We start from the raw sequence: 72,089 nt of genomic DNA on the forward strand, positions 1-72,089 counted from the left end.
TCTTGTTCCCTTAGTGTAAGGGTTTCTGTGTGTTGTTTAAGATAACAACTAACCAACAGTCAAGCTGTGAACAAAAAATGAGGAATTGTAAAGCAGGAGTCAACATGAGGGTACACAGGATAACATTTGTGGGTCATAAACAAAGTCTTGTTGTAACTTGGATGTTTTATTGTGTTTGTAAGATGCTTTGATGTGACTGTATATATGGTCAGAGAACATTTAGACCATCTTGGTGACAGGGTCTCTCCTCCATGCATGCAGTAAAGACTTGATTTACTCAACACCGATGACTCCAGAGACATTTCTTTCACAATTTGAACATTTGTGAGCTTGTACGGTGGATTTACACAAAACGTCGTCCTCTATACGGTCCCCCAACCTTTTTTGCACCACGGACCAGTTTCATGTAAAACAATAATATTGTCATCCCGCTGAAAATGTGGGAGTCCCAAGCTTTTTTTCATGACACGTCGTAGCCTTATTTGCTAGCCTTTTGCCACACATGGGCTTTGTGCATGAGAATCACCTGTCGCGATAAATCCGTATTTTAATTAAGAATCCTGATCATTTCTATTAAATGCAGCTTTCTTTTTTCTTGGAGGTCAAAGGCTCTTCTCCTTGGGCCTTTTTCCCTCTCCAAAGAAGCTAATTTTTGCTAGCTTGTAAGCTACGTTTTTGACGTACCGTATCGCGTGACCGAGAGGGGCGTTTTTTTTTGGTTTTTTTTCAAAATAAAATATCTTTCAGACTGACAATCAATAAAATGTTGTTGTTTTTCCATTCAGTCTATGTGGTAGCTTGTAAGCTACGTTTTTGACGTACCATATCGCATGATCGAGAGAAGCGTTTTTTTCAAAATAAAAGCTCTTTCAGACTATGATAATCAATAAAATATTGTTTTTTCATTCAGTCCATGTGGTTGGGCACCTCTGCTCTATACAGCACAAATGCATAAAATGCAGTGTGATCGTTAAAAACTACTTGGACTCCCAACGGACATTACCAAAACTAACGCAGCAGAAACAGATAAAACATGTTATTTCATGCATTTTATTTCTTTTGTCATAGCCTGCTGCCTACATTACCCATTATATAGTCAATCATCGAGATTTATTGTGTCATGTCGTAGGAAAATGAACATACACACTTCCATAAAGTCTGCAGGTTTTGACTTCATACACACAGACAGAAGAAAGAAATGTTTGAATTGTTCAATACTGATTATCAGCCAGTTACTAACATTTAACTTGCAATTTGAAATTAAATTATAATGACCATTTGAGTGAAATTGACTGAAGCTAAGTTTATTATAGGTATAAAGGTGTTCTGCAATGCACCAGTGTTTAAACTCATATTGGGCATAATTAGATTCAGCGTAATGGTTTCCATGTTAACTACGTTATTAATTTCCAGCTAGTGGTCATTAAAGTCATTACATGTATACAATTCAAAGGATTGCTTCACTCAAAGTACAAAATCATCTTTTTATACCAATGTAGTGCCAATAAAGACAATGTTGGAAGCACATGAAAAGTATTGAAAAGCAACGTTTAGTTGTAATTTGGTTGATGGGACCATTCTTTGCTTGACGGTTTTTGTCCTCATCAAAACGTTTGCCTCATTTTCATGTGTCTTCGTGTCAGGCATCAGAGAAGGAATTCACTCGGCAGTTATGGATTCACAGCCTGTTTCAGTGAGATTTGTGCTTCGCTGCAACCGCCGCACTTTGATCAGTTTCGCTGTCTTCGCCGCGACAAGTCTGACATTTAGAATCTCAAGCGATATTGTGAAATACGGCGCATTCCACAGTTCTGCTCGGCCCCTGTCTGTCTCTGTGCAAAGAGAGAGAGACGCCTCCTATTTCTGGACACGACCTTGTCTTGTCATCACTCTCTTTGTCAGCTACTTTGTGTACTGTACAGTTTATATCACTTTGCTGTGATATTAGAGGACCCTGACTCAGTCCAAGTCCAAACCTTGATGTTGCAGATGACAGCATTGTTCCGGAGAGAGGAAAAGAATATTTTTTTTTGACGTACAGTACAGTACAGTGGATGCTTTCCATTACTTGTGTAGACAACACAGTTGCACTCTCAGTAAACAGGACAGAGGGAGATAGAAAGTGAAAATCGAACGTGCAATCCCATCTGCTCCTCTGTTTCACAATTTGAATAATTCGCCTCGAAATCATGTGAAAAATCGCAAAATAATTGGCTAATTTAGATTATCCACGGATCTTTGTTTTGCGAGTTTGCGGAGCTGCTGTCCATTAATGCCGAGATGAAATGAAGATTCCAGGATTACTGTGTTGCGATTAGAAGGGTATGAAATGAAAGGAAGAAATGAGGCAAGGAAAGTCAATTATTCTACTCCACATCGGGGGGGAGGGGGGGGTAAACAACATTTGTGCTCACTTTGCTTCGTTAAAAAATAATAATCGTTAAAAAACTGGTGCAATAGATGCATTCAGTTTGTTCTCTTTGTGCAAGTGTGACCTACATTGTTTTGAAACCAGATTCCATTAAACACAGCAGCAGCAGCAGTGTATCGCCTTTGGTTTGATGTCTAGATCTAGATGAGGCCATGAAAAGGTTCCTGCCAATTTCCGGGCCGTTCGAGGTTTCAGCTGAAATTCCTCCTCCTCCAAGCCCATGTTCCGTAATGGTTCTCTCTTTGGAATTACACCAGTTGCTGACGCCATTTCCCTACAGTAGAGAAGGGAATATGTAGATCAGGGAGTTAAAAAAAACTATAAATGGCCTGCTGCATGTTAAATCCTAAACCCATCGTTCTTCCTTTCGTATATTTGTGGATTTGTAGCGCTCATGAAAAGTGAGAACTAATCAAAAAGCAGCCAAACATAGCTACAGTGCATTTTAGTGCAGCTCATTTTCTGTGCGAGTCCTCTGAGGGCTACTTTACACATCAGCTCCACATTCACTGACGCTTCCTCTGCTTTTCCCGGTGTTACTGCGGGCGCACGCGTGTGGTTAAAACTGGGACCAGGCACCCGAAAAAATCAATCCTGCAAAAGTAATTGTAGATATTTAATTTAAACTGCGCAAACAGGCATCTCTCTCTCTATTCTGTAATTGTCATCGTTTGTGCACTCACAATAGCAGGGGGAATTGCACAGACGAATACAAAGAAGAATCCACACTCGTAGGCCCGGGCATATATAAATACGATATAACAAGTCCTTCACACCACAGCGATGTGACTCAATCCATGGAAAGTTTCAAAGTTTGGTTTTCACATATTTTCTATTTATAACATGTTTCACTTTTTTCCGGTGTTGTTGATTTACCACCACCGAGGATCCAAATAAGGGTGATACTGGATCGCACCTCTCCACTGTGTACTGTAGGCTACCTGCTGTACCTGTGTGCGACATTGTCACTGCTATGGGAACTCATTGTCTTCTCGGTATGTGAAAAAAAAAGATATATATATATATATATTTTTTATTTGGCGCAATGTTTTAGTGTTGACCAAAAAAGTTTGGACAAAAGTGCCGCATAATGATGATGACGCTGGTATATAGCAACAATAGCATATTTAACAGTTCCCCCAACGTGTGAATAGCATTCATGTCAACAAAGTGATAATTATGTCGGAAAGAACTGATGCATCTCACTTGGCAATCAGAATGGAACAAAGTGTCTGAAAAGGCGGCTATAAAACGAGGACGCCTCATGATGAGCAAACGTTACAAACGTGACAAAGACCTTCAGTGACTAATTGTAATTGCAGAGGCAAAAGAGGAAAATGGTGTGAGATTGTTCGAGAGCACAGTCCGCAGAGGAAACAGATTGAGGTAGTTAAAGGTGCCATATGTAAGAATGTGGCCAAAACGGTACAGTACATTCAAATTCAAAATACCGAGGTCTTTTTAGGTTTCCTTTTCTGACGTAACTGGCAGCCCGCGGTTGCTCGGCAGCTGAGACTCTACTGACTGCAATGATTGGTAGGCGGCGGTAGGTGGCGCCACATGCCAAAACATGATTTCCAGACGTCTGCTAATAATGACACATCTGTTTTCCATTTAATGCCTTTATTGCATGCGTGCAGAGGCGATTCTAGAGTCTGTAGGGGCCCTAAGCAAACATTTCCAGGGGGCCCTTCCAACCAGCGCTCATCACCATTATGCTACAAAGTTAAAAAAATAAAATGTTTTCAAAATGAATGACATAACATGGAAAACCCTTGTAATTAAAAAGTATGTGAAAATATCTTAATTTTTACCATTTTGCGTACCAGCACGTGAATTGTTTCCAAAACGTTAAATTATCTGTCAAAACAATTATATATTATGATTGAGATTAAGTTAAATCATTATTAAAATCTATTGTATTTACTGTATATAGTGGAGTTATCGTCATTCACCTTGTTTTTGTTTGTCTTGCACATATTAAATATTCATATTTCCTTATCTTATTTCTATTTTTGTTCTATTTTTACTTTGCCATAGTAGAGTAGTTTATGCTTGCAGTTTTATTCCACTTTTTACTGTGTACTTTGTGGCTTTTGCATTCATGTAGAGTCTTCTGGGCCACCGTAGATGTACAATAAAGCAATTCAGCAACTTTTTGTAGAGGTGGAGATTATAATGTCATTTCTGACACGCTCACTCTCACCCCCGCAGAGCATAAACTAATCTCTGTGAACTGTGATTGTTCAATTATTATTCAACCCACAGTGACAGAGCTCTGCTGAGGTTAGAGGAAATATATTTCTGTGGCTAAACCTTGACCACAGCTGTGTTAGAAAAAAAAAAATATCACTGAACGGCCCTGGAAAAACTGATGTACCATTCTGAAGGATAGTTAGAAAAAGTGTATTTTTGCTCTTTAATTTGTGGAAGTACACGGTGTGTGTTTGTGAAGGGATCGGAGGTTGGGGGCTTCAAACATGACTTCTTGTTCTCAAGAAAGTTAGAGGCATAGTTGGAAATTCCGACCAGGGTGCCTTTAAGACATCTCATGTCCATTTTTTCACAGTAATATCATTTCTGCTGGCCCTGCGTGTTCGCCAGTGGAGTGTAATGGAGGTTATAATTGCCACTGATTGCTTCACTTCAGTGACTTTAAAAGACAATTCTCAGGTTTACCAGGACTTTTATATTCAAATAAAAGATTTCTTAGTGCTAACCAGCTAATTAAAAGCCACCTTCCACCCTGTTGCCACCCACTTTAGAGCAGTAGGGGGGGTGGTGTCCCTTCACCTTAATTAAAGAAGGATAGAAGTGCACCACCAGAAACAGAGAGAGGATGTGGAAGTGGATGTTATAGAATAAAAGGTACACGGTAGGTATCTTCATCTTTTCTTGAATGAAAAGACGTTTCAACCACATATAATCAGCAGCAGGTTTCTCTTTTGTTTGTTTTTTTTGTTTTCTTTAATTGCTGATCAACTGGGATGTAAGTGTTTGCATAGCTGGTGGCATGCGCATCGCTCCGGTCCGTTGAGAAACAAAAGCAATCAGATGGTGAGGGAGTTATAAATCCCTTTCTCATAATCGCGAGCCAAGAACCACAAAGTGAAATCATTTCAGACCAATGGGACGTTTGGGATTAACCGAGCACCGAGGAACTGTATTTCTTTGTGCATCTTTCAGCCGCACTTTGTCGCGTGGTGCCAGGCGTTTTCGAGAGGCCCGCGTGCCAGATCGGTCTACACAGACCAACAGAAGGCACAACTTGCCAATTCAGCCCACTGAAATTTTGGGGGCAAGAGAAGTTTCCCTCTGGTGTTTTCTGGGAGTTCTGCCTGACAACGGAGATGTTCCACAAGGGTAACACTTCAGAGGCAACAAAAGAGCTGCTCTGTCTTTTACCGTTGGCTATATATTTGCTGTAAAATCACACAGCACAATGCGCATTTTCTGACACTTAACCCTTGAACATCTAAAGCCTCAAAATGTACGTCTGGACTTTTTTTTTTTCTCATTTTAACCATAAAAGGGACATATTTACATATTTATTTACAATTTCGCTGCATGTTAAAATAGTGTATTAACAATTTATTTAAAATGAAGAAAAAAAATTTATTTATATATAAAAAAAAAAACACTGTAGTAGTACATGAACACCAGATTTTGTGTTAGATTTGAAATTTGAACAGACTCAAAAGCAGGGGTCACAAAGTTCAAAATCTAAACTTTACCCAAGTATCCCAGGGGTCAAGACATCGACTATGGCAGAAGTTTCCTAGGTGAGAAATAAAGTTATTATTTCAGCTAAGTTTATTGAAGAATATAAGTGAATACTGAGGCATTATTATTCAACTACATATACGGGTGGAGTTCAAACACTAGTTGGATATGACTATTCTTGATGTGGGACCAGTCTTGGCATCATGTAATAGCCCTTTTTTTGTTTGTTTTTTTTGTAACAAGATATATTTTCAGTGAAGTTTCATTAAATGCATGCAAAACATCCCAAAACTCACCCACTCAGTGTCAGACAGTATCAGCTTTTGTCCCCTGATTGTTGAGCAACAAAACACACAAAACATTGGTCGTAGTTTCTCAGTTCAAGGGCATTATCAGTGGATGTATATAGATAGATAGATAGATAGATAGATAGATAGATAGATAGATAGATAGATAGATAGATAGATAGATAGATAGATAGATAGATAGATAGATAGATAGATAGATAGATAGATAGATAGATAGATAGATAGATAGATAGATAGATAGATAGATAGATAGATAGATAGATAGATAGATAGATAGATAGATAGATAGATAGATAGATAGATAGATAGATAGATAGATCTGGACACAAACAGACAAATGATCTGAAGTAGCACAGCGCAAATACAGCGAGAACACAATGTCCAGAAGGTTGTAACCTTGCTGTTTGCTCTGCTTCTTAATAGACACCATAACACAGAGTTTAGGATATTGATCTTACTATACGTGACTGTGCTTCTCTCTCAGTCATTATAACAAACCCACCCATTTTATGTTAAAATTGTTAGTACCGACCCGATCAGTAATTTGATGATCTGGTGGGAATCTAAGCGAGAGAAAGCAATAAGACCCCGAATCAGGTCCCTTTCTGCATTTTCTCCAGGTTCTCCGGTTTCACTCCCACAGTCCAAAATCATGCAGATTTGGGGGATTAGGCAAATTGGACGCTCTAAATTGCCTGTAGGTGTGAGCCAGGGTGTACCCCTGGCTTCTCACCCAGCTGGGATTGGCACCAGCGTCCCACCCACAACCCTCAGGGCGATGATGGGTGAGGAAAACAGTCAAGAAAACAACCAAATACAGAGATATTCTGCAAGTGCATGTTTTTTTTCAGGGAACATCTTATTTAATCTTATATTTAAAAGATGTTCTGATATTCTATCTCCTGGTCAGTATTTGTGCATCATATACAGTGTTCTCCTAGGATTATTGAAGCATCACAATAATAAAAGTGTTGTTTTGCTGTACATGTTTTCATTTAAAAGCCTTCATGACAGATCGACCTTGCTACCTCTCTCCATTTTTACAAGCCCAAAACACATTCTATTCATGTTGTAAATCAAATTTGTACCTTTTTTTTTTTTTTTTTTTATTGTACGTACCAGCATGAAATGAAAGGCTTTGCTTTACAAGCTTGCTCGGTGAGCTTAAACACAACTCTCAGTGCTCTCAGAGTGTTACTCCTCAGCCCAGTGGCTAATGAAGCCTTTGCTTGCCTTCACACATTTTGCACATCTTTCAATTTGGGAGGCCGATCCTTCCACCTGGCGTCGACATCTCTGGCCAGCTCTAATTTTCTTTTTCTTATTTGTATGCATCTGGCCCTTTCCTAAGTGGTCTTCGATCCTCTGCTTTTTTACCTATTCTTTTACACACACACACACAGAGAGAGAGAGTTAATGGCTCCTTGTGGGACATGTTGGGCAACAGAATAACAACTAAGATAACAATCTTAAGCTGCCCAGAAGGGCAACTTTAAAAGGAAGACGACGTATAGCGTCCAATAAATAAAGTTTTCGTGGACCATCCCCAAAATTTAAAACCTGATTTAAAGGGACAATATGTAGTATTTATGGGTTTATATAACCCAAAATCCACTTTTTTATACATATTATGTGCTCCTGCATTGTCTAGTCGCTGTATTATAGTTTTTGTTTCATTTTTGTAGTGTTTCAAAAAGTCATGTAAAATAACATGACCGCGGACCGCGGTTGCATAGCCACTGTTAGCAGCGAGACGCCATGTTTCTACCGGAGCCTGTAAGGACAAACGCGAGAGAACAAATCAAGCGTCTCTTTACTTGTAGCGGAAGTCCCGCCTCCTCTCTCTCCGCTTCGTCTGCTACGGCCGCGGTAGCTCGCCCTCTCCCTCACCTCATGAACCTCATCTGCTGACACGGAGAAAGACGGCGAAGACGACATTTGACCAGCTGCGGATACCGTATCGCCCAGGGAAGGGAGGGGGTGAGCAGAGCAGCAGGTCTTTGTTGTAAATTTCAGCCTCTCCTCTAGATGGCACTATAAACTACTTATTTCCCCTTTAACTGATAAACTGATAAACCACATTTATTAACATGTGTAATATCATTATGGCGCTCCGAATCGCTTTAAAACAACCCCAGTGGACTAAATTGTTCTATAGATTCAGAAAAGTTCAACTAAAGTTTACTAACTATATAGATTTTCAGGATTATCAGCGTTCAGATAAAGTGTTTTTTGGCATCTGAGGTAACCCTAACTACAGAAGGAGGTAGAACATGGCTGTTATTATTGTACAGATAAGCTGTGTGTAGGCTTATCATCCAACTTTGCACTAAAGCTGTGATTATCAATAGTTCAGAAGGTTTGACAAAGTCGGCTGGAGAAAACAGATTTGATTTATGTATTTATTGGTGACGAAACCAAACAAAAACAAACTTTTTTCTGCTTAAAATTCTTTAGACATCCGTAAGTGCGACCATGTGTTCCCGGATAGATTAGTTTCCCCCCCCCCCCCCCCCTTCCACTCCAGGTGCTTCTGAGTTTTATAGAAGCGTCTGCACGGAGAAAATGAAAGGCATGGGTGACATGGATGGTTTAAGGAGGCTGATGGCAAGTCAGGGAAGCAATTCTGGATGAAATGCAGGAGGCTAAATGAGGTGTCAAGCTGAGCCAGAACGGAGTTATAGACCTGCTCAGATCAGCTACTAAGTATACAGTGGCTGCATGTATAAGTCTGGTCCGACGGGGTCTCATGCAAATGCGAAATGCAAATTTACCCGAGTCGCTGAATGCTGGTAATAACAGTATTATTGCTTAATGTCTGAAGGTGTAAAATAAGCAGTTAAACGAAGGAAAAATGGGAATGGATACAAAGAAATGTCTCGTCGTCGTCGGACCTTTGTAAGTTCAGAGTTTTTCCCCGAAACCATATGTCCTTCAGATTATATAATTGGAGTACTTTTATGATACGTAGAGTCCCCTGTAATACCCCGTTCGGTTACTATAAATCATAAATGCAGATGTCCTTTAAAGGGCAACGGGTCACCTTATTAGATACCTGAAAAAAGTACCACTGAATCAGAATGAGGAATACCCTGAGAGGAGCATCGGGGGAATGGCTGTGGGGTCAGAACAGGGCACGGAGATGTCAGGAAGGAGGAAATGATCGAGAAACCGCGATGGTAAAAGGGAGGCGGTAGCCGCGGCGTGGTAATATGTGTGGGAAAATTGGTAAAAGTGGGGAGAGAGGAGGTGAAAGAGTGAGAGACAGTGTGTGTGTGTGTGTGTGTGTGTGGGATGAAGAAGGAAGGAGGGAGAGAGCGAGCGAGCCATCCTGGAGTAAACGATTGGAGCTGTGCTCCCCTGTTGTATGCACCAGATGGTGTTCATTGATTATTCATTGCATGCGATGGATGTCACTGTCACCGCACATGGCTCTGCTCCATTCTGCTCTCTGCCGCGACGATACCTGGGGGCAGAGACGGGGGACGGGGAGGGTTGTATATGGCTGCATTAGACGGTGTGTGTAGACGCCGTATAGGCTTGGGGTTTTGAAACGGCGTCACATGCCTTCTCTAAATGCAACACACATGGGTGCCCCCACTGTATATATTTGCACAGATGTATATGGAGGGATCAGTGGGATTTGGACCTGAATGTAACATTGGTTAAGGATTAGTTATCCGTCATTGTCGATTGGTGTTAAGGCGTCAGTGTGCGAGAGTATAAACCTCCATTGCTTTGTGTAATTTCAGGTTGATTTACTGCGCATCATGTATCATAATGTTAGAACAAGGGCTGATGCTGGAGGCTTGTCTGAAGCTTATAGAGATTTATAGTCGACACCCACAGGCAAACGCGGATGACACACAAGCGCGGATAAACAAAGAGTTCAATCACAAGCGCTTTGTCGTACATTTCCGCCGAGCGAGCGCGCCACTTCTTTTTCCCGCGATGCAATCTTAATCGACGCTCCCGATAACGGAGGCAGAGGAGGATAAAGTGTGGGGCGTGGGGGGTTTCGGCGTCACAGACGGGCAACGTGATTGCAATTCTCGCAGAGATGAGGAAGAGGCGACCTGGGATCGGTGCCACGAGAAAACCTTTAGAGCGCGAGTCGCAAAGTGTACGTGTGATTGAGGTGGAGGGGGTTGAGGCCTAATTATGCGTTGATGGTGCAAATTGCCGCCAGGTATTGATCCGGTTACATCTGATGCTGTTACGGCTGCGTCTGCGAGGCTCGAGGTGGCAGGTGAAACAGAGTAATTGGGCTGCACTGACAGAACTCCGGCAAAACAGCAGCTGAGTAAAATGGATGGACAACAGTGCTGAATTAGTCTCCAAATGGAAGGTATTTGACAATTTACTCGGCACACTATGTGAGCAAGGCCCTCGCGGTATTAAAGTAATTCTAATATTGATGTGTTCAGGTCACAAATCAAAAAAAAAAAACATAATGCACAACCATAACGAGTCTCTCTACAGGTGAAGAATCTGTGCCGTGCCATTTGAAATCCGCTTATCAGAGGCAGGTGGTGGTTTAAAAAATATGCGAGTCTCTGGAATGGGCTCTAAAAACAAATGAGGAAAGAAGTTCTTTGTCACCATCCACTCTTTGCTTTCAAAAGGGTTGACTGTGCCCCTTGATTTCATTCCAGGTTAACAGCTGATATTGAATAATTTATTGTTCTGTCACAGATCATGTGGAAGCATGGATTAGAAATGCCTATACTGAGTCAGAACTCATGACTCAACACTCACTTGTTACTCTACTGGATTAAAACTCACCAAAGAATATTATAACGCCAGTGAGGGTCCTAATCTTAAAATTTCACATGGACATTAAAGGTGCATTATGTAATAAATCTAAAGCAACTGGCCATAAAATCCTCCTAATATGTCACAGAGACTCAGGAATAATGTTCATATAACAAACTGAACTCACCAACAACAACAGTACAGCCAAAATATTTGCATTAAAAAAAACATTTTGCAGACTGCAAATCATGTTTATGTTTTGAAATCATGTTTTGGCATGTGGCGCCACCTACCGCCGTCTACCAATCATTGCAGTCAGTAGAGTCTCAGCTGCCGAGCGACCGCGGGTTGCCAGTTACTTCAGAAAACGAAAACCTAAAAGACCTCGGTATTTTAAATTTGAATGTAGTAACCGTTTTTGGCCACATTCTTACATATGGCGCCTTTAAAGATGAGATATCGATGCACTTCTCTTCACATGCACACCAAAAAAAAAAGAGAAATCAGAATTGTTCTCAGCTGGAGAATGAGTTTGCCCAATAAAATCAAAGGTCAACAAGAACGAGACACAAACAACATTTTCTTTACGCACAGAGGTCATAATATGTTTGAAAATCTGTGCGGTTAAAGTGTATAACTGGCTAACTGGCTAACAGGCTAACAGGCTGGAGCTTGTTGCTCTTTGCTTTCCTGTGATGATTGGCCAGTGTCCTCGATGAGAATACTGGCACAACTCGAACACGAACACGAACACGAGTGTGAAATCTCCTGTGTGCACAGATGGCGCGCATTTTGTCACCACAGCTTGTTAGTAATACACAAGCACACACAAAAGGCACACGAACGCACACGCACACGCACACGCACACACATATATAAAGCTTGACCCCGTGACAAAAGAGCACCCATATCGCCCGGGGGGAAAACGTCGGATGCGGCACAACTGCCATCGCTAGATGTGGCTGCTATAGTGTGAAACAAGTGTACTACGTGCTCGGGGGAGCACATTGACCATGGTTAGTTGCACACTAGAGAACACAAGGATAAGATAAAGTTGTTAATAAATACTTGAAAAATGAAACTTGAAATGGTGAACGACAATAGAATGTCATGATTTTTAATTAGATTCTTGATCCATTTGTTTATGGAATGATTTGTTTTGCTCAAACCCAGTAGTCCAGTGTCACTTGGCCACTCCTATTGCTATCCTTATGGTCTGGTCAATAAAAGGGCACACCAAAATGTGGACTTCTGTCACTTGTCAATATGCCACAGATGTCACAAATCATGAGGGAGCGTGCCATTGCGCATGCTGAGTGCTGGGTTGAGCGTTACAGCTGTGGCAACACAACTGAATGGTGCCGTATTCACCAGGCACGTCACCCTATCGAACACCTTTGGGATGTTCTGGATAGGCTGTGTCCGCCAGAGGGTTCCAGTTCCAGTTCCCCAGAACGGCCGCCAAATTCAAGTGGCTCTGCAGCAGGAATGGGACAACATCCTCCAGGCCACGATCGACAACCTGGTTGATGTCCACGTGTCGCCTGGTGTACCGCTCTGCGTGAGGCTAATGGTGGACACACAGGTTATTGAAGATTGTGAACCCATTGTGTTCTTCCTGCCGTTACTCCAGGACTTTTGTTTTGAAATTGCTTGCAAATTAAAGCCACTTTATTGATAAAGTTGTCCTGTTATTTTTTGATAGTTACTCTGTTTTTTGTGTGTTCTTTGTGCGTTTATATTTTTGTTGAGTGTACATACAACATACACCACATAAATAAAAACACACACACACACGTGTCTCTATAGCTGTGATTCCTCAGCCCCTTGACCTGATCTTAACCCTTTAACACCTAAGCCTCAAAATGTCCTTCTGGACTTTTTTTTTTTTTAACCATAAAAAGGGTCAGAAAATGTCCTGTGAGTAAATTATTTGGCCCATTTTTCCATAATAACTTTCAGTATCCGCCAGTTAACAATGCAAAAAAAAAGTTGAATGGAGTAAATATGCAGCTTCCCATGCTGCACAGGGAATCCACACTGCTCTGTGGCTTCTGCATGGCTCCAAAGAGCGAGGCCCATCCCAGCTTTTTATGTCCCCAGCTCGATTGCTTGAATTGGAGGCACCTGTGGAACAAGTGAATGGGCGGAGCCACACAGCACACACAGGAAAAAGAGAGAAAAGTTTGAACGGAATACAATGGGGGAAATGCAGTAAGCATTGTCATGAAGAGTTAAAAAGTCAAGAAAAGACCATGTCGTGTTTTTGTTTTGTTTTTTAATCATTGTGTCACTGTCCTCCAGGTTTTAAAATGTGTATGCTGTGAAATTTTGGTCTCGACTTAAATCGCGACCCCTCACCCGAGCGAGAGTTTTTGCCCTCAAGCACTTGAACTGTCACTTGACAAATGTTGACATGACACATTGGAAATTTCACAAAATGTTGCATTTCAATATTTTTGGGAAATGACACTACACACACACGCAGACACTCAGCCCCCCAAATGCTCTTGACTGAGGTGTGTGCACGGTGGAAACTGAAGAGCTCATTAATCCTCAGTGAGGCTAAAACAGGCAGTCAGGCAGTTTCAATGTTCAAAACTGACTTGTTCCCTAGACTGACAGAATCAGAACCACGACCCATTGTGTAATAGTTTTTTTTTTTTTGTTTAAGTGCTGAGTAAGGGTAAGGTCAGATTGTAAAGAGTTTTTCGGATGACCCAAAATTATCACATTTTCTTTTTCTTAAAAAAATTCACCGAATTATTATATGTATTCAGGAGAGTGAACTGTGACATACTATCAAGTAGAATTTTGTAGATCTTTTTGTGTCAACCCAAAACCCCCGAGAGTTCGGTAGCACCAAGGTAGTGGGAGACATTATTTAAAGGTCAAAATCCTACATTGTGTTGCTTTAAATATTGAAAAAAAAAGAATATATTTGAATAGAAGGTGTAAACAGTGGCTGTGTTTTTTTTAATATGTATTCAAATCTAACCCTAAGTTGTCAAGAAAACAATGTCTGAGTCTTCACTACGAACAAAAATCACTCAAACAACAGTTTTGTGCACACACAGATGCATTCATTCTACAAGTTTACTCTTTCAATTGATGTAAATTAAATGATTTGGGTTATTTTAGGTAAATCGTTGGCATTTTTTACCAGACCATGTCATGTCACAATTTCAGGTGTGAACATAAATGCAGTCTTAAAAATTTGTACTACATGCATCTGTGTACATGCATACACCTTTGGCAGATTAGTGCCTTACTATGAAGAAAATGCTAATTAAGGGTCATTAAGGGACATTTTCTCCTGAAACAGGTGTCCGATTTGCCGACAAGGACACGGTCGCAAAGAGAACCAGTACTCTGCTGACATACGAACTCGTTTTACTTTGCCTTTTTATTGCACCATAATTAAAATGAATTGTCTTCATTGCTGTTGTTTTTCTCTCTCTCTCTCTCTCTCTCTCTCTCTCTCTTTCCCTTTCTTAATAGTCCTATTGATTTATCATTGACTGTTATTCCAGTCCTCTCTGGGGTTATAATAGTTTTTTGTTTTTTTTTTTGCTCCCAGCTACAATGAAAACACATAACCCGAGCTATATTTCTGTTTTTGTTCCCGCCGCACTATAGTGTGATGAATAGAAATGGGGGATTGTTGCAATGGAAGTGCGTGAAAAAAGGCATGTGTTTGGGGAAACTGCCGCTATGCATCATTTTACACTGAATCCAAAAGGCTTCACAGTAATTGGTTAAGTTTTGGGGGGTAGATCTGCGACCATAGATATATTACTTCTGTTTGTTTCTCCTAACACAGATTAATCAGGTTTTTTAGTTTACTGCAGAATTCATGAATTATAAATAAAAACTCTGAAGGCTGAACTGACCAAAAACATCTGTGAACACCAGTCTGGTAAAGACAGCCCCTTAGTGATGATTACCTCGGGGGGTGAGATACTGATTTCTTAAAGCGGTGTTATGTGGGGAAGCCAATTTCAGCCTGAGATAAAGCAAGAAAGACTGCTTCTGTTTGAGCGGAGCACTTTTGAACAGCAAACCTGGATAATACAGATACAACTAATCCCACCTTAACAAGCACATATTGGATCTTGGATGTTGTGAGATTCATCACAATAGCAGGAGGTCGGGGGTTGAGAACATCAGCTAAGAACTGAGAAGTTGAATTGGTTTAATTATAGAGGTGCTCATATACAACACCTGTATAAATAGCCTGTGATCTGTGCAAGCAAATGCTCCTTTCTATATCACATTCTCCTTTTTTTTTTTTTTTTGAAAGTCACTTGACATTACTAAGACGTCCCCCCCCCCCCCCCCCGCCATGCTAATACTTCTACTTCTAATGCCACATGTTTCTATATACATTTGCAAAGGATGCTGCACACACGAGTAGCTGTGGGTTGAATACCAATTAGCAGTTTGTGTCAGTGGACGAGTTCTCTGACTTTTTCTCGGTTACACTCCGTGATTTATCCCTCCAGTGTACACAAGAGGAGACGGAGGTGAAATATGCAACGCAGTGTGTAGTTCATGACAAACTATAGCAGGTTCTTACGCAGCAAAGTCCAGTTTTTTTTTTTTTACATTCCCACGTACGCACTATAGCTTCCCATTACTGATAAGTGGTTCTGTCCTTGGCAGGAACTGAAGAACCTTACAGCTGGCCTGAGCAAGGTCAAACGTCTCACTAAGTCTGTCCTTCGTACTCCCAGAGGTGCTGCTGTAGTATAGTTGTGGCATTTAGAGGCCAAGGTACAGTATGTGTGGGATAATTGGCCTACTGCTCTTGTTTAAAGCTCACATAGAGTGGTCCTGTTGCACATAATATGTTAGCTATGGAGGTCTACTTACATACATTAACTTGTTTTTATGGTCAAAAACCTCCTAGTTGCTGTAAACGAGCCGATAGAGATCCTCTTTTCTGGCGGTGTTTCCCAGCCGCGAGATTTGAGACTCAACTCTGTCACCCAGAAGACAGAGTCTTGTGATTGGCCAGTACCCGGAAGTCACTATTCAGCACACCCGCTCTCAGAAGCGCAGCTCCCCCCTCTGGAACGGTGGATGCACTGCTACTCATTATCAAAACATTGTTTTAACAATGTTTAAAAACAGCTTCTTCACGACTCCCCGCCGCAGTCCCTTTTATGACTTTGACCCGGAGTCAGACCCAGAGTTAGAAGACACTGTCGCTCGTGAAACACCTCCACAACGGTCGTTATTCTTCTTCTGCGGTTCAATGTACGCAACCGGATGTGCCCGGAACTAGTGCCCGGACTAGTGCCCGGAGCAGGACGATCTGCTGTTCCGGAGAACCGGTGTTTACGTAACCGGACCGGGTTTTTTCAGAGATCTCGCTGAGCCCGCGATTACAATAAAACACAGCGTTCTCAGCAGTGGCTGAACTGTTTGTTTAGAACCTTCAGGGCTTCTTAAACAAGGTAATGACGCAGATACACACTAAAAAACAGCGTTAATTGGAACTTCCGGTCTAGGTCCACTTTAAGACTACGGTAAACAGAAATAAAAAAGAGGGAGAGCGAGCCAATGTGCAACATGATGAAATGAAATGCAACTGTCAGGTTCACAGGCAGATGTTTGTGTATTGATGTAACGGGGTGAGGGGGGAGCTGGGGACTAGTCGGAGAGCTGTTGTGTCTCTTGATGCAGCGATCGTTGCTTAAAGATGCAAATGTATTCTGCTGCTGACTGACAGCTCATTGAGAGTGTGAGACTTTCCGCTGAATGTGTGTTGCCGTCTGTCTCTCTCCCTCCTCTTTTATTTCTGACAGTCGGTCTCCCAAATTCCCCTTCTCCAAACTCTTTCTGGGGGAGCAAAGTAGGTTGTGTTGGCCAAGCACTCAGAGAGTGAGAATAGAAGCAATCATTTATTCATCGATTGAAACATCAGAGGGACTAAGAGGCAGCGGGAGCAACGGAGAGCGTGAAAGAAAGACTGGCTGAGTGATGAGGGGGGGAAAAAGACGGTTGGTGGTGGTGGTGATGGGCGAAACGGAGTGGAGATCAAAGGAGAGAAAATCATTGAGTGAACAAAAAGTGGACAGTTTTGCCTTAATGAGAGGAAATCACAACAAATATCAAGTGATGGTAAAAAATAATACATACACCAAGTATTTGTTTTATCTCGTCTCCTATTGTGATTAAGTAAGTGAAAGAAACCAATGTACAAAATGAATGCCTTGTAAAAAATGTACATGTTTGATGTGCTGCTCAAACCTTGAAAGCAAAATCGTGGAACTTTTAAGCGAAGCTCACACTGAACAGGTTTCAGAGGATCGTTGTTCACTTCCACACTAAAATGGTGTGCCGTCTGTGATCTACTGTCACATTTTTGATGTTCTTCTCTTTCTCCCTCTGGTGTCAACCTGCCCTGGATTTTGATCACCCCCCAACCAATCAACTTTCCTGCCTGCTGGAAATGTTGAGCCATGACTCGCAAAAACATATATCATTGGGCTGGGAAATCAGGTAGAGTCAAAGTGATCTAGGCTTGACTGAAGATCAGACACTGTGGCTAAACCTCAGCGATGTCACGCATAAGAATCTGAACGATTTGGCCGGTAGCGTGTTCAAGTTTGCGAGCAGAAATTCACAGATGTCACATGCAAGCATGCAACTTTTGGTCAGTTACACTGGTGTCCACTCATGTGTGCCACGCTTTGTCTATTTTCCTCTATAAGGAAACAACATTTTATCCAAAAAGAACTGAAACTAGCAATTGGGACCATTGAAAAAAAAAATGTTAACTGAAGTTAGAAATCAAGTGAAAAGTAGACGGTATTTCCCCCTTAGACTGAGTTCTTTTTCACCAGCGGAATTGCCCCCTAGTGGATATTCAGTGTATTCTCATTTCCGAGTTGGCTTCAATCGAGCAACAAGGTCTACTTTGTATATACAGTGACAAGCTATTGGTTAGGTCTGGGCAATACATTGCAATGGATATTTAATTTTGAACAATATAAAGATGTCAACTTTTAGGGTTTGGGGCAATATAATATTTTTTACTGTTAGACAAATGTTCCTCATTTTATGCCCATAACAAACCACAATAAACTGATTTTTACTTTTGGAAGTTGAAGGAAACAATTTTTATTTATCTGCAATTTAGCATGATAATTACTTTTAGACTTTTGTGAAACAGGATAACGAGAATTACCTTTCATTATCGCAAACCAACCAGGGCTTTGTAAGAGAACTGCATTTTATTGCATATAAATGCAAAGAAAATCCCAGTTTAGGATCAATAAAGTAAAATAATCTATTTCAACTTTTTGGGAATGTATTTTTCTCCTGAGATCAACACTTTTTTTGGTATATGATGAATCTATAAATGCACTGAAAGACCCGCTTATTGTCATTGTTATGAATGACAGAATATGAACATTAGTCGTGACGTAACAAGCCTCTGAACCAGACGGACGGCGCTGCACTAAGTGCACCGTCATGTGGCAACTTATAGCTTTTTAAGGCAACAATCCGGTGTCAGATTTCTCTGTTTTATTGACACGAATCATTAACTATCTCAGCTCAGATACAACACATGTCCAGCAAAGCGCAAAAAGAGTGAAAAGCTTTTGTCCTCAGCAAGAGTATACATTAAACAGCATTATCCGTCACTAGCAGTGTGTGTGGGGGGGGGGGGGGATACATGACAAGAGACAGGATAATCCTCCCAGGAAAAAACGAAAAAAGGAACAAGTTTAAATAAATCAATAAAAACCTCTCCCGACATGGTGCCATTGTGTGAATTGCAGATACGAGGACCAGGTTCCCAGGACACATTACTTATTACATTCTGTTTGTTTGTTTGTTTGTTTGCTTTTTCTTCAGAGAGATGAGAGTTGGATAGATTCCTCCCACGTAGTCCAAATAAATAAATACAGAGAAGCAAAGCCGGTGTTTAGTTAAGAGTGGATACAAGAACATTTGAAAAATCAAATTATCGCAAAGAAACAGAAAACAAGAACGAGAGATGTAAAGAAGCAGGGGGAAAAACGTAAATATCTTGGCAAATCCCAAATGTATTGTACCTTGTTTCCCCCTCCTGCCTTACTCTTTTACTTTTTTTTTAAAAAAAGAAATCACAAAACAAAAAACATTCAGTAGAGCATACCGGAGTAATAGAAAACACTCATGCAAAGAAAGCCTTTTTTTTTTCACACTTAGTCACAAACACAGGAAAAATCATCTCAATGAACAGCGCCGTCAACAGTCAGTGCCTTCAGGTCTTTTAGTGGATGTCGTTATTGTTGTTGATTTTGCTACTGTACTTGATAAAAACGAGATAACAGACCGCACCCACGAGGCTCTTCTGACTAGAATCACCTCCCCACTTTTCTGTCTTGTCCATGGGACCTGGGGGATCCTTCAAGTTTATTAGCAACAGTCTTTGTTTTAGGACCCCCACTGACCAAAAGAAAAGTTCAGCTGGAAGGATTTTCTGCAGAAGAGCCAGAGCCACTGGAATGAACTTAGTTTGATATTCTATAATATATATTTATATATATATATATATATATATATAAAAGGTGTGATTTTCTTTTTTGGCATCTGCTCGTATTCTCTAACATCTGATATACTGTGTAGTCTACAATCATTTCCTATGCGGCAAACAAAGAAAAGAGTTTCATTCCAAAATAAAATACCTCTAACAAAATGATGGCAGCTATCAAAATAAAGTCTACTATTGGTAACTTTTGAAGTCTTTTATGTACAGCTCTGTTTTTGATCCGTCATCCGTGACTTTGATATGAACGGACAAAGCAGATTTATTTATTTTTTCTTTGACAAATAACACATTTTTACGGAGCCCCCGAAGTGACATGAGAATTTTTTTTTTTTTTTTTTTTATTTTCAATTTTTTGAAAGTTGAGGTCTTCACTTTGAAACTCGAGATCTGGAGTTTCCAAAAAAAATTGGAAAAAAAATTATTTCAAAATATTTTTTTTCTTTTCATATTTTTTGGGGAAACTCGAGATCTCGACTTTGAAACTCAAGATTTAATTTTTTTTTTTTTTCAAATTTTTTTTTTTTTTCTCATGTCACTTTGGGGGCTCCGTACATTTTGGAATGAAACCCTTCAATTTTAGATGTTTTGTTTTTTTCATGTATATGCACATTCAATCCACTTTGCATTCACTGTTGATTCAGTCACTCCGTAAATGTTATTTGATTAGAAATAGAATGGCCTCGCCATTGAGTCTTTTTTTTTCTTTCGAAGATATATTTTTTTGTATACAGGGAGATCTCTACACAGACGATTAGTAATTTTTAATGTATGTAATCCATTTTTCCTTGGTTACAGTTCTTCTGAGCGGATGACGTGGAACAGCGTGACATTGTAAAGGACCTGGTGGCCATTGTTCCAAGCATAGAGGGCACGGTCACGTGGGTTGTAGTCCAGCATGGAGATGTGCGAGTACTTATTCTGGAAAGCAATGTCAATGTACTCGTAGGTAGAGGAGTTGGTGGAGTAGGCGTAATAGACCTTGGTGCCTCCTGAGTAGCTGTTGGTGGCGTAAAGCGTGCCGCAGATCATAAAAGACTCACCAGCACTCCTTTTTGGGTGGTTAGTGGTCCAGGTTTTGATGATCTGCAGGCTGTTGGGGTTGAGCTTGCTGATAACAATATTACCAGCGTTCTGGTTGGTGGCATAGACGGCCCACAGGCCTCCCTCGTCCACCATTAGGTCAATATCAGAGTGGCCACCCCAGGCATAGTGATATGCGTTATTGTAGCCCGCGTAGTCGAGCTGCCGGGACTTGCTGATGGAGGAGGTGCGGAAGTCGAACTTGATGATGACGTGGCTCTGGAACTTGTTGAAGTAAATGGAGCCGTTGTAGACCACCTGACCGGTTCCTGACCACGGGTGCGGCAGTCGGTGGGACGTGTAGTTGTCCGACGTCATGAAGTCGTGCATCGACTTGTACTCGCGCACAAAGCGGTTGTTGTGGTAACCGTCCATGTACCACACCTAAAGATTACAACCAGAGAAAGAGCAAAATTATTAGGATTACACACACTTCAAAGGTAGTACAAATCTACAGACTATGTCGACTGATAGTGGATTTGTAAAGGGTGATAAAACAGATAGTTTGAAACATGAAAAATACTAAATTAACTACGGACCCCTAATAACTACCCCTAATAATAATTAACAGTGTATTGATTACGACGAAGTGGTAGCAGAATCAAGCTCGTTTTTGTTGCACTGCATGTGGTTTTTCACAAATCCAAAAAATGTACAAGGTTTCTTGAATGCATCAGCAGCAAGTATTTGGTTACTGGATTGCATGGGTCATTGAATGCATCTCACATCTCAACAATCTGTAGCCACCACTCTCAGTGGTTCTTATGTACATATTTTTGTCTCGTTTTTTTTTGTTGTTGTTGTTAATCATAAGGAGAAAATTACAGAGCCCCCGAAGTATCAAAAAAAAGGCGAAAAAAAAAAAAGTGATATCTCGAGTTTCAAAGTCGAGATCTCGAGTTTCCATAAATAATATGAAAAAAAAAATGTAGAATTTTTTTTTTTTCAGAATTTTTTGGAAACTCGAGATCTCGACTATATATATATATATAATTTTTTTTCATCTTTTTTTGGTTTTCCAAATAATGATGAAAAAAAATTTTTTTCCCAAAAAATTGTTGTAAAATGTTGTATTGGAGCTAATAATCAGCTAAAACAGATCATCGGTCAACCTGTATGATCATCTTCATTCTTCAACGGTTTGCAGACCACATGCAGAATAAATCTAACAGAATAAACAATCATCTTAATTAATTTAATGCGACTTCCTCAGGGCACATATGGAAGTGAGATCTGGCAGCCTAATCACAAACAGTCCGGATGATAGCCGCAGGGTGGCATGAGCCGGCCCCGCGGGGATAATGCCCATCATACCAGATAAAAGTCTGTCTCGGTTGCTGCGACCCAGCTTCCTGTTGGCCCCTGTGGTGCATGGGCAGAGAGCTCTTATCTTAGAGCTGCTGGAGGCTCAAACACTTCCTCAATCTCAGTGGGACTGAGGAACCTGAAATCCTCCTTTACCTGCTTCCATGTGCTGCTGTGATTGACTTAAAAAATACATCACATCGAGAAAGAAACTCTCAACGGGAACAAAAAAAAAAAAATGCCAAGGTAAGGAAACCAAGAGATAAAAAGAAGTGGAACAGGCCTGTCTGCTTTTGTCAATTACGCTCATTCTTCCTTTGCAGCGCTTTGATAAGCACTTCTTTCATGTGTTCTGTTCAAAATTATTAGTTTCTACAACAAAAGTTGACTTCGCTGAATTCTAAATAAAATCTCGAGTCAAAGGTAGGCTTCACTCTTGCAGCTGGGGTTCATGTTCATGTTGTCGTGCCAATTAGCCTGCAAGAAGCAAATTGTAAATGTACAAAGCTACACCGCGCTACATGCCGGTAATAAACACTTTTTATCTCTCTCCTCCTGTGTGACATTGAGAGGTCTGTCTCTTGTTAATGTCTCTCATAAAGTGAGTGTTCATGTTTAGCAGACAAATAAACTTTATTTATTTCCAGCTGCCTCCCTTCCTTGTCCACTGGGCAGCTTCCAGTTAAAACCATAGAGCGTCAACCCCTGCATTTCATTTTTTAATGGGTTTCAGTAATGAAAGTAGGCCCCACTTCTGGAGCCAAGAGAGGCTGTGCTCCACAAAAGAGAAAACCAGATGCAATCCAGCTGATAAACGGCAAGTATGAAATTAACATAGACAATATATTTTTCATAGTCGGAGACCTTGACCATGAACGAAGGTCATCATCGACTATGGGTGTTTATAGCCAGAAGGATGGGAGTCATTTAACCACTACTGATGAATACGTGAAATATTGGTTTGCTACTTTTTACTGCATTTTTGATCAGAGACAAGTTAAAACATTATGAATAACAATGTTTGTTCATGTGCATCAGTGCAAAGCATGGTCACATTCTGAAATGGAAGGCAAAGGGAAAAGCAGAGAATGGCAATAGCCCAGGTTTGCTGTATTTACTCAGTTTGGTTGCCACTAAATTTAGTTAGTTATATAGACGCTCGTCACAGGCTGTATGACGGACATCAACCGCGAGAGAAACCGCTTTGAAATTGCTTGAAAATAACACAATTTACATTGTAATAATGTAAAAATCAGTCAACATTTCGCAACAATTTCCCTGAAAAGGCAAATTCAAGTTTAAAATACTCAAATCCTAATCAGTGGGCTGCCGCGTTTGTGGGTCAGTAAACATTGTGTATACAGTGTCAACTGCACTGTGTACTGTCACTGCATATCAGTAGATTTTATGTTGAGAAAAAGGTCCAATTCATTTTTTATATACTTATTCTTGCAGGTTGATAATAAACTAAAATCACTATACAGTAGCATTGTCGCGTCATGGCAGTAGATTTGTATTCTTTTCAACCTCTTCCCACTAAATGTTCAGTTTCATTCACAAGTGTCTTGATAGTGGAACATTTACATTACAAACACTGAGGAACAGTGATTTGCGAGTTGTAAGTGAACGTCCTATGTGATAAACGTCCTTCAAAATAAAAGCCTGGCTCTATTTCACTAGTTATACGTCATTAAAGCGAAGTTGCGAACCTGAAATGTCTCTTCATACGTCTCACCATATCACAATATTTCGATTAAAAATGCAACATGGCGAGGCAACTTTTCTGTTAACCTGTGAGGAGATGGTATGCCCCAAGTGTTACACACTGGACTCTCCTCTCTCCTCAACTGTGCATGCAAATGTAGTCAATATCATATTGGGAGATGATTGTCAGCAGGACATTACCCGTGTATCTCCTTCAGGTGCCAGAGGGTCGGTCATCCAGGATCCAAACCGGGATCCAGATGTCTTGATGGTGATGGGATCACTGATGCCCGTCAGTTTGCCACACGCTGCGAAAGAAAGAAGTGAAAATGGGAAACATCGAGCGCGACATCTTTAAGGCGTTCTGGTAAGAATGAGGGACGAGGGAGCTCCTGTCCAGCTCTGTACGTCTCTCTCTCTCTCTCTCTGTGCATAAGTGGTTCAGCAGCTGCTTATTATTCAGTTCACACATGCTAATGCCTGTTTTACTCTCAGCGCTGATGTGTGAGAAGGTGAGAGGACGAGGGAATCGGGGAAAAAAGGGGGGGAAGCCTTTGTGTATTCTGTCTTTTTGTGTGCTGCTTGTTAGCTGCTCTAGTGTTAATTAGTGCTGACTGAGGTGTTGATATGAATTTGACAAAACTAGCACTGGACTCCGTGTCCCTTGTGACTGAGAGCTGGTCAGACTAATGCACCGCTTCTGATGAGAAAGGACAGAAATTAGACGTGTGTGATTTTACCAAAAATCAGAAAACTTTTCAGTCCTGCAGTCATTTTTTAGACTGGGGCCATTTTTTTCCACGGGAAGTTTAAGACAAAGGTCAATTGGATGTATTTTTTTTTTTTTTTTGATGAGTTAATTTTGTTCCCCTATGAGCGTAATGAATCGTTTTTGGTATGCTAATTTAAAGAGCGAGACTGTGACGGCGGCTCGTTTCCAGGATTACCATTAGCTATGTTTTTTATGTGAAGCGCCGCAGCATCCATTAACCGCTCTCCCCGCAAGCGTTTTCCGCTTTCTTCTTCTTCCTCCTTTATGTCCTCTACATCATCGGTGGGAAATGTCACGTTAACCTTACGGTCGTAAAATCCAGATTTGGCTTTCGCTCGCCTCTCTGCCGTCTCTTTGCAGTTGTGTTAAAGCGTTTTTTTTTTTTTGTTTATTTTTGAGCCTCTGTGTGCAACATATGTCGTGGCTGTGAGCATGTGTGGGCATCACACCGCGGCGGCGAGCGAGAGATAAACACGTGGCCACGCGAGTAACCTACTATTTCTACTGGGGGCTGAGTCCCTTGCGTAACCCTCAGTGGGGATTAAAGTGTATTACTGCGTAATACACTGGCCATTGATTTATTTATTTCTTTTCTCTAATCAGGCCTCTATCTTTCGATGGCTACTACTATGGCGGAGGCTGCTGATGGATCTGCATTCTGGAGATGCACACACACAAAGTCTAATCCTCTTCTGGCCTGAATTTGTCTGGTCAAAGCAAAGGGCAGAGGAAACGGGCAACCTTAATGGGACAAAAGAAAACACTGCAGGCATTAACACTGAAATATGAGGCTTTATCCGCTGAATAAACATTAAAATATTGAGGATGAGGACAATTTGATTGGAAAGGATTATTTTGATTTATTGCAATGTCCTTTTTTTTAAAAGTTGTGGCTATATTTTTTTTTTTTTTATTAGCACTGATAACACCGTGCAAAGTGAGAACGCTGCGATGGTAAGCGAACCGTGTAGGAGACCCAAGGTGTGAGAAACAAAACGATTGAGAAACACTGCGATCCAAACCAATGAAGTTGGTGATAAAAAATAAAAAAACAAAGAAGCCTTTTCTTGTTTGTCATGTTTGTCTACACTGTTGATAAGTGTCAGAAAATCAAAGAACATCCCTGTCATGATTTCCCATGGCCCTGTTACAAAGAGTGATGGTGTCCTTGATGAAGACACTGATTTACGAAGGCTAACGTTTTATTTAATGTTTTTAAAACTCTCTTCACCGCAGTTTAAACTTGCAATGTCACATTCTCCTTTTTACACCGTTCAGGGTTGATATAAATTTGAGTCAGGCTGTATTGGTGACAGTATAAGTCACTGTTGATCAGATAAGATCAAACCACTGTCACATCGCTGCGTCTCGAGTATTACACGTTAATTATTAATGTTGTGAATTCATAATTAACAGAAAACAACTTGGATTTGAAAACATCATGTTCTATAGGAGTAGTCGTTGTCTCTCTACTTACCTCACGCCTCACATACGAGAGCACTGGATACCAGAACAGGTGGCAGGTGGCTTTGTATGCAGTTACTGTGTGACCTCCTTGTTGCACCCATTAGTATTTTGGGATGAAGGTTTCCGATTTGCCTAAAGCTTTCTGTGACTCCACATTGCAGGGGCATGACACAGAGTGATTTATTTATTTGATTATTGCCCAGCAAGCTGGCATGCCCTGCCCTGCCCCACCCCCCTTGATCGATGGCCATTGTGTCCCAGCAACCGCCCAGGCTGTTAGTCTCTCCGGGCAGAAAACAGCTTGAAGGACAGTTCTGCAGGGACCCCACTTACTCTCTTTCACTTTTCTGACTCGCTTTCACTTTATCACCCTTTCTCCTTCCCCCTTTGCCAGCTTCTCCAGTCACTCCATCTATAATTCAGGACTTGAATTTCTCCCGGCCTCTCTGCTTTTGTCTATTTTTCCCCCCTTGTTGTTGGTCTGCGGATGCTAATTTGACTGGTGACCTTTGCAGGTTTAATCTCAATAACGTGTGCGTGTGCGTGTGCGTGTGTGTGTGTGCACTATGCACGAGTGCCTCTGCAGTCGTGTGAAGATGAAAGGAATAGCCACTTTCGGTGTTCCGCCTGAGCCAGTCCGACACAGTGTGACCTCTCCTTTATCTCGTTTGATCTCACACACACACACACACACATGCATACGTGCGTGCACACATGCACTCGCAGTTCCCTGCTCTTCTGTCTGGCTACAGATGTGAAGAGAAAAAAAAAATGTGCACCGAACTGAACTGGTGAGCGAAGAAACACAGTAGAAACACTACTCCTCGCTTCATTCCACTGGGCCGTGAATGACAAGACGCGATAACTGAAGAAAGCGGAGATTGCACATCTTTTTGAACTCTCGAACATTCAATTTCAAATCAAAAACGAATCGCGGACACCCTCCCCAAAAAATGAACAGCGTGCAAATGCTTCTCCCAGGGGTGTCACTCCGTCATCTCGCACAGTGAATAATTTGAAGACGGGACACAACATACCCCCCCGTGCGTGGCATGTTGCAGTGTATCTTATTCACTGTCGTGTGGGTGTGCATCTATTAGCACTGTGAGCTCTGACTGAGGTGTGAAGACACTGAGGCAGGAGATACAAGCAAAGATAGGACTGTGCTGGGAACTCGGCGCACGCTGATCACAGCGTCAGCGGCTCCTTTTTAATCGTTTTTTGGAACGCGTCGTAGATCACGTCTTTCCTAATCGTGTACTTTACTATCCTATCAGCAAGCCTTTCAAATCTAAATTTGCACGTGTTCGAACAAAGTTGCAAGTGGATACTGCAGGACTTTCATTAATGATTATATTCGTTGCAGGGCCGCAACTAATTTGTCGATTATTTTCTTGATTAATGTTGATCAGTGTTTACAATAAATGTCTTGTTTTGTCCACAAACCAACACAATTCACTTGTAGTGATTTCTTTGTTACAGGGCGCAAAGAAACCAGAAAATATTCACATTCAAGAAGCTGAAAAATCCGAAAAATGTAATCAATTATTGAAAAAATTGAGGTAATCGAATAATGGCTGCGGCCCGAGTTCTTTGTCGATTCCTCTTTCAAGTGATAATTTATTCTATGCGCTGTCTTTTGTTGTAGGGAACAACTTGCCTGAGGCAGCTTGATCACTGAAGTATTAATGCAAATCCCCAAAGTTATTTTAATTTGAAAATATGTGAAACAGAGAAAAGCAGCACGTCGGCTTGATTTTTAATTTTGTTTTGTTCATATATATTGTATATGTTTAACGTGTTTCTGAAAAACACCAAGACAGACCAAATTGATTTTGTTTTGTTCTTCTGTTTTGTTGAATTTTATCATCTCATCTCTCATATTTCCTGTCTGTGTTAATTTCTTTGTAAAAAATATGACTTTAAAGGCGCCACATGTAAGAATGTGGCCAAAAACGGTTACTACACTCAAATTCAAGATATCAATGTATGATGCTTTAGGTTTCGTTTTCTGACGTAACTGGCAACCCGTGGTTGCTCGGCAGTTGAGACTCTACTGACTGCAGTGATTGGTAGACGGCGGTAGGTGGCGCCACATGGCAAAACGTGATTTCAAAACATAAACATGATTTGCAGTCTGCAAAATGTTTTGTTTTTTTTAATGCGAATATCTTGCCTGTACTGTTGTTGTTGGTGAGCTCAGTTTGTTATATGAACATTATTCCTGAGTCTCTGTGACATATTAGGAGGATTTTACGGCCAGTTGCTTTAGATTTATTACATAATGCACCTTTAAAAGACCACATTGTTAGGCGAGAAGCTAGAAAATTGAAATGATGATTGATAAACGGCTTCGATTCACGATTAAATTGGTCCGAATGCAAACTAACACCACTTGTGTTCTGTTTCTTTGCAGGCTTTGAATGTGTCTCATTTACAAATCAATGAGTTTATCCTTTAGCTCTTTCACGGGCATCATTATCCACGAAGCCCTTGAACAATGGGCCACACACATTATAAACACAATAAATGAGTAAAATGCTGTGTTTTATGCATTTGAGTGGGAGATCATTGGAGACACACACGTACTGTTTCAGTGATGTATCATGTGAATGTGCCTGAGGATCTCTTCCTGGTCCAGTCACAACATACTGTATGTCAGTGGGGGGGTGTTTGAGCATGCGTGTCTGAAGCGTAGTGTGTGCCAACAACTCTCTGTGCCTACCTAATTTTTGCATGCATGCTCGGAGTCTCTCCTCAAGATTTGACACTCTGTTGTGGAGCTCCTCGTAGTCATAGGCCCCCATCTCCTCCTGAAGTTCGCTTAGAACTGACGTCAGATTCTGGACCTCCTCCTTAAACTGCAATACCAATTTGGCATCGGCCTTGTACTCCTCCAACACTGGTATCAACGGTCTAAGCTCCTCCATTTTCGCTTTTATGGCCTGAAAGGATTAGAATAAGCTCGGTTGAGTGTCATGCCCGACAAATAGGAGTCCTGCTGTCCATAAAAGAGAAAAAATCAAATGAAGAAATAAAAAAAGCCCTGTCTCACCTGACTACCCTGACTCTACACACTGCCTCTTCCCCGACATGAAGACCCCTTGTTCATGTCCGTGTTGAGTGTTTGTGTGTGTGTGTGTGTGTGTGTGAACAGCTGTGTGTCGTCTGTGTGCAGGTGTGTGTGTGTGTGTGTCGGAGCAAAACAAACCCGGGAATTATTCTCCGCCCCGCTGGACGAGCAGAGCAGGTGGCTCCGTCCCCCACGGCAGTGACCAGCTATTAAAAAGCAAGCAAGCCCTCGGTACACCGACAACAATTGGGAAAGCTCTTTATTGGTCATCATCGTTTAAAATGCAACATCGTATTAAGGGTTACATGCTTTTACATGTCACACACAACAAAGTGTCTCGAATTGTACGTCTATAGTTTTTTTTTTTTTTTTTTTTTTTTTTTTAACGTATAGATTTGTTGAGTAACCAAATATGCATAGACAAAAGCCAAAGAAAATAAAAATGCATAACATCAATTATAATAAGACGAAGAAAACGTGATAATAGTAATAATAAATGTTGGTTTTTTTTACTTTAGAAAAAAGCCTTTTCGATGGAAAACTTTGACAGCAATAACATGCAGGAAGAGATCAGTGGTGGGTTGATTTGGGAGAGGGGTGGGGTTTTCTTAGTCTTAATGGTTGCTAAAGAAAAATTAACTGTTTGATGCCCCAAAATTTCACTCAGTACTGTGGCCCAGTTCAGGGGGAATCTGGATTAGACCTGCCTCTTCTTCCCTGTGGCTCTCTTTACATGTCTTAAAGTTAGCCCTGCAAGCAAGAAAACGACAGACTGTTGGACAGGTCGGCTGGAGCTTGCTAACCTAGCTAACAGACACACAAACAAAACAAATGCACACATATACACTTCGTGTATGACATGTCGCACAATTGTCGTACATCGGGTTGCATGTGGCGTCGGTGACATACATCGGCATGCATGCGGTGGGCAGGGTCACACATAATGCACTGGCGCAGGTGAAATGAGACAAATATTGACAGTACAGATACAGTGACGTAATGAGATTTAAATAGAGCTGGGTATTAGATTACAGTTTATGTTGCTGTAATAATTCATATTGTAGAAATCTAAATTTACAACTGCTGCTATTTAATTCTTCACTTTTGATCGTTCTATGTCCTGTGCTCTAAATATGCAATGTTAGAGACACCTCATATGGTATCATATGCATATGTGTATATAATGTGTATATGATACACCATATAATATATGGTATCATGGTACAAGTTTGTTGATTAACAGAGTAGTAGTTAATATTTCGATGATATCCACTGTAATAAAAATGTATAAATTGCTATTTGATTTTATCCAATTTATTCAATCCTGCATGACAGGGACAAAGCTCTTGATGACACTGAATAAAATGTTTGTTTTGAAAATTAGATTTGTTTTCTTTCACTGCAGAACACAGAGCTGACATAATGAATTGATTAGCCGATCTACTGCGAAAATAAATGTCACGGCCAATTGATTTGAGACACTGTTTTGATGATTCCAGCTTCTTCCTAAAGAAAGATTTCTATAATTCAGGTAATATTAATCACTTTTAAATGTTTAATTTGTCACCTTACAGATATGAAGTTAATAAACCAAGACAACAAACTGTATTTTACTGAAAATGATTCAAATCATACATTGCACTTGCATTTTAGTTTAGTTTCAAAATGACTTGAACCTGATTGGACACTGAAGGTTTGAAACCTTTCACCATTATGTGGTGCTTATTGTTTTAAATTAAAATGTTTTATGAAGATATTTTTAATGCCAATGTGTATTTTTTATCATATTTAAAAATTAATTAAACATTTAATCAAAGGCAACTGGTGTGGAATCATAATAATAACGTGATTTCTTTATTGATGCTTTCTATATGGATTCATCTGGTATGATGAAAAGTGTTTTTTTTCTCTACATTGAGTACGCACAACACAGAATGCCTGTATTTAATGGGGCGCCAGCGCTGCTATAAGATACTATTGAAAGGATGGTGGTTGGGTTAATGGCTCGAGATGTTTTCTCCTCACCTTGTATTGCTTGGCGATGTTCTGCTTGTGGTTCTCCTCCACCTGCCTGAACTTAGTTTCAAGACCTCGAAGCTGGACTTCCATCTTCTCCACATACTGCAGGTCCCTCTGGGTCCGCTGGTCCAGCACTTGGATGGACTGGGTCATGTTCTGAACCTGGAGTGCCATACGGACAGATTGGTCAGCGTTCCTTGTGCTTTGATTGGACAAGAATAGAAATGAGACTACTATTCTAAAGTCATGTTGTTCTGGCTTAGCATTCTTGGCCCAATTAGACAGTGGCCTCAGACACATGGTGCAAGTGCAGAAGGCAAAGACATTTTTTGGGGGGGTTTTTCGGCACAACTTCCACAAATTGAGCTCATCTTTTACTAATTCGTTCAAGAGAAATCTGTTCGTGTCTGCGTTTTCTTTGGCAGCTTGTGTCAAATCTTCAAGCCAGTCTGTATTATTTGGGTGGATTATCAGAGGGAAAGTGTTTTTTGTCGTGAATGCGCATAAATATTCCTTTTGTGCAAATGAGGTAGTGTTATAGCTTCCAGTTTGTGGGTGGTTGAGCTGGGTTGCATCATTAGATGTGTTGCTGTGGATCGTGTGCACAATAGAAACTCGGGAGTCTGTGTATAGCTGTCTCCCATGATGCCTGTTGGGTTTCCAGGGAGCTCATTAGAGCATCATTTCTATTCTTGTCCAACGGGCTAGAGGTGATATGAAGACCACAAAATGTGGGTAAGCCTACACTGTAAGTGTGTGTGTGTGTGTGTGTGTCTTTGCGTGTGAAGCAGATAAAGAGTACAGGTGGTTTATCCGTGCGCCGCACGACTCTGATTGCAGAGGTCACGTGTTGCTGAAGAGCTAAGCAGTATTTACCTTCTCTAACAGCTGCCTCAGTTGTTTGGTGCGGGCATCCCGTGAGCACATGGACTGCTGGGGCGCCACCACGGTGCAGACACACCGTCCCTCGCTATCCTGGGCTGAACTGTACACCTGCCATGATTCCTCTGGATTTGCTGGCAACACCTAGAGGATGAAGAATCGAGAGAAATATAGGGCACATGTAAAGAGAAGCTGGAGGACAGTGGGTGGGGGGGTGGGGGGGGGAAGCAAGCAAAAGCGGAAAAATCATTTATGGTTTGCTACCATCCCTTGTTTGAATCGGAACATGTTTAAAACCAGAGCGAGTGTGTCGTGCCTGCTTAATACCAGAGATTTATTCCATTTATCACCATCTGGACACCACAAACCACCAGGGTGTCCACCACCCGTTCTGCAGCATCTGACTGTATATTTTAAAGCCACACAAAGGGAAGATGCAGCCAATCAAGAGAGCTGAAGCTACTCCATTATTCAGTGGTGTGTGTGTGTGTGTATGTGTGTGTGTGTGAGAGAGAGAGAGAGAGGGATGCTTGAGGTGAACTCCAGGTACTAACCTGCTGATTGGATAAGACTGTGTCGGTGACTTTGACAAAGATATTAATCAGAGCATCAGCAATAAAAATAAAACGATTATAGCTGCAAATTAATTCGATTAGTCGTGAAGGTGGGATCACAATGGCTGTTCTCCGGCTTCATTGTTTCCTACCACAGGATGTGATGACAGGACAAAGAAAATGACTGTCAGGCATCAATCTTAATGCACTAGGTGCATTTTTCTAGCCATATTTGCTCAGGAGATTGACATAATCCATACAACCCTCAGTGGTGTAAACAGGCTTAATTCTACTCCAAAGAAAACCACCTCCTCTTCCATTATCATGTATCATGGACCTGCCATTTACATCCATTGTTCCAAATGTAAGTGTTTGACAGACAGGAGCGCTCATATCGTCGTCATCACGGCACAGGAGCAGCCCCATAATGTGCTGGGAGTCTGACAGAGGCACAAAGAAACCCTGACCATCAAAGCACTCATTTGATGCCTCATTCGCGCAAGGCAGGGAAAGGAAGAAGGAGGAGGACTCCCCGCTGATCCACGGGGGGGTTAAAAATAACACCGCTTTGAACATTTTGTCATTCCGATCCCTTCATTTCCTGCAGGTGGATCTAATATTAATATCAATAGAATAAAAATAAAAAAAAAGCAACAGATAACTTTCCACTTAGTGCAGGCTTATCGACAGGAGCGCTTGGCAGCTGGAGCAACATCAAAAGCTGGACTTCTAAAATGCATCTCCAAGTCTTTTTTTTTTTTTCCTTCCATGCGTCCTGTGAGCGCACCACGCTGACAAACGCTCCGTCTACAAATTACACTTGCGCTGAATTTGAAACGGAAGCTAACTAGATTGCGTAAATTCCAAAAAAAAATAATCTAAAAAACATCCGCAAATCCGTTGAAAAATAATGCAAAAGTCGCACACTTACTCCTGTGCTCCGGTCTGGATACCCTCCCTGCGCCGCCGTCAGCTTGGTGGTATTGAGCCCCACTAGAGAGGGGAGGGTCTGCGACATCCAGTTGGTGATCATCGCCATGGTGCTGAGCACGACGCCGATCTTCAGCAAAGGCACAGACATCTTTGCGCTCTCGCTCTTGGACTTTTAGATCTTTTTTTTTTTATTATTATTTGCTTAAAAAAGCCTTCTTCATTCTACAGGCTCCAGCGAGAAACAGTGAGGGATGCGGCGCGTCATGGTCTTGCCCAGAGTATGCTGGTGTTTCACCCGGGACCCCGGCTCGGCTGCTCTTTTTTTGGACATCTCCAACAAATTGTTGTGCGGCGAACGAGTCGGACGCATATGGAAAAAAACGAGAACCAAACTGGCAAGGTTGCTGGACGTAGTGATGGAGAGAGAGTATAACACTGGATCCAGGGAGTGGATGCAAAAGAGAAAACGCGTAAAAAGAAAAAGGCTGAAAGAAACGTCCTCCAACTGAATGAATATGATGGTATAGCTCCTCTCTGACTGCGTTGTCCCACACACTGCTTGCCTGTCTCTCCACTTCACTGTTACTATTTCGTTCACGCCCGATGGCCCGCCTCCTGCCTTGGTGCGCTCTCTGATTAAGTGCCACAGACTCCACACACGGGCTCCTCCAAATGGATGAGAGGGGGAAAAAAGGAGGAGCTACTACGGACATATATATATATATATATCGCCAGACGCAATGATGTCAGCCAAGTTGGGGTCCGGTTGTGGGTAATATCGTGCCAGGAACGGCGTTCATCCTCAATGCGCTGTGCCATTACATGTCAGCGGCTGTGCGCGCAGATAATGACCACGGAGAGCGACAATGATGCAGAAGGATTATTTAGCACCACACACTCTCACTAAGATCCGAATGATCATTCATAGTAAAATTAATCTGTCCATTATCATCACATGTCAAAACCACCACCTGAAAAAAAAAACGCTGCTGCGTAATTTGGCAATGGCAGAGCAGGTTTTAGGACCTCAGGAAACGTTGTGATGTTTTATTGATGGAGTAATACTGAGGACCTAGAGGCTTTAATCCAGAACTCAGGATGAGCTCTTTTTTCTATTTGTGAGACTCTGGCGCCATCGTGCAGCCGAATTTGGCGTTACCGGAATTAAAAGACTGAAGACTCCTTTGATGCAAAGAAGATGCAGAAAACATCAACATATCATATTTCTTTCACATATATTCCATTTTTTTGTATATTATATGCATATATTTACATATATTCATGAATTAAATGCATTTATATTTACATACACTGCAGATATTCTGGCTTCCTACCATTTGCATTGTATTATTTTCTATATATGTTTATGATGTATATTACCTTTTTGTTTCCTTTATTCTTTTACCATCTGCCGAGCCATAACACTAAAAGAGATTGGCCCCATCATAGGACTAATAAAGGATCTTATCTCACATTATCTTCCTCTTATGTGCAATAAAAAGTTACAATGCACAAGTTAAATTCTATAATTATGCACAACATTTTGCCATTTAGACTAGAAACTACATAAGTCCACTACATAAGTATTTAATTGGGTTCATATTAAGTAGGATTACCTCTTGTTTTAAGAGAAAAACAAACCCTAAATGTTCCCATAATGAGACTTAATAAGGGCTTATGTAATTAAATGTATGCACAGCATATGTGTCTTTAACTGGGTTCATATTTGTGGACTGAAACCACCTCCTGTTTATTAAGAAAAAATAACCGGGCGTTGAAAGAGAAAACTGATTTGTCCAGAGACTGAGTTTAATTCAACAGGCCCAAAGCCAAGTCCTCAGGCTCATGGATTAAGATACAGCACTGCATGATACATGAGCTCCCCAGAATAGCGAGAGTGGCCCTGCATCCACAGTTATTTCTGTCAGCATCATAATGTATTTCTCTGGTAAACCCAAAGAGATGGAGGGGGGAGTTGGAGCTGAACCGCGTGCCCCCACTTCTCCTTTCCTCCACCTTATGCTCTCTCTTTTTCTTTTTCTTTTGCTTTTTACCTCTCGTAGTCATTTTGTGACCTCAGAGGTGAGGGCTCTCTGCAGTGACGGCTCCACAGATTACAGTGAAGTATCAGTGAGGTCAACTCACTTGTTGTGCCCTGCACAGCAGTCTCTAATGACAGTTTTCCTATAGATACACAGGCAGCTCTTACAAGCTCACAGCTGTGGACACCACTCGGTTTCAGTACAGGTGACAGAACTCGTGTGAAGTTTGGGTCCTGCCTCTAAAATTACGCACAACATAAGGTGCACCGATTAAAGTTCATTCATCAGTTCATCATACTCTATTTGACATGTGCAAGAATCAAATAAGATGTCAAGATGTCAAACTAATTCTGATTTAACAGCAACATGTTTTGATATAATGAAGCAAAAAAAAAAGCAGTAAACATCCCAAAAAAAAAGTGTTCATCCATGCTTCATAGTCAACAGGTGTATGTTTGTGTGTGTGTGTGTGTTCTTGTACTTGCGCCATACTGAGGACCAGTGAGGGTTTTTAACTAACAAAGTGAGGTCATTTTTACGGAGTGAGGACATTTTGGTTGGTCCTCACTTTGTTTTCATTGAAATCACTTCCTTAGGTTGCTATAACATGCTATACTGTTTGTCAAAAAAAAATAAAAAAATCTAATTTTGGACGACATAGTATATAGTATGACTTTTTTTGTCAAATTTTGGACCAAACATTTTGGGTCCATTTTTTTTTTCAAATTTTGGACCAAACATTTTGGGTCAAATTTTAGTAGATGTCATTCATGAAGTAGATATTTGCAATTGTGTTGATTTATAAAGTGGAAATGCTGGTCCTCACTTTGTCAGCTTTTTTACCCGGGCCTCAGTATGCAGCAAGTACAAGAATGTGTGTGTGTGTGTGTGTGTGTGTGTGTGTGTGTGTGTGTGTGTGTGTGTGTGTGTGTGTGTGTGTGTGTGTGTGTGTGTGTGTGTGTGTGTGTGTGCTGATCACTTTTCCAGTTTGCACAAGTGCACAACAAAAATGCACTGTGTCTCCACCGACTTCACTTCTGCCCGCTTTTCCCGCTCTCTGGTTCTCTCCCTCACGTCTGCTTCATCCACTCAACCTACCATACTGAATAATAAATAGCCTCAACCCCCCCAGCTGCCACTCACACAATGCATATTGCAATTCAGCTCAAACCAAGCCGAGTTTCTCACATAAAACCAGATTGATCCCCCCCCCCCCTCCTCCTCCCACATACATTAAAAATCGTTAACAGAATAAGGAACCTGTGGACCTGTTGGCGAGGTAGATTTAATCGTTTTGTGTGAATTGGGTGGTAAATAATACATTAAAAAAACTTAACTGTGCAGCAATGTCTGCTTACAATTCTGCCCCTTTGGTTTCAGCAGATGTCTTACCTCATTTCTGTGCAAGATAGTTGCTTGTATGATTGGTTATGATATGCATGTATAATATCTATGCATGGTATCAAAGCGGAGGCCCACACCAGTGCCATCTGTTTGGTGAGGTGTCAGTGAGATGGTTTAGGATGTGGGCCTGCAGCCATGGGAGAGCCACTAGGTGAGGAGCAGATGCCACTCTGGCTGCTTGCTATTCTTCTCAGTGTGTACACGGAGGCAGTCGCCAAATCCTTCAGCCGAAAAGGGATACAGGTGAACAAAAGCTGGCAGAATCGGAGAGGAGAGCGAGCTACTAATCAGGCGTCTCCCCTCCTCCTGCGGCCAGATGTTATAAAGGGAAGAGAGCTGCAGCTGCAACTGCACTGTCTGAAACAGAGACTTCTGCAGCGAGGTGGTTAATGTGGTCATTAAGGAGGACGGCAGTGTTTCGGCACAAAAAGGTGAAAACTACACCGCCTGGATGGCTCTTTTTCTAGTGAATCATCTGCAACAAAAAGCTCTTTCCATTTCTGTTTTTAGATAACACCTCTCATGTTTTATAACCGTCGCCAAACAGCAACAAAAAAGAGAATGTGCAGAGGCCTGGTCTTCCTACAGTCAAATGCGGTGCGAGTGTGTGAGCAGGAGCAGTGGAACAGAAGCAGTCAGTGTGTTTTCTCTCCTCTCGGAGGGGAGTAGACGGGAGGGAAACTGTAGACTAATATCGACTTACCTTCAAGCAGACAGCGCAGGCCGACACAGAGAGATTGTAACACGGGCCTTGACCTGTGCATGTCGCGCAGGACCCGGATTGACTCATGAAACCCAAACCATAACGTGCTCTCTTCGCCCGCTCCCTTCTGACGACTGATGGCGTCCATCAATCAGTGCAAATAGCCCCCATTGTGTCAGCATTTCTGTGCAACCCTGCTGCTGCCTGTCCAGTGCCCATTTTAGAGCTACAGCAGTGTCAGATGAGGGGTGGGGGTAAAATAAACACCAGTAATAACTGTGTGTAAGGTTACAGCTTTGATCCGTTTACAAATCAAATCTCACATTGAATGTCAAAGCCAAGCTGCTGCTCCATGAATAAAAAATGCTCCGCTCACAGCACACTGACATTTCTCATAAATTTGTGGGGAATCAATCGCTGGCATATTTCTGTCAAGGCAATATCACATCAATATTGTTCCAACGCGTCGGCTATGAGGGCCAGCAACAGGGTTCTCTGCAGCCCACTTCCACCACCGCACACGCACACTTTATCGAGTTTGTCACATGGAGTGGAGTATTATCATCGCTACACTGGGAATAGGGATTACTTAATTGATAGCAACTCGGTGGCACATTTGATTTTTTTTTTTTTTTTTTTTTTCAGTCCCCAATTACCAAACAGCAAATGGATTCACACAAGAGCAGAGCCAATATGAAATATGGCCGTGTTCAACTAAGAGCAATTAAATCATCATATTCCTCAATCCAGCCAGTGGCACGGTTCCTGTACTTAATCAAGTCTCTCCCCCTCCTCCCCCTCCTCCTCCTCCTCCTCCTCCTCCTCCTCCTCCTCCCAGCAACATCTCACTCTGTGTGAGGATCTGTTAAAAAGGCAAAAGTTTAATGCAACAGTAACTATTACTGCTAATGGGCTTTTTTTTTTTTGATTGCAGGGTGGAATAACTAGATCCAACAAAGAATCACGAGAATGATTTTTATTGGCTAGTAATTCTGTTTACCACTGAGCTGTGTGGCTTTAAACTGCTGCTACTAAATGTTCTCTCTTCCCCTTTACACACAGGCACGAGACAATGTACAATATTGTTACCCATCATTGTAAAAAGCAATCACACAACACCACACCAAACGTCAACTGTGGTGAATTTCCATTACAGGGATCATCGCAAATGGGTGGAAAATAAACAAAATAGTTGCAGACTTGCTCGCCACCATGCAGTCCTGGTGATTTATGTCGGTGTGCCACAAGGGGGAGTCTGCATTACTCCAGCAACTTCTTCTTTTTCTCTAAAATGTGGATCTCAGTAAGGTATATGTAACAGTTCAACGTGTAGTAACATTGTTTTTGTAAACAAAGCAAAGTTTTTGCATATTTAGTGACATTGATTAAATGTCATTTCCTGTATCCATAAGATCAACAAATCCGTATTTGGTCCCGTCTTCTTAAAATTTACAAATAAAGTATAATGCAAAACACAAGGCTGCACCTGATTACATGTAGGAATCTACAACAACAACAACAACAACACTCTAACTAACTAAAGCATTCGATTCTACGATAATTATCACAATAATATTGTGTATCCCGATGACTTCGGTCGGGACAATCATGACATGAAATCGTATAATCCCCTCAGGGCTTCATATAGGCAACAGTGTGGTCAGTGAGCATGCTCACAGCAGCCTCACTGAGACACTGCATTTGATTGAGCTTTGAAGAGCAGCACAGTCAGTGATCAGCAGAAAACATTGGCCTTTTTTTTTAACCAGCAAAAAAAACCCACAGTAACAGCCCATTGTAGTGGATTAACAACAGGCTTCATGAAGCTTAATATTTGCTAATTAACAGGACGGATCAAGTCATATTTCTCATTCATATCTGGCCCTTTATTTTTTTTTGACAGCCCCGGCGACAGAAGAGACAGCAAAGGGCTCATCTGGATCCATCAAGCACAGTGTATTCACATCATGTAATCCCACCCGTTAATCTGTTAAAGCGTGCTGGAAGGTTAATTCACCAAGGCTCTTTACATGAGGTAATTCTCTAAAACAGATCTGGGGCCAATTAACTGCGGATTGTAGCTTTAAAAAAACCAAAACACACAAACAAGATGTAGCAAACTGCGGGTTTTTGAAGGTTTGTGTTTGTTTTTTTTGTTTTTTTTTGCAAATGAATAAAAATTAAAAACCTACTTGGGTGAGTTCTGTGCCCATAACCATGAGGAGAATGAGAGTCAGGAGCTTGCTCGCAGGCTGCATCTCTTGCCTCCGGTGTGTGTGGACCGTGTAGCGGTCTCACATGCAGATCCAGTCCCGTTGCGTTCCCCCCGCACAGCAGTCTCCTCTCCTCTCTCCTCTCTCCTCTCTCCTCCAGGCGCTCTTCTCTCGGTTTCCGCGTATGGCGAGTCTCTCTCGATTCTCTGTCCGATTGTTTAGATTTGATCCCTCGGCAGCACAGAGCGACAGATCTGCTGCTTCACGGACTCGTCTCTGTGCATATTCATTTCATATCAGGAGCCTCTGTCCTCCTCCTCCTCCTCCTCCTTCTCCTCCTCCTCGTTGCCTCTCCCTCCTCCGTTGCAACGCTCTCCGCGGCCGTTTATCGCTGCCACCGACTGTGATGGAGCATCGGGCTCGAACAGCGTCGTACAGGGCGGCGATAAACCTTCACTGTGGTTTCGCCGAAACTTTGCCTCCCCCACCTCGAGCTGCCCGTGGAAGCTCTCGACGAAGAAGACCGACAAAAAAGAACGACGATTGACGGAGCTGTCCGCGGTGCTGAAAACGGAAGTTGCATTGCAGAGAGAGAGGGAGATTTAAATTGGCTGCGGTGCAAGAGGGGGAATGTACTTCCTGATTATACAAAAGAGCAGCTGTGTAATCCCGTTTTGTTTATTGATATTTTAAATATATAATATAATCGACAAGAATGCGTAATATACATATATATGCACTTATATAAATACAGTGGTGTGTTCTTCTTATTAACACAATGCCCTTTTAATCCATATTACAGCTTAAGGTAAAAGACAGCTTTACCCGTGTGTTCTTGTGAAATGACAGTGGTGGCTTTACTGAGCGGTGACTGCATTTCATGAGCCGCAACTGTCACTCTCTATTTACAGATCCATCTATGTCAGGGGCCTCAACCTCAAATGACCTGGGGGCCACTGTGCATCTAGTCTGTCAGTCGGGGGGTGGGGTGGGGGTGACTGTTTCAGTAGGGGTAGTGACAATATTTCACAAAATTGATGCAAAACAAATGTATTCATGAAAGGAAATATAGTAAAATAGCTCATTAGTTGATGCGGGCCAAATGATCTATGTTGTCATGAACATCTCTTGTGGGTGGTAACTTGCAGACTGCAGGATCCAGATCTAGTTTTGAGGCTATTAGTGTTATTATTGTCACATCTTCACCATTATTATTGTGCTATAATTAAAGTTGATGTCAGTATAATTTTTCTCTGCTGCTTGTATAAATGACATTCTACTGAACTGTCCTGTCTAAACTTGTGACTTGATACAATTGCTGTATATCTGCTCCTGATTCCTCTCCTTTTCCCTTTCACCCCAACCAGACGAGGCAGATGGCTGCACATCTTTGACGTTTTTTTTTCTCTCTCCACTGATGCCACGTGTTTGCTCATTGTGTGAACTGTTTGGTTTCTCTGCTCTATATAGTGTTGTCTCTGTACAGTGCCTTGAGATAATGCATGTTGTTAATCGGCGCTATACAAATAACATTGAATGAAATTAAAAGACCGAGATTATGAATGCAAGCAGCTGAAATGAGTTTCCTCAGCAGGGTGGCTGGGCTCAGCCTGAAGCCAAGAACACATTGGATTGAACTGACACCAGATCCAGCCATTCAGAAAAGACAGAAAAGACAAGTAATAGCCCATGTATCGTCTGTCTTCCATGAGTTTGGACACAGATACAACTGTGACAAAGTTGCTGCGCTATCACATGTCCGTCCATCTGTGTAATGACCAACCGAGATAAATATGCACCACCTGCTGCTGGATACTACTCACAGGTTTGCCTTATTCGTCGTCCACCACAATCTGCTGGTAGAGAAAGTAGTTTCCTCTCAAGCTGTGGACACGCGACAACTTTTAACAGTTGTTACCGATTTTGAAAAAAACTTGGAGTACAAACTAACTGACTGGTTTCGGCAGATGGGGGATCACACATTTAACAACTGCATCTGATGAGCAGCAATGACAGACTAAAAACCAACTGAACACATCAAATTCTCACAAAATTCTCTCTTGGCAACACGTGTTTGCAGTTTGGTCGTTAATCAGTACACACGCTACATGATTTGTTTGATCTACTGCGAATGAGTTTGGGTCTGTTACTCTCACACACTAACAGATTTCTGTGCCAAAATGTCCTCAACTAATGCTGACTGGTGCAGACTCTGCCCAACTGTAAATCGTGGATAAAACGGATCAAGACATCTCGTAGTGTGTCTCCAGCTTTATGCACGCTGCGCGTGAGTGAGTCCATTTTTTCCATGCATTACACAACTGATGGTCATTGCTTTTTTGCCATCAGTCAACCATTGACGTGATGTGAAGTGTGCTTTAGAGACGATGAGATCGGACATCCATGAGGAACTCAAAGTAGATCTGCATCAAGAGGAGTCGGCTGAGGTGGTTCGGGCATCTGGTCAGGAAGGCTTTTGGATGTCTGCTGGAGAGATTACATCTCTCAGCTGGCTCGGGAACACCTCAGTTTTCTCCTGGAGCTGTTCGTGAGTGCGGCCAGGGACAGAAGTGTCTGGACCTGCCTGCTGAGACTCGTGGCCTCTGGGACCAAGACGTGGATGGAAGACAAAGAGAGAAAATGTAGTGGATTATTATAAACAGGCTTATTTTGTTTTTGTTTCTTGTGAAATCCTTATTTTTGAGCCTGGGATATATCAAAAGGACACTTGTAGGGCCCCAAGTCCTACTTTGAAGCTAATAGCATTAGCCTAATTAGGAGGTTTATCATTGTTTTCACCTGTCTTCATAAATATAATAAGGGTATTTTCACAAAACTGTCATTGCCATTTTTCACGGACACAATAAGTTCATTTTGGGTGCTTCCTCTGATCTAGGGGCCCCAGGCTGTTGCTGGCAAATCCTCTGCTCTGAGTGGCATGGTGTAGTTGCAGGAAAAAAAACACAATCATTTTTCAATTATCCAAGTTCATGTTGAATCTAATCAGTTACCTCATTTATTATCTTTTTGAAATTCTTCAGCTCTTTTCAAAGTCTAAAAAAAATATATGCAACAATTGGCCTATAAGTACCCACCCTTGTTCTTAACCTGAATAATTGCCTTCAATTAATTATTACATGGTGATACTTTCATATTAATGACTGTCTAATAATAATAATGAGAAATGTGTTTGCTATTTTTCCCCACACACACTCAAAGTTGTTCACAAATAATTCACATCGTACCCAACCTTCAGTGGGAGCCAAACTCCCAGCAGGCAGCAGGTGGACACGGGACATCTGTGTTGTGCAGTTTATTTTAGTTTTCAGCTGTTGAGCTATGGAATTAATTGAATATCAATATTTGTTACTGCTGATTAGAGAAGCGGTGCATTTGTGCGTTGGTGTAATAATGCCTCGAGCTATGTGAAATAGGCATTACATGTCTGTGTTCAGTACTTAATACTAATGCAAATGTCAACAACTGGCTCTTAATTGGGTCATCAGCTGGTTCTGGAGCTGCTGTCTGAACCACATTACACAGCACTATCTCAGTGGCTGGAAGATAGACTTTCAGCTGCGTGTGAAAGTGAAACTCTTTTGTTGGCCATAAATGCATAAACGTCAGCGATAGAACCAGAGGCAGAGTTTGTATCCGCATTCTCTAATGTGGCCTCTCATTTTTGTCTGTTTGCAGATTGTGGCTTTTTGTCCATTGCACTTGAGAGAAATAATGCAAACGTCAGGCTGAGGAGTGAAAATGAGAAGTGACGCCAGATTCACATTTTAGCAGCATGATAATACTTTTCAGAATATTGAGTTAATGTGCTCAACACCTGCTTCCCAACCGCTCAGAATGTTGTTATTTTACTTTTTCTGCGAACCGTCATAAATGTTACATTTGTAAATTCACCACAGAAATATAATGTTAGAATGTCTCATTCTGGGAAATTGTTTCACACATGTTAGTTCACACCTTTGAGGTGCCATTTTTCTCATATTTGTAGCAAAACTCTCAGTGCAAGATGAAGGGGATTATGGTAGTATTTAGAGCAGAGGTGACAAACTGGCAGCCCGTAGGCCACATGCTCCCCCCCCCCCCCATCAATAACATGTGGCCCATCCCAAAAATATTGCTATAATGACGGTGTATAATGAGATGATAGAATATAACGTGATACTAAATATATATATTTATATTAGTAATAAGACATTTGGTCTTTGAGGTTTTGACCATAAAAACAAGTTAATATATGTAAGTAGACCTCCGTATGCATACAGGACCACTGTATGAAAGCTTTTTTTATAAAAGAAACTTCTTTTATTTACATTTGTCCGCATTATTTACTTGGTGTTAGTTTGCCTCATAAATATGTCATAAAGTATGCATTATTCCAGGGCAAAACAAGCATTTTTACTTTGAAATTCAATGAAATATCATCATAAATATCCGTTTCCCCACTTTTTTTCTCCAGTCGGGCCCCCCTCTAGACCAAACTAGATGCTCAATGGCCCCCAGCTCATTTTAAGTTTGACACCCCTGATTTAGAGAGTGTGAGCTAATGTTGGATAGAAAATGTCGTGGTCATTCGTTTTCATGCTCCAGCAAGATGTTTGTTGAATTTTATAGTGTCGTCAGAATACCAAAACCAAATCACATCCATATCCAGGAAATGGTTAAATTCAGAAACACGACATTACTTGGCGTTCTGTGATTTTCCAGAAATGAACAGCAGCAACATATCCTGGGGACTGGGTTATGTTTTTTTCCCCCATCATGTTTGTAGGCCATAGTCTGCATGACCTATTGTACAGTGCAGGCACATGCACACACACACGCATGAGTGCATGTCTTTTAGTGAGCCGTTTGCAGCGCGAGTAAGAGAATTTTAGCTCGGTCAATGAGGATTTGATTACGGGGCAAGGGGAACGAGAGCTGCGCGTGATGAAAGTGGAACATAGAAGAGGAAGATTTACTTGTCAGTGTGAGCCCTGTCTCTGTGTGACGGTACACAGCCCACACACTGCACAGCAGGAGATGCATCTCGCTGGCACTGTGGCCAATATCAAAGTATAAAGCATGAAGATACCACTAAGCACAGCAGACAACCCGTTAATCCTGCCTGATGAAATGTTTCTCATTAACAAGGCAAAGAACAGAGAGGCCACTATAGATGGTATTTTTTTGCTTGTGTGGGACGACACCCGGGCTCCCGTCGGATTAATTAGCAATCCCTCGCAATCGTGTTTATTATTTATTTATTAAATTTGAGTCAAAAGCACAGCAACGTGTCTCCTCGGTGAGAGGACGATGAGAAGGGGAGCGGCGAGCAAACGATGAACGGTACAACGATCACTGCGAATGAATGTAAACGCAGGAAACAGGAAATGATGGAGCACCGCTGTGCTTTGGAAGAATCCGATGGAAAAAAAAAGATGCCCAAATAGAGCAGAGACGAGTGGGTGGTGGTGGTGGTGGTGGGGGGGGGGGGGTGTTGATTTAATGTGGCTGCTCATACAAGGTTATTTCTCCTCAAAATTTTATTTACTGCCCACTGAGCTCAAAAATGCAAATTGCTGCTTTGTCTTGTTTTATATTGCACACAAGTGCTATGTGGGTTTTCATCGCAGGTGCATTGCAGGGGTAAAATATTTCAGTTTGAGAAGTTGCAGCGACTTACCGTGATTGAATCTGTTCACCCACCACCAAACACAGACACACCGCCAAGCGCATTTATCTTCTGAAATGCTTTAGTCAATCAGTGGTCACACGGCACAAAGGTGCACCCATGGTAATTTGCTGTGGGAATAATACACAACTCCTTATATGGACTTCTTGGGTGTGTGTGTGTGTTTATAGGTCACATATTCAGGCTTTAAAGGAGATTGTTTTTATTGTCAAAATAGACTGTTTTTTTTCATTATTTCATTAAAAAAAAGAGCTAAGTTCTGTGACGTACTTCCAAATTTTACTAATTCAATCATTTTGTGTAGAAAAACAGCCGAAATCCTCTGTTATATGGGTTAAAATACACTAATTAGTTCTCCGTTCTGACATCTATCGGCCTAAAGGTCCAGTGTGTAACATTTGAGTGTTACAGAAATTGAATAATATGACTCATGTGCATATTTGCATGAATGTAATTCTGCTTTATTTGAGAAAGGGAGGGGGCGAGTGGAGGAGTTTGTTGCACTCTGCTGTCTCATCATTAGGTGTCCCCCAATCCCTAAACACTAAGAGAAACTTGGAGAATGCCGCAACACTTTATCCAATCAGGAGCCACAACTCTTCAAAGAAATGGTCGTCTCTCTGCTGGTGAGGCTTTTAACTGGTGAATAAATGCCCCCAGCTCACCAAATGTGTTAACGACGTGACTGAAAGAGGGAGCAACAGACAGGAGTTCAGCCAGAATACAACATCACTGACACTAACTTTAACAAAGTCATCGATATTTGGCAAGTTATTATTGCCGTTCAGGCATGTGTCCATATATTACATAATCAGCTCAGTTCTGCTGATTCAAGCTTCGGGAATGTGCGTGTGTTCGTACATGAAAGAGTAAGAGCAATAGAGACATCAAGTAAAAAAAAAAAAAAATCTGTTTAAATTTAAGCCTTAATGGAATTTTGGGTCTTTCCTCTCAGGCATGCAGCCATTACATCCCCCTTTCATCACTCCCCCTCCCCGTGCTCTCTGCTGTCTTGATGATAGAGATTATTATCTCACACCTCTGTTATGTCTCACTCATGCTCTTCCAGGTCCTGTGGTCAGAACTGCAGTCACAGAAAAAGATATTCTTAAAAGTCGTCGACACGTCGTCCTGTGTGTTGATCTCGAGTCAGCATTAATGCACTGGATCATCACTCTATAAGGATTCAGCCTCCAGACCTCAGGATAACGGAGAAAGTGTTGTACATGCACTCGTTTCCTGTACTGAGGCCAGAGTCTGTGTTTTCAAAAACAAAACAGAAAAATGATTTTCACTCCTGTGAAAAGGTCTTAGGCCACCATTAGATTTGTTGTTTTAGCAATGCTATAATGACCATACAGTGTTGTTATTATTATTTCTTAATCACAGTGTTGGTACTCATCCAAGTGTAAAGTGTGACCAAATAGCATAACACCGACTCTCTCAGAACTAACCCTAATTAGGGCCAAAAACAGCTCCTGGCACAAATTTGTGCAAGGAACATATTTTTATCCTTTATATCTGTGGATTTGCATTCATTTTTGAGGGGGTTAATGTGCATCATAGTCTTGAAATGGTCATTGCATGGTCAGGTCTGGCAAAAGAGAAATATTGGCATAGTTCCCGGACCCGTGAGCTGCTCAAGGGCTCTATAGCTCCCCCTAAGGTGAAAACGGAGGCAAAATTGAGTTCCACTGAATTTCCCCAAAACTTGGTGAGAAGATAAAACGAAACAAAAACTTGATTGTAAACATAGCCTGAGCCTCAACTCAACATTTTGCTGTCCATTTTGTCAATGTGCACCGTACGGAAATGGTGCAAAAATGGTGCGCGTTTCCCGTACCGACAAACATTTGAACTAGACACATCAAAGACAAAACATTATCAACAGGTTTTGCGGATTCAAGAGGCCGTGGCCACGAGAACCATCTGCATTTTGGCGAATTTTGACTATTCGCCACGAAAGGAAGTGCCCCTACACGCCTAGAAATAAAAGCGATAAGTAGAACCATATAAGATTCTTCGGCTTGTCCTCATAGGAGAACCCTTTTTGGCTCCAGGTAGAACCGTTTTATGAAGGTTCTACCTGAAACCCTTTTCGAGGGTTCCACCAAGAACCCTTTATTCAGGGAAAGGGTTTTTCAGAAGCAAATGGTTCCAGGTAGAACCTCAGCCCTTGTAGAAGAACCCATTTGGAACCCCTTCTAATGTATAACTTTGGCATACATTGACCAATCGCTTCAAAACTTCATAGGTGACACAAGAGACCAAGCCTGAACACGTCTACAGACACAAACTTGACCCACTAACGCCGTAAGTGGGTCAAGTTAGTGAAGACAGTGAGGTGAGGGAACTGCAGTCCTAATTAATGTTTTGTCCTACTATTTCATTTCATCTGCTGTGAAAAAGGTCTATTATACCACATTCATTAAAGACACAATCTCATTGACAGCTTGCCAATATACAAGACCAACTTTCAGTGACATCTTTCCAATCGAAATTGACAGACAAAAACAAAGCTGGAGACTTTTTGTACAGTCGTGTATCTTCATTTAAATGTTCATTTAAAAAGGGGGGTTTTGATGCTTGCCAGATATTAAACATGGTGTCAGGTCCAGGGTGTAACAACACAGCCATCCAGCGTGAAATATGAGATACAATGATTGCTCTGCAAGAGGGATATTAGAGCATGTTTACCGCATTAGGTGCGCCGAGTGAGGCAAATGTGTTTCCCTCATGGAGCTCCCCCTGCTGCAGCATGGTAATGTTAACACTGCTGGAGCAATTCGGGAGCTGTTTCATCAACGTTGGGACGAAGTCAAACACATTACGTGGCCTCTCCAATTGCCGCATCCAGAAATCATTACAGCGTTATGGGTAGTTCAGAATCACCGAGTATGAATTGGGTTGTTAACATCTAACCCTCGCCGAGCAAAGCTCGCACACGATAGAATCCAATGGATGGCTCTCACTTCTCACAGCTGAAGACGTTTAGGCTTCGGGTCTGACAACGGAAATAGTTTCAGACGTTTCTGCAAAGGATCCATTAGTGAACACTGTTCAGTCACAGCTCAGCAAGTTTAGAGGGATTAGTCACAGCAGGACTATTAGAGTCCATACTCACATGTACATGCTGACCATTTGCCTGTGACATGAAGCTTTAGCTTTTTGCAGCATTGTCGTGACTTGTCCGGCTATCATCTCTGTGAAGTCTCACCTCTCCTGCTTGTTGTGAAGACTCCGAATGTGCACATTGGAATCACAGGGCAGGCATGTTCTTGCCTGTTGATTGTTCCACGTGGTCTGAATGAAATGATTTGTTGCGTTTATTACAGTATGGCAAAGGCAAGGGACAGCTTTTTTTCATGGTACTCTTTATTAATGTGGGAGGTGAAGAGGGGGCGGCACTCTATCCAGTTCATATTATACATGCATGGCTTTTAACACTTAAAATACAACAAACTGACTGTTTTTCATCCACACTTTCAGTTCCCAGACATGTTTCAACCCACCTCACCTGCACCAAAATACAACAAAAGTTTGGCTTTACCTCATCAACACTGAATATCGAATGACATATATACAGACCCGAGCTTAAACTTGAGTTGACAACTACAACAGGTTACGTGCGAGCAACAGTCGCCATTTCAGTCAACCAGGAATTAAAACCCTACTTTTTATTTCAATATTGGAGGTATGACTCATTTTCTGCAGGTATTTAAGTGAGACGATGGTTGATTAGATGAGCCGATTGTTGTAGTATTGCTGAAGTAACCGCTTGCTTTGGTAAACACAACTCTATGCCTCCCCGGGGGGGGCGGAGAGGAGAAGCCTGCAGGCCAGCCCTCAGGCCCTGCATTATATAAGCGCTGATTTAACTAATACAGACAATTACAGGGAAAAAAGTTCAAACAGAAAATACAAAGATTATGTAAACCATGTAGTAATGACCTTGTACCGTGAACGCACCCATTGTAGTGAGATCCAGCGCCGTTCATCATGCGCACACTCTCTTCCTCTTTTGATTTGCAGAGTGACGGCATGTGCTGCTCACAACCAACCAGTCAAACACCTTCACAGCTGAGAGCTTCATTATGTTTCGGCGTGACTATTTGTTTCCTGTTCAGTTAGTTGCTTCAAATCCCCGTTACAACAATAGCACGAGTTGTGTATTTATCCCTTCATGTCTTAATTATCCGTTCCATTTATTTCTTTATTCACTCCATCCAGTGGCTGTGCAGAGATATTATCAGCCTCAGTCAGACAGTGCAGTCTCTCCCCATGTTTGTCGGGCTCTCTAAATAGGCCGCAGTGCTGTTAGTATTGTTGCTGGGGGGGCGCTTGTGTCAGCCAGAGACTGCCACAGTCCTGATTTATGCTTGTACGCCTGTGTGCGCGCGTGCGTGCGTCAGTGACATACTGTTCACATCCCCCAGGGAGGAAACCGCTCTGCCTCAGAGATCCATGCATCATAATGCATCAGCTCTATGAAGAAACGACCAGAGGTTATGTAGGTCAGGCCCCGAATGATGCAGCAGACACACACACACAGAGGGACACTGACACAATAAAAGACAAAAAAAAAAAAAAGAGGCTAAACAGACTGAGGTCATCGTGGATAAATGGAGAGATAAGAAAAAGTAATAGTTCAGGAGCAGCAGGAGATGGGGCTGATGGAGGAGGCAGCAGAGAGTCAAGGAGAAGTGAAGATGCAGAGCTCACTCGCTCCTGATGTTAGCGTTCCTGTCATACGGTACCATCCTTTGTTTGCTCAACACACACACGCGCGGCTTCTCCGTGTAGTTCTTGTATTCGCGTCGGCGCTAATTACAGGACAACGCCGCCAGTTGCCAGATCAGTAGACAGAGCTGCGGCTTCTTTCCACCCTACTGGGTTGCCAGATTTGTGAACGTCTTAATTACGCCGAGGCTCGCGGCGACGCCCTCACCTTCTGTGTGTTCTCCCGCTATAGCGCTGCTAGGCTACAGATATCGTCGCTGTGCGTTTTTGTATAAGCGTTAATTTACATTTAGGTGATTGCACAGAGACGTTTAAAATTACAGATTTGTTTGCATGAAATGGCAGTAACTATACTTGTTGCAAGCTGAAAATGTGAGAGACAACAGATATACTTCTTTTTTTTACTGCATCATTTCACTTCCCTTGTTAGGCTTGTTTATGTATATACATATTTATGTATGCTTGTTTATGTATACATGAAAGCAAAATTGCTGATAAAGCCACCGCAGGCTACTTATAGGACCAAAGCAGCCGACATGCAAAGTTGGAAAACTGTCTGGAGTATTAATGTCCAGCGGAAACAAATCTAAATGAATTTCTCTGCATCAGCTGGAAAGGCTGTTTAAATAAGCAGGGAATATTAAATCCAAAAAAAGGGTCAGTACTGTGTTTAAAGCTTGATTTCAATATCCATTAAAAAAAAAACAATAAAGTTTAAACATAACATCGTGAACTATGAATCAGTTCATGACAGTTATATTATTTGAAATGTGTTTCCTTTGGCTGGGATTTCTATAATCAATTGCTGACACGATTTTGCTTGATTTCTCTCAGCGGATTATTATTATTATCTCACCAGTTATTATTGTCTGGAAATTGGATTTTGCAAGGCTGACACTGTAACTGTTTCATACATAAATTGTTCAATTACACATCACAAGTGAACAGCAGAGACACACACGCATGCATGCACGCACACACACACACAAGAAAATGAATGCCATGATGAGTAGACAAGAAATGTGGCTTAGTATTCAAAGTTGGTCGTGGGAAACTTTTGCCAAGCAACTTGTGGTGATTTATGAGGGTGAATATGTGCGATTCGTTCTTGAGAGAAAGAGAGAGAGAGAAAAAAAGATTGCACAGCCTTCTCATTTTTAGAGCAATTTGAATGCAACTCAGGGTTCCGACATGAACGTTATACACTCGCACTCGTGACATTCGGTTAAGCAGCATTTCAAAAAACTATCACAGGAGTCACTTGGATTGAAGCTGCAACTCTGACACATCACAGTGCAACAGCTTCAAAGTGGCAGCTGCGAGTCACATTGGCTTTAGTGTGTGTGTGTGTGTGTGTCTAATTAGAAGTTGGAAACGGTGAGTCAGCGATTCCCAATCCTTGTTTTCTTGTATTATTCGGTCATTATCTTCTACATTTTTCACATCACACATCAACATGTTGGGCTCGTTCTGTACATTTCATTATTTAGGGAAAAACCCTTTCCCAATTTTTTGCTGACTTAGCGTTCCAATTATTAGAGTTAGTGACCAAAAAAAGGCAGATAAATAACAGAAAAACAAAGTATCAGCACACCCAACCGCATTTACTCAGGCCATACACACGCTGTAGTTCCTACGGCTGTTATTGTATTAAAATGTGTTCCTAATATTTTGCTCACTCTCCTGAAGGTGCATCATTAATAACATTCAGACGCTGGGCAGAAACTATGTTGTTCTTTACCTCTCTTTCCATATCTGTCTCTCCCTCCTCTCTTTCACTGTGTGCGACACAGTTCTCATCTTTTCATTTCATATCTAGAGGCTGCCCAGGCAGGGGGGAATCCATCATCCCAATCCACCATGTATGAGCATTTGTTAAAAACCCCATACTTCATTTTTTCAATATTCTTTGTGGTTGTAATATTATTCCTGCCTTGGATGCCCAGGGCAGCGTCTGCAGCCGGACAAAGAGCTGAAGAGCATGAAATCAAGCGATATGAGGTAGAACTTGTAGATATGAAAAGAGAAGGCTCCGGGAATACTGTCTAAGTCAGAGTAGAGATCCAACACACATACAGAGAAAGCGGGAGCATGACTTAGTGCAATTTTGCTGGCGTTACAACAGGATTGACCATAACTCTACAGTTCAGTGAACAATCTGGTAATAGCATTTTAATTGGGAAGTGATATTATGGTGATAGTGGCAGCATATGAAGATAGAGATTGCAGCCCAGAAAGGGCTGCAAAGTGATGACATGGTGGCCCTGTTTCTACTGAACAAGTGGGTTAACTTTATGTCTTTGTGATCTTTTGAGAGTATCAACGTCATTTGAACAGTGTTCGTGAATTAGTGTGGAAACCAACGCTCTTCGTAAGCAAGTACGTTCCTGGGATCTGGAGGCGTAGTTTCGGAGGGAAGCCTGAAGAAAGGGACTTAGACTTTTGAATTTGAAATGCTTGAACAGTCTTTCCAGGATCTCCAACCCTACCTTTAACTAGAGAGACATGTCCATGTCCATCACTATCGTAATGTGAAGGCTGCAAATGTCTGCCATCCAGTTGGAGAATCACCATTTTGGAATGGTTAGTGAATGCAACAGCACTAGTGTGTTATTAACAGTTTAATTGTTTAAAAGAGGTGAAAAAGTAGCTACCAAAACTGGTATCAGTCCAATCAAGTATAACCAAGTTAGAAACTACATCATAAATAAGGTGGCATTACTTATGTTGCTACCTCATCAAAATCCTGTAAACAAAACACAGTGTACACTAAAACATAATCTCATTGTAAACTTCAGATTAACACATTAGACGTTAATCTGTTGTGTACATGCAGACTAAAACTGTACTTAATGTACATCAGGTTCATGATGAGTATGGTGCAAATTCCCAAGCACACACGTGGACAGTGGCCAGCAGCTTGCATATCTCTATGTAATTAACATTGATTTGTTTATTTGATTTTGTGCCACACGAAAATGGGAACCTACATGCATTAAAAAAAATTGAAATGAGTTTGCCTGGCTTCATGCATGGATGATAATGATGCACCCCGGGCTATACGCAGTCCTTTAAAAAGCAAGTAAATGTCACCTAGAGACGCGACGCCGTCACTGTAATAACTGCTCCACTAACCGTTTATAAAAGCATCTAATTATCATAAATCAGATCTGTAGATACACGGCATTAACATTTGGATCCGCGTGACGTCTCGTTTTCCTATTTTGAAGCAACATTAGATAAAATAGATACAGTAGGGGATAGTAATTAGTGTACTGTCCACACAGGGATTACTTTGACAGTAGTAATAATAGTTAATATTGCTTATTAATTGAAGACACTCATGGTTTGTTTCCTCTTCTATGATGTGTTGGAGAAGGAGACCGGACAGACTGGCTGGCTCAGTGGTGGGCACAGAGCTGGACTCACTGATGACAGTCGCACAAAGAAGGGACTCTGGGTAAATTACTTAACACACACCAACCTCTGCACAACATGTTCACCAGGCAGCAGAGTGTGTTCAGTGCCAGTCCCAATCCCACACTACAGAAACTCTCGTGTCCTCCTGGACCGTTAGACTGCACAACACTTTGCAAATAATATGGCAGAGGGTAAACATTTCAAATGTCAAAATTACTCTTCAATGTTTGCCCTCCATCTCTGACACAATATTTTCTGATCTTGAAGAAAACGAGTAAAGTTTTGTGCATACGGAGCAGGGGTGTGCACAAACGGGGACCGTATCTATGTTCCCCGGGTCCTATGTTCCCCACTTTGTATGTGACCGGGGAACATAGGACCCTTTCTCTAAAAAAGGGTTCTATTTTCCCCGCTGTTCACCCAAAAGGACCCGGGGAACATAGGACCCTACCCCTTATCCTACCCCTTACCCTAGCCTAACCCTAACCCCAACCCTTACCCTTACCTTTACCCTGGAGCTCCACACCCAGGCTTCCACAAAGTGGGGAACATAGGACCCTTTTTTTTTTTTAAAAAAAAGGTCCGATGCTCCCCGATCGGGGAACATAGGACCCGGGGAACATAGGTACGATCCCGCACAAACACACACAAACTAATGAATGAACACCATCTATCTATCTATCATTGTACATCTTCTCAAGCTCTAGTTTATTCAGATGTACACTAGTCAGCGGGGAAACAGGTGGATTCTAAATGTATATTCGGTGTGTGGTCGTAACAACCCAAAACACTTGGAACCTCCATTATTTCATATACGGTCTTAGATTTTGATGTGCAAAGTGAGTCTCAGGTTTTAATGTCAAGTCTTTCCGGTATTACAATTAATGTTTTTAACCTTTTGCCTCCACTGTTTGTTTTCAGGCAGGTGCCTCATCAGTCTTTATTCTCGAATGAAGAATGTTTCTCGTCTCTGCAGCAGTTGGAGCACTTCTACCCCCCCAAAAAAAATCCCATAGGCAACAATAAAGGATATTTGATTGACTTATATTCTGGAGTATGATTGTAAAATAAGACATAGGCTGATGCTAAATGTGAAGCTTTCTAGTCCACCGTTATTTTGTAATGCGAGTCGGTGCACAGCGTCATCATGAATCATGAATTTGATGTAAATTAAACGCGACGTGGTGGGTTTCTAATTAAAAAGTCTTCGTGTTCACCATGAACGCAACTTTAAATCCGTCTTCATTACAGTCTAGGACAATCGTGAAGTTAAAACACATCATGACTATAGCTTTAATCGGTCCTCATTCAGCCTGTCGCCTCAGCTGTAATTCAGCTCTGTAGCTGCTGCGCGACATCTCATTTAGAGTTTCATCTGCACTAAGTGAAAAGGAGCTTCTGAAAGGCCCCTCACTAATTTTAGCATGATGCAACTTCACAGATTAATGATGAGCATGTGTTCAAAGACTCGTGATCACTTTGAAGATAAGAAAATCAATAGGAGCTCAAGTCTCCTAATGTTGCACAAGGGGGTAAAAATAAATCAGTGTCCACACCAGAGGCTGCTGCATGGTCCAATTACACCCTGTGTAGCAGCAAGCATCCATCTTGCCACTTGGCACAGGTGTGTAGTAAACCCCTCACAAGTTTCACACAAACATTGACTGACAGTTAGAGACACTCCACTGTCAAGTGGAAGGGAAATAAGCTCGTCGTTGAAGGGTTGCTGGTTCAAGTTACAGAACAGGTCAAAGGGCTGGGGTGGCCCCTGAGCAAGGTACCAGAGCACCATTGCTTCCTGGGTGCGTCTAATGGCGCGTTTCCACCGGCTCTACACAGTTTGGAGAGCGTTTCCACGAGTACCTGGTACTATTTTTAGTACCTGCTCTGGAGAGGTTCCAAGCGAGCTGAGCAGGTACTATGCGCTGATTGGTCAAAACTGCCGGGCCACCGATTGGCACTGAAGTGTCGTCACTGGGTGCGCCATGAGCGTGACATGAGGGATGCAGGACTCTAATCCACCATTTTTAAAATACAGCAGCGAGCGAGTCATGGCAACTGTCCGTAAAAAAAACCTTCCACGGACAAACGAGGAGGTCCAGACCTTCTTGTGCTTAGTCAACGACGACAAAATACCGAACGAGCTGGACGGGGCCACTGGAAATGAGAAGGTGTACCAGGAGCTCGCCGTGGCGATGTCCGCCCAAACACTACAGCAGTGTCGGGAGAAGCTAAAAAAAAAAAAACGAAAGAGCGACTACGGGACCATTAAGGACCACAATGGCCGGAGTGGGGCGAACCGCAGGAGCTGGAGGTGGTTTGAGTGCTGCCCGCTGCTCCTGCACCTGGTTTGCGAGTGTTCACGACTGTTGTATAATAAGGACAGGCAACATGCTAATCGGTCATTTGTGCGTGCGAATAAACATTTAGTACTTTCTCCCGATTGACCACTGACATAATGACAGCAGTGGATAAATACTGATAATGTAATGATAGAAAATCCTTCACTTTTGCTTTGAGCTCATACATGTGATATTTTGCATAACTCCCCTTTGTATAGCTATCTGTATAAAACTGTGAAAATAGAGTGATCTTTAAAGAGAAGTCATTGCATCACTGAGATTATTGTTCATCAACTGCATGTGCAACTGTAATGTTTTTAATATCTATTGCGTCAACTGGACATTTTTCTTTATTTTCCCAAAAATAAGATAACATTTTTTGCACAGTGATTTGCACAGATTTGATGTGCACACACAGTTCAACCCCCACTGGATGCCCAAAGCATGAAATATTAAACTGTGCCAACACTTTCTCTCTGAATGATTCTGACACCTTGTGCTCAGCCTCTTTCGGTTTTCTTCAATCTGGCAGGAAGGACGTCGTCGTCAGTGTTGCGATGAGCAGGCCAGACACTTAACTGCTCATTTTTAGGTTAAACTTTTGAATGCGATTCGAAAAAAAAAAAAAAAGAGCGTCCGCGGGGGCTTCAACAGTTCGAAATCGTTTTGGTGTTTGATGTAGTGGCTGTGGTATAAGACAGGATAGTGTTTGCAAAATTGGTGTTTCAGCCCTAGTGCAGAACAGAGGACCCATCCAAATGTGAGGCGAAGCCAGACAGAGGCTATAAAGAGTCATTTGCATTTACATTGGGCTTCATCATTAGCAGCCTTTTGTGCCTCTGCAGACACTCACAGTGTCGCTCCCTTTTTTGACGGGAACAACTATCCTCTACAGCTCTGCGGGCAAGAGAAGACGCAAACAACTTCTATAACAATTTAGACATCCCTCTTTTCCTTCCGAGATCTTATTTCATCCGGTGAATTATTTAACAATGATGAAGTGACATCCATTGTATGTAAGTGACCCCTTTGCTCCATCTCCGCTTCCCTTAGCTACTGCACCTGTTAAGATTTTCATTTTCCCAGTGACACAATTACGGCTCAGATTTATAGTCATTTTTGAAACATTGTTCCTCCGGTTTCAGACGCATACAGGAAAGGGCGTGTTTCTCATTACAGGCGACCGTCTATCACTTCTCTACAAGAGCTCAGTCTCTGAATGAATCATTTTATATATAAAGGGAATCCCGGGGAAATGGGTTCGTAATGTCCTCTCAGTTCTGAATTACTTATGACTCGTGATAAATTATTGCCCACCGTGATAATTCACAATATAACGGCATATTTGTGTGTTGTGGGATTCTCTGCAGGTGTAGGTCGTGACAGGAAATACCTCCAAAGTGATGTTTTGAAGAGCGAATAACACAGTTAAACACAGCGTGTGTACGGGGGAAATACTGCTAAATCACAGTAATGTGGCATCACCGTAGATTTACACTGGTAATTTACTATAATTTATTTAGCAAGCTACTGTAAGATTACAGAATCTAGGACATCGTATAGAAGTTGTTGTGGAAGCAAGCAATGCAATTCATAGCCAGACATTTTCTGTAGTGAAATGCTAAAAAGGCGAGATCAGTCAGCCTTTGAATTGTAAGATTAAAAAAAAACTGTGATTTTCTATAAACATGGTTGAATTGTTACTGGAAGAAAATATAGTTGGAAGCAGCTCAGGCTGTTGCACAGATGCTTTATTGTTCCAGTCCCCTGCAGTATATGCTCCATTATTACACAAGAAAAGACTTTGAAGATCTCGATTAACCAAATCGGTTTGACATATTATTATGTGATGCAACCTTGACTGAGTTTGTGGCGTACGACTTCTCCTTTAATGAAAGTGCCAGTTGTTGTAGCCCTTAAACTCTCATACAATATCAAACAGCAGCTCCAACACATCTGATGTAAAGTCGGCAGAACACCAAAGGTAGACGCTTATTAAGACTTTAAGAAGGAGATGTCGAAACGCTGCAATCAACCAGGAAGCCAATATTTACCGAATGGAGAAAAATGAAAACGTAAGCCACAGGTTGCTTTTTCAAATTTATTTGTGGGAGTTCAGCAGCTATGGCACCGAGAATGTTTTCCCCCTCTCTCTTCATCAAAATTAATGATGAAGCGCTGAGGTTCGCTAGTGCTGGTTTTCACACCTGACATTTTCTCTGTGGCAAATGTAATATTTAGACATGCACCGCAATCGCAGAAAAAATGTCATATTACATCTCGATATGATGCTAATTAATTGTTGTTACATTAGAGAAAGTGCTGTGTTTTTAAAGTTTGGTAACCATTTAGAGAGAGAAAATGCTGTAGTAATGCTTGGTTCTCTGTAATTAGCCGCTTGTGTATGCAGATAGCATACATAACATAAGATAACATTGATTTCATTCACCATTTATGTTGTTTACATCACTTATTTCTGCGATTAAATGCAATCAATCCAATGTGAAGGATTAATGCTCTATATCACATTATGTCAAACTCGAGGCCCGGGGGCCAGATGTGGCCCGCCACGTCATTTTATTTGGTCTTAAAAATCTGTGTTAAAACAGGTCTATCCTTTAAGGCGTGCTTTGACCAATAAACTACATTTCCCACAATGCATGGCGATTGCGTTACCAGCAAAGTGACTGCATCACCATCGCGGACCAGGTTACATCTATAATGAGTCATATTTGTAACTTGAATTAGTAAGAATTACAAAAAAAGTTATTTACCAATATGTTACGGAGTAGTTACCTTTATTTTACATTATATTTAATTACATTTATTCTGTATGACAGTTACATCTGTACCTTTGAGGGTAACCATTATGCTGATGTGACACCCCTGCTCTATATTTTCAGTGCATCTATACTACAATATCCTGTTCTTGCTAACCAGTTGACAGATTACATTTTTTTTTCCCATTCGTTGTTTTTGTTGTTACCAGAAAAAGTGCAGTTTTTTGTGCTCCATTCACATCACAACTAATACAGTTTTATGTGTTTGGAATTGGACAGACTGTGGGAAGAAAAAAACCCCGGAGAAAATTGTAAACAGAACGGCACAACCCTCCAACCTCTGGAGATACTGAGCACACATCACTTCATCATGCGAGGAAATAAAGAGCCCCGACGTGTCGCGTCGAGCGGTGATTGAACAGTCACTGCTGGAAGGAGGGGTTTTTGCAAAAGGTCAGCCGTGTGTAATTACTGATGCGGACAAAGGTTCCGCTGTCAGTACATTGACAAACGGATATGGTTGGTGCTTTTGGTAACGCACTCATTCGGTTCAAACTAAAAGCCTTTGACATGTTCTGTTCTGAGGGCGGGCATCGTGACTTTTCATGACAGACAATGGAGTGCTGGTTAAAAGAACGAAAGAAAAAGCTTGGGGTTGGACTGTAATGGGAACGAACAGCTTTCCTCTCCACCTCAGGAGAGATCGACATTACCCTCCTTACTCTTGCTGCAGATGATGCAGTTTTCAGCCCAGTAAATCTGGGAGGCTACATTTTCCCCCACAGGACAATTCGATGCCTTCATTTGGCTCCATCATCTGCTAATACAGCTCTTAGCCTGCTAATATGCGGACATTACATTACGCAGGTGAAGAGCTCATGCGGAAAACACCGCCTGGGAGAAAGATACAGGAGATACTCCTTAAAACCATAGAGGCTCCTGATTGTCTGTCCATCACTCATCCGGCGTGTACATTATTAAACTCCTATAACCTCCCAGTTGGTCCGGTTGTACTGTTGTATATCTGTAGAGGCTGATATCACCCTTCCTCTGGGTCTGTCCATCTGAGGATACAGACTCTATCAACTGCAGAAAAATGATAATAATAATAAAAAAATGGCTTAGTTCTTAGTCTTGGAGGAAGGAGGTATGACAGCCAGGATATGAAAAATATAAACAGTGATGGTGTAAAATGCGTTCAGCAAAAAAAAACGTTTGACTCCAGGTGTTGGCCAAGGTCTCAGAAGGATTTGACCAGGAGGAACTGTGCTGGAGAGGACACATGTTCAGAGAGATATGCTGAAGTAACATCTCAAAAAGCCTTTATAGGCCATGTACTACCCCTCCTGTTTATTCTCTGGGCTCAGCAAAGTATCTTCACACAACATCAGCAACTTAGGCAAGTTAACTTCAGGATCTCACTTTGAAATGTACCTGGCATGCTTTTTCCAGGTCACGAAAATGTATTTCATCGTAGCTCAGCTGTTTTTTTTGGGGTTTTTTCGCATGTATTTAACATTTCAACCTGTCCGGACTTGAATTAGTAAAAAAAAACAAAAAACTAAAGGAAAATCGAAAAGAAGGTTTTATTCATGCATTTCCCCGCAGTTACTCTCTCGCTTCTTTTACTCAGCGTAACCTTGCGTGTGCAGACTTATTAAATCATTAAAATCTTGGCCCCTGAGAAAAAGAAAGTCCTGCCTCAGCTTACTCGCCTATAAAAACACAGAGGGAAGAAAAGACAACAGTGATGTCCAACCACATAAAGAGAGAAACGGGGGCAGCAGAAAATCACAGAGAGCAATTGAATATAAAAGAAGGGCGAAAGAATATTGTTGGTCTATGTAAAAAAAAAAAAAAAAAATTAGAGGGAGAGAAAACAAAGTCAGGATGTGCAGTGCAAGGGGAGAGATGAGGGCTTAAATTCAGCAGAGCAATAAATGTTGACTGAAAGACAAAGTAGGTGCCAGAGAGATGGGTGGAAGGGGATAGAGGGACGGCACAAAGATAATAGGGAGGAGAGGTGAGTGACGGCAGGTGTCACAGGGAACATCTACCGTTCACCTTCCTTCTCAAAAAACCGACAGATGCCCTACAAACAGAGAGAGACAAAGGAGAAGCAGGATGCCTTCTAATGCCTTTAAAGACAGTGATGAAATCATGATGCAAATGAGACTAAAAACAACAAAACAATCTTCGTTGTTTAAAGGTACAATATGTAGTATTTATGGGTTTATATAACCCAAAATCCACTTTTTTATACATATTATGTGCTCCTGCATTGTCTAGTCGCTGTATAATAGTTGTTGTTTCATTTTCGTAGTGTTTCAAAAAGTCATGTTAGATAACATGACCGCGGACCGCGGTTGCATAGCCACTGTTAGCAGCGAGACGCCATGTTTCCACCGGAGCCTGTAAGGACAAACGCGAGAGAACAAAACAAGCGTCTCTTTACTTGTAGCGGAAGTCCCGCCTCCTCTCTCTCCGCTTCGTCTGCTACGGCCGCGGTAGCTCGCCCTCTCCCTCGCCTCACGAACCTCATCTGATGACACGGAGAAAGACGACGAGGACGACATTTGACCAGCTGCGGATACCGTAGCGCTCAGGGAAGGGAGGGGGTGAGCAGAGCAGCAGGTCTTTGTTGTAAATTTCAGCCTCTCCTCTAGATGGCACTATAAACTACTTATTTCCCCTTTAGATAAATTCAAGTTTTGCATTAGTCCGTCTCAGGGTGAACATTGTTCAGACTTTTCCCCCCAAATTCTTTAACGGGCTACACTATGAAATGACTTCTGCCCATATGATGATCATTGGTTTCTTGTCAAACAAACACTGGTACATTGGTCCCGAGACCCACAAAAGCCATGTTTCTATCATGACACAGTACGGTGCGGTTTGGAACGGTAAAGTCCTTGGTCAGGCTTGCATTTCGGTACCTTTACTTGGTAGGTGGGACACAATGTACACCAATGGAGGACAAATGGCAGCTTGTTTTTGGCCATTTTGTCTCAACAAGACATCAAGCATGTATGAGAATAGACTTCGGGTGTTGAAGAAACACTGATGGCAAGGTACTTTTCTGTAGCCGTACCCATACTGCACTGTACCTTCACTCTGCTACCCTAAAGGAAGGGTACCCAAAGATGGAATGGATGGCGGACAGTTATTTTGGTACTATTCCAAAAGAATATGTACCATAACGAACCGTTCCACACCAAAAAAAAAGCCTGGTGTGGAACTCCAGCATCTCACCCTAAATGGGGAAAATGGAGCCTTCTGCAGGAACCAGTACTGGAAGGGTTGAAATCTCCAGGGACTGAAATGAAATCTTGGAGCTGCCTTGAAGGCAGCTCAGCTTCAAGGAAGTTCTGAAGCACCGAAGTATCACAGGTACAGACTCAAAATATCCACTAACGTTTATGTTTTGCCAGATTTGTTCCACTCAGTCAATATATATATATAAAAAAATAAAGTTTAAAATGTGTTATGTTTTACCATCACCATTATCCATTAAAGATTCAATTATTAATGTTTCAGGAAACACTGAAATCAAACCAGTGTCTGGAAACAAACGGCTGCCAGGAAGGAATTAAATGATGTGCAGTGTAATTGATTGCTTTCAACGGCAAAATCTGCAGGAATTGTCCTTTAATTGCCTAGTGCTCACAGTAAACCCAACAATTGTCTTGCACATTTTCCATTTTTCCCCCCATTTCATTTTGTTGTATTTAGCTTGATCCAAGTCAGAGTCTCTAATTAGAAAGGGGGATTAGATGGCGAGGATAATGTGTTATTACCAGCTTCTGTCTGCCCGCACTTTTATTAGCTCGGCTCATCATCTTGGATCATGGAAGAGTGGGGAGATGGATCTAAGTATTGATGGATTAACACTGTCTCTGAGAATCCTGGGTGCTTATGCAGGGCACACAAACATGGCCCGTGGTATTATAAATGGCCGGTAGGATCTTTTAAACTACAGTAACAACTTCTGGAACATTAGTGTGGACACGATCGACACAGGAAGTCCAACAGCGTCTATGACGTTTGGTTGTAGGAGGATTTGGAACATGGTGGGCTAAGTGTGATGGTCGCTGAATTGATAATCTCTTCCATGTCCTCATCAGGACAGAATTAATGTCCTGTGGACAGGATCTGTGACTCACTGCCGGGACCGTGACGAGCCCCCAACAGCTGTTTTGGCAATGTCTCATGTCTTGTATTCAGACAGAGAGAGAATTTAATCCTCGTCAAACATTGAGTGTCTTGGCCACATGCCTATAGGAAACTGTGTGTGTGTGTGTGTGTGTGTGTGTGTGTGTGTGTGTGTGTGTGTGTGTGTGTGTGTGTGTGTGTGTGTGTGTGTGCGTCTTGTTCTGCTTCTCCCTCTTCCTCTCCGTTTTTTTTCGTGCATATTTGTGCCACCATGCTACAATTCTACCATCTGTCCGAGGCAAAGAATCAGGTGCTGGATGCTTTGTGACTTGGCTTCCAGCTAATTCTGTGTACCCAAGCCTCATTTTCACTCTGAGGCCAGTTCACGCCTAAATGAGCCCAATTGTAGTGACAAGGATACTGGCACTGAGCTGAGCAGGTCTAATTTGCATGTTGGAGACGGAGTTGTGTGTCAGAGTGATACTACCATCAACATCTATTGTCCCTGCTGAAAAAGAATCACAATGTTTGCCATTTTTTTTTTTTTTTTGAAAGACATGAGAAATGAGTGAAAGGAATGCATGCAAGATGCAAATTAGGCTCTCAAACAGGGTAAAATAATTAACATAGTAATACCTCCTGCACAACTGATAAACATACAACTGCTAAATGACCAACGGGAACAAAAGTATACTTTATCTGCGTTACTGTGCATTCACAAGATCTTCATCCAGTCAATCAGCAGAGATCCAGCTACGTCACTGTGAAATATGACCAATCAGGGGAGGTCTGCGATGCTCAAAACCTCAGGAGGGCCAAAAGTATGATCACACACACCTTGGTCTCCCCCTGCATCTACAGGGAAATCTCAAACTATTGATGGGGACCGTATCTATGTTCCCCGGGTCCTATGTTCCCCGCTTTGTATAGAACCTTTTTTTGAGAAAGGGTCCTATGTTCCCTGCTGTTCACCCAAAAGGACCCGGGGTTTTTTTTTTTTTTTTTTTTAAATGTCCGAAGCTCCCCGATCGGGGTACATAGGACCCGGGGAACATAGGTATGACCCCTGTGTGGGAGCAGAGAAACATGCAGGACAGGGGTCCTGCAGGACCAGGATTGGGAAACACTGTTCTAAAATGTTCTATAAGTTAATACTTTTGCTTCAATATGCAACATTCAGTCTTACTAGATGTCAAAAAACAAATGTGTAGTCGTAGTGTACTGGTGTCTCGTGCAGAGTGACCACACCTTTGTGTTATCTAGCTTCCGTTTGTCTGCAAGTTGCATTCATGTACCAGGCAGAACTGTGGGACCTTGCAAATATGCTACGTTCGAATTAGTTTTTTTTGTTTTTTTTACCATGACCTGACCAATCGTGATGGATGTGATGACGTTAAGAGGCTCGGGCTACGTGATATGAGGACAGGAAGAGGACAGGTCAGTCGCTCAAAGAGAGCTTCAACGTTCCTTTTTCACTTAACCATTTTGTGCGTTTATACTCGTTACTTTATGCATGTGCAGAGCGCGCTGTGCTCTCTTTGGTCAATGTCACCGATGTGATAAAACACATCACGGTAAGCCAAAGAAAAAAAAACAATGCTGTTGGGAGGTCGTGAGGCATCCAAGATCCGTCCTTGATTGTTGCTCACTTTGACGCAGTAGACGACATAAAACTTTGAGTTTAAAAGTTGACGGACTGTAATCATACTTAAAAGGTGAAGTAAGTAGTTTATAGTGACATCTAGAGGAGAGGCTGAAATTTACAACAACGAGCTGCTCCTCTGCTCACCCCCTCCCTTCCCTGAGCGCGTTACGGTATCCTCAGTTGGTCAAATGTCGTCCTCGTCGTCTTTCTCCGTGTCAGCAGATGAGGTTCGTGAGGCGAGGGAGCGCTGCGAGCTACCGCGGCCGTAGCAGACGAAGCGGAGAGAGAGGAGGCGTGACTTCCGCTACAAGTAATGCGACGCTTGATTTGTTCTCTCGCATTTGTCCTTACAGGCTCCGGTAGAAACATGGCGTCTCGCGTCTGACAGTGGCAATGCAGCAGCGGCCCGCGACCATGTTATTTTACATGACTCACATGGTTTGAAACACTACGAAAATGTATACAAAAGTGGATTTTGGGTCATATAAACCCATAAATACTACGCAGTGTCCCTTTAAAAAGTATAGTATGACCTTGGCCCCAAACTCTAAGTTCAGAATGTTTTATACATGACTTCCAATGTCAAGATTAGAGCTCACATGTTCTGCTTGAGGGCAACAATAGACACAGGTGGTAGTGCAGAGGTAGTGAAAGCAAGATGGTAGTTCAGCTGAAAGCAACTTTCCAGGTTTACTTGCAAAGAAAGGGTTAATATTGATCTGGTATTTTAACTGCAATAGATCTCTACCATGTCTGAGGTAGAACTTCTGCTCGTGCACTTGTAAGTAACTTGAGACACGTGATGTTACTGACCTGCTAAAAGTGGCCGGTCACCGATTGTGGTTTTGCTCTGACTTGATGCTGCTCAAGAGGAACCACTACTCGAGCTCAGTTTTGCATTGGGGAAGTCCATTTGCCTGAGCATCCTGCTGCTAAATATTTCTCTTTTATTGTTTTAGTCTGTCTGGCGCTGGACACTTGCAGTATTATGGCAGCACAACATCATTAATAATGCACCGACTCGCACGCGAACCAAGTAGGCCACAATACAAACGCCACTTCTGTGTCAAAGCAAAATGAGTCATTTCTCTTATGTACGGCAAACTGGAGCTCTTATAAGCCGTCAGCAGTTTTTTTTTTATCCCTGCCGCAGACACTAACGGGGAATCATGAAATGAAAAATAACCTATGATAAAGGAGGTCAAAAACAAAATGTAGAAAAATAGAGATAACGACAACAGCACGGGGAGCTGCCTTGCCTTTTTTATGTGCTTAACTTCAGAGCAGATTCGTCGTTTCTGACAGCGAGTCTCACCCACACTATACTCTGCTCGGTTAGTGAGTGCCACCTACATATAAAACCCTGTTAGAAATGAAAGCTCCTGCAGCCAAGTTGTCATGTTGCACAGCAGCTCAGCTGTGTTTACGACCCTCCGTAATGAGTGATACCGCATCTCTCACCACGGATCCATCGTTATAAATGACATCACACGGTCTGCTCTCATTCCCTCTAGATTCAATTTCTCCTCCTGTGTAACCCCAGGGTATCTGACTGCTGTGCAACTAATTCCATCGCGGTCCTGTGCAAATCATTTCACCCCCCTGCTTTGTCTTCACATTGACTTTGGCATTAATGTGTGGATGCTCGCACATTGCATCAGGCACCGAGGACATCATTGTGGTGAAATAGCTAATTGTAGGAGTAGGAAAAGGGAGTGGATGTGTGGGCAAAAATAAGTGACTCGACACAGAAAGATGGCTGAGAGACATTATTATTATTATTATTCCTGTGCACAATTGCAGCATCACATCAAGGGCAAAAGAGATGGTTGTTGGAAGAAAAAAGAAATAATTAAAGCGGACCTAGACCGGAAGTTCCGATTAACGCAGTTTTTTAGTGTGTATCTGCGTCATTACCTTGTTTAAGAAGCCCTGAAGGTTCTAAACAAACAGTTCAGCCACTGCTGAGAACGCTGTGTTTTATCGTAATCTCGGCCTCAGCGAGATCTCTGAAAAAACCTGGTCCGGTTACGTAAACACCGGTTCTCACTAGCACTAGTCCGGGCACATACAGTTGTGTACATTGAACCGCAGAAGAAGAATAACGTCCGTTTTGGAGGTGTTTCACGAGCGACAGTGTCGTCTGACTCTGGGTCTGACTCCGGGTCAAAGTCATAAAAGGGACTGCGGCGGGGAGTCGTGACTTAACTATTTTTAAACATTGTTGAAACAATGTTTTGATAATGAGTAGCAGTGCATCCACCGTACCAGAGGGGGGAGCTGCGCTTCTGAGACTGGATGTGCTGAATAGTATTAGCCAATCAGAACACTCTGTCTTCTGGGGGTCAGAGTTCACTCTGAAATCTCGCGACTCAGGAACATCGTCAGAAAAGAGGATTTCAATCGGCTCGTTTACAGCAACTAGGAGGTTTTTGACCATTAAAACAAGTTAATGTATATAAGTAGACCTCCATAACTAACATATGTGCAACAGGACCACTCTAGGTCTGCTTTAATGGATCCTAGCTAGGGCCCACGGTTGGTGTAGTGGTTAGCACTCTTGCCTTTGCAGCAAGAAGACCTGGGTTCAAGCCTCGTTTTGGACAACTTCGGATCAAGGGCCTTTCTGCAAGGAGTTTGCATGTTCTCCCCGTGTGTGCGTGGGTTTTTTCCGGGTTCTCCGGCTTCCTCCCACAGTCCAAAAACATGCGATATGGGGATTAGGTGAATTGGTCACTCTAAATTGACTGTGAGAGTGAGTGAGAGTGTTGTTTGTCTCTATATGTGGCCCTGTGATGGACTGGCGAACTACCCCGCCTATCGCCCAATGTCAGCCGAGATTGGCACAGCACCTCTGGTGGAGGACAAAGCGGTAGATAATGGATGGATGGATCCTAGCTAAACATGTCTGATACATTCAAACCACTGAAACACGAGTTCACACAATGCCGATTAAGCTCCACACAACTCTATACTCAGTGATGTGTTGCTGGGGGTTAGCCAGGCTTCCATTGCTCGCCTTCAGCTTGTTCAGCTGCTGCCCACCTTTTGACAAGAGCTCCCCACATTCCTGACTTCCCTCCCCTGGCTGCCATTACACTACAGGATCAATTTAAAGGTGAGAGTTTGTTTACAAGTGTCTTACTTCAGCCTTCACGGTCCCTGCAGATCAGCTGCTCTTTGTCGTCTTGCCTAAAAAGAAGGCGCGATCGGACCTTCGGGATTGCAGCTCCCAAACTGGTGGAATGGTCTTCCACTTCACGTTAGGCAGGCCTCATCAATTCTTTTTCTCTTTGGCATTCAACACAATTGTGTGGGTTGTGCTGCGTGTGTCCCATGTTTCTGCCTCTCACTTGTGTGTGGTGTGTGTTTTCTTTTCTTTCCAAGCATTTGCTTTATTACTTTACAGCACTTTGGTCCACAATGTTTTTTAAATGTGCTTTATTGGTCAGTAATCAGTCAGGTCTCTATAGTCGGATCTATAGTATTGACCGAGAGGTCGTAGATAAATACCTGTGAAATGATGTATAAACATTAACATGTCGAAAAAACAGTGTTATAGTTATAGAAACCTGTCTTTTCTCTTTCTGTAGCAGCAGTGTGATGACTCATCCTGCACTCAGGGGTGTTTATTACATTTCGTGTCGACTAATACTATTGCTTTCAGCGTCCGCCCTGTGACTGCTATGCATCCTGACAGCTACCAACAGGAGCACAGAACATATGTATGCAGTTATTTTTTTGGGTTAAATCCACAGGTGTGGACACACGTGGTGGCAAAATGTCCTCGACAGTGGAGAAGACTATCTATGTTGATCTGATTGTTGTCGTCGTGGGGTTGGGGGGGGGGTGTAACACACATTCAGCCAACTGAAAAAAAAAGCCAATCAATATCCAGGGATAATTCCCTCAATAGCCTCTTGTCTGTAACCAAGCTGAATACAGAGAATCGGATGATGCTCTTAGGTCCATTTTTGCAGGGTCTTAAAAGAAAAGAAGTGGGGGAAACAATGAGCCCGACATGATCCAAAGATCAATACACCCAAAAGGTTCTCATGATAGATGCCTATAATGAGCCTCACGGTCACAGCCTTTAGATTTCATCCATTCATTCAACCATAACAAAGACTCTAAGCTACCAGTTACTGCAGAAAATGTGGTTCCTATAATATGTCCATTCAACTGATAGGGGATTTTTTGCAGAATCCCCTCCCCTTGAATTAAGGACACAGTGTGAAGAACATGATTCAAAGCTACAGCTACACCTTTTTTTTTTTTGCTGCAAAGCTTCGTTTCCAGTTCTGTAGGTGTAGGTTAAGAGTTTGTCTCCTCCAAACTAGGCCACAATTTAATTAGTCACAGTGGACAATCTGCTTTGTTTCCTTTTTTTTTTTTTTTTTAAATAAAGAGGCCATGCATATCATTTCACTTTGTTCCATAAATGCCCAATTCACAATGAACGCTTCCAAATCCTGCACAGCTCGATACATTTCCTCGACTTCCTATCGCAATCGCTCTTACGTCTGTGTATGTTTTGAAGTGACTGGTGAGATCTCAGAGTGAGTTTTTCAGCTGTCAGAGCCATCTCTCTGCATCAGCCTCCGGTTTGCCAACTGCACACCTGTGCTGGGACTCGACAGCATCCCGCGTGTCAGACAGGCATAGCTGCACCCCCCGAAAGTGTCTGAACAGTTGTGACGACAACAACAACTGTTAAGAACTGGTGGGAAACAAAGACGAGCGTCTGGATTTTCAGCACAGTCTGCCCTGCTTTATGGCAAACGAGAAGCCGACTGAATTTCTAATTTAATCTTCAGTGCTTTAATTAGTTAAGGAAAAGCATATGCTCGTGAGACTTATTCCCCTTTTTAGCTCATGAGTTACACTTGCAAAAAAAAAAAAGAAGGAAGCAAGGATTTGTGTGTATGAGATGGTGTGTTTTTGCAAAAGAGCCAGAAAAAAGAAAAGAAGGGAAATGGAGGTTGAAAATCCATCTTCTTGATTTATCATTTATGGAATAAATTTATTCAGCAACACTGGAAATTATGGATGGAGCCAAAGAAAAGAGAAACTTACGCTAGTGTTCTTTCACAAAGTCCTACCTAAATGAAGCCGCATTAAGGGAGTAGATTTGATATGAATTTGTAAGAACAGAGGACTAAACTCAAATTGAAATAAAACATTATCAATGCAAACAAATTGACTAAAGAATTTGAGTCAGGCAAAGCTGAGGTACTTTTACATTACACTGAACCGCCAACTCTGTAGGCATAAAGTATCCAGTGTGGTCTTCTGCTTTAAAGTGTGCCGTGACGTGCATTCACCAAGTCATTGTTTACTTGCAGTGTAGATTTGCTGTTGCCTTTCTGTAAATCTGTCTGTTTATTCTCCTCTGACCTCTGGTATTAACAGCCCAGAGAGCTGCTGCTCACTGGATACATCCTCGTTTTTTTGGAACCGCTCCGTCTGTAAATCTCCAGAGATGGTCGTGTATGGAGTGGATTAGCTGTTAGAAAATACTTGGACCAATCCATGTGGCGCCAAGAAACGTGCCACGTTCAAAGTCGCTCAAATCCCTCTCTCTTTCCCATTCTGATGCTCGGTTTGAACTTCAACCGCCTCGTCTTGACCATGCGTACGTGACTAAATGCATCGAGCCGCTGCCATGCATGAATATTACAATACGTTACATTTGTTTTTTCCTCACTCTGATGTTTCATAGAGGTCTTTCCCCCTGAAGTTATTGTAAAGATGGTAACGCGAATGCCAGGGTTAGGGTTAGTGCATCCATCCATGCGTTATCTACCGCTTTATTCTCCACCAGAGGGTCGCGTGGGGGCGCCTGTGCCAATCTCAGCTTACAGGGCGATAGGCGGGGTACACCCTGGACAGTTTGCCAGTCCGTCGCAGGGCCAAACGGAGACAAACAACCATTCACACTCGCACCTACGGTCAATTTAGAGTGACCAATTCACCTAATCCCCATATTGCTTGCTTTCGGTTTGTGGGAGGAAACCAGAAAACCCACGGCACACAAAATATAGAACGTGAGTCTTGCTGTTTTTAGCGACTATCAGAGATGTTACATGTATCTTAAAGGTGCATTGTGTAATAAATCTAAAGCAACTGGCCATAAAATCCTCCTAATTATGTCACAGGAATAATGTTCATATAACAAACTGAACTCACCAACAACAACAACAGTACAGCCAAAATATTTGCATTAAAAAAAATATTTTGCAGCCTGCAAATCATGTGGCATGTGGCGCCACCTACCGCCGTAGACCAATCATTGCAGTCGGTAGAGTCTCAGCAGCCGAGCAACCACGGGTTGCCAGTTAAGTCAGAAAACGAAAACCTAAAACACCTCGGTATTTTGAATTTGAATGTAGTAACTGTTTTTGGCCACATTCTTACATATGGCACCTTTAAACCTAAAGAAGTGGCCAGTGAGTGTATTACCTTTTAGACTCGGCAGACAAAAAAAAGCCTTATTTATCCTCAGGTGTATTTTCATCATAATAAAAACATACACTGTGCTGGTACAGCTTACCTGCTTCCTAACTTCCACACACACTTTAACATTCCTTCCCAAAGTACAACAAACATCCTGTCGCATTTGGCGGATGTAATAAATCAGGCTGAACCACAGCTGCTTGCCTTTGTGTTTTGCATATTTTTTTTTTTTTTTATCTTCGACGCAGGATTTGTCTAATCTCGTTGACAACTAACCGAATGTGCAACGATGTGACATCATATCCCGACAGTTCCTGAGCAACATGCCCAGACTAACCCTCCTCGGTGGCCCAGAATCAAAAATGAGCTGCTGGTGGGAGCCTATTAACTTCCAGTCCTCCTGCTCCTGTACGTTGTGTGTACGGTCTGTGTGTTCTGTAATGTTCCTACATGTTGATGACACGCGTGATTCTAAAAATATGCAGCATAAAAGCACGATTTAATGATTCAAGTGTCAAAAACTAAAAAGAAAGAAAAGTGGTGGGTCTTTAGTTGGTTTTGCTTCTACTGTAGTAGCTGTGTCTGTATCCTTAGCAGGAAGTGTGTGCTCAGTGGGTGTCCGACAGCGAGGGTTGTGTGTTTTGTCACCCTTTTCTGACTCACACAGACAGAATATCGAAGTGCAAGGGAGGTGTTGTGCAGATGTGGTCGTCCTACTTGGCTTTAAAGCAGAACTATGCAGGATTTTTACCCTAATTTAACATCTTCGGATCATGACAATGATTAAATGACTAATTGCAGGGAGATTGGGAGCCGTCTCTTCTTCTGCCTGTTAGCAGCAAACCAGCCTTGCAAGGGCAACCGATCCTAAAATGAAGAAATTAAGAGGTCTAGTGAAGTCTGAAAATAGTGAAGAGGAAAAACAAACCGCTTGACGGCACTACAC

General features: G+C 42.0%; 1 protein-coding gene across 2 annotated transcripts; it reads right to left on the reverse strand.

Annotated features, from left to right (window-relative positions):
• Positions 1 to 20,557: 20,557 nt before the first annotated feature.
• Positions 20,558 to 39,964, reverse strand: olfm1b (olfactomedin 1b; the record flags this gene model as incomplete). Of its 2 annotated transcripts, none has more annotated exons than XM_083894270.1 (6): positions 20,558 to 21,232; positions 24,059 to 24,165; positions 28,822 to 29,041; positions 31,195 to 31,350; positions 32,065 to 32,214; positions 39,899 to 39,964. In XM_083894270.1, the coding sequence occupies 6 exons, from the start codon at positions 39,962 to 39,964 to the stop codon at positions 20,558 to 20,560; spliced, it is 1,374 nt and encodes a 457-aa protein (XP_083750396.1). The 2 variants fall into 2 exon arrangements, with proteins under 2 accessions (XP_083750396.1, XP_083750395.1); XM_083894269.1 differs by lacking the exon at positions 39,899 to 39,964 and adding an exon at positions 33,556 to 33,705.
• Positions 39,965 to 72,089: the final 32,125 nt, after the last annotated feature.

Source organism: Microchirus variegatus (assembly GCF_963457635.1).
Source record: "Microchirus variegatus genome assembly, chromosome: 1".
In the NCBI taxonomy this organism is placed as follows: domain Eukaryota; kingdom Metazoa; phylum Chordata; class Actinopteri; order Pleuronectiformes; family Soleidae; genus Microchirus; species Microchirus variegatus.